Source organism: Anoplopoma fimbria, chromosome 4, assembly GCF_027596085.1.
Source record: "Anoplopoma fimbria isolate UVic2021 breed Golden Eagle Sablefish chromosome 4, Afim_UVic_2022, whole genome shotgun sequence".
NCBI classification, from domain to species: Eukaryota; Metazoa; Chordata; class Actinopteri; order Perciformes; family Anoplopomatidae; genus Anoplopoma; species Anoplopoma fimbria.
Genome location: NC_072452.1, coordinates 19,490,070 through 19,546,426, shown reverse-complemented (window position 1 = coordinate 19,546,426; position 56,357 = coordinate 19,490,070). Strand labels below are relative to the sequence as shown.

Below are 56,357 nucleotides of genomic sequence, written 5' to 3'. Positions count from 1 at the left end.
CGTTATCTCCTCAGTGTTTCCTAAATGAATGTGCTGTCAGTAAATAGCCAAAGACATTAACCAATCACCTCTGAGCAGAGAAGAGGAGAGGACATTCCTGCTTGCTAATGGGGGATAAAACTGACAAACTCAGAATGAAATATTCCACCATCATTAATGTGTGAGGAGGCTTTAATCGCTGCACCTGAACTCGCGGGATCCAAAAAGCTTGGCAAGGGTTTTACGGAGAGAGAGAGTTCTCTGGGAGAGGTTTTCGGACCATTCCTGTGGATTTCTAAATTTGATTCCTTAAAGGTGTACCTCTCGCAGGTATTTCCTGGAGCCTTAAAAATATTAGCTCTAATTTAAAGGTTTGGATCAGCTTTCATTTAGCCACCAGACCTGGCAGACAAACAGCGCTCCTTTCACTCGCTTGAGACGTCATTTTATTATATGTCGTTTGCATTGTAGTGTAAAATGATTTTTGGATTTGCTGTGCAGGTTTTTTTGCTGCTGAGAATCGGCAGTTTGAGGCACATTAGACTGTTTATGGGCGACATGTTTTATGTATGAGATGGAGAAATGCTTTCAGCTCAGCGGGGACCTCACACAGCAAGAATTTAGAAAGGTAGAGAAAGCAGCAACACAAGCTAATAATCTAAATATTTCTATTTAACTGCTTCTGCAAAAATTAGGACAATTTTACTGACCTGCTTTTAGGTGTTTTGAATCTATTGTACCTGAAAGTATTTTTACACATACTGTAAGAACAGAAGTGTCGGCTCTAAATCACAACCAAGTCAAACTGTTACTTGTTTTTTGGCGTCTGAAGTTGTTTCTAGTTTCATTATATACAGACCATCGATCAGTTATGTTTCTAATATAACAACTACACAAAAAATATATCCATCATGTTTATATTATAGTAAAATATTTACTTGGAGTGGATAAAGAAAATCAACAGGAGAAACAAAAATCACAAAAAATAAAAAAATATTCCTAGAGCCTAGTCATTACTAGATATACAGAACATTTATCAGCAACTATTTGAGCTTATTTTTAAGCAGAAATATTTAATGTTTCTAACTGCTTACCAATTTTATCTTGTGGATAGCCTATTTTCCCTTTTATTGCATTCCATAGACACATTAGGAAATTGAGAAAATACTCAACAGATTGATTGATAATGACTAATTGTTGGTTGCAGCTCTACATATTACAACCAACTTTTCTCAAGTAAAGTAAATTGTTTTAATGACAGAATCTCCATTTTTTAATAAAGCATTCTTTTGCAGATTCGCATTAAGATTATCCATTAAAATTAACAAAATAAAACTTTCTGAAAAATAAGAATTTAAAAAAAGGGTGGAAAGACTTTAGCATTTGTATTTGTCAGTTGAGATTCAACCTTTTTACTCACTGACCAATGGTATGAATGAAACACTGCATTTGGCATTATTTTATTTGGTCCCAAACTAGAGGGTATATTGTATTTAGTCAAAGCTATTTTGAAGAGATGATGGTAATGAAGTTTTGTAAACTTGTCTATAAGTCACATGACTGATCACTGGTATATATGTAATATATGCATGCATGTAGAGTCCTGCTTTCAATTTTTTACCCTAGTAAAAGTACATAAATATTAGTATCAGAATATATTCAAAGTACATAAAAGTAAAACTATTATGCAGAGTGGTTTGTATTATAATTGTGGATGCAAACAGTACCTCAGAATCACAGTTCAGTTTGGGACTCTTCATAAATGCTGGTTCAGGTCATGTGGATTCTGGCAGGACAGACTGCACCGGCCTCACTTCAGCATGTGAAGGAAAAAAAAACAAAAGAAAAACTGACTATGATACGAGACACCAACAACATAAGCTGCCTCACATCTCCTCACATCTCCTCACATCTCCTCACATCTCCTCACTTTCTGCCGGTGGGTTCGCGGTGCAGTTTATCCAGCAGAGAGCTGTGGAGAGTCGTGGTTTCACACAGCTGTCAAAGGGAATAGAGGTAACTGCTGAGGGGATCCCTGCCGGCTGCAGGGATCGGGGGGGCTCACTCACTCACTCACTGCTGCCTCTCTGCACTGGGAGTGGTCTTTCCTCTACTGGGGATTTGGCCAGCGCTGAACATAATGCTCCCCCATTCAGCCACTCCTCTCTCAAGACATAAAAGTTAACAGGTGTTTAACGTCAGAAGTGTTTCATACGAGAGTCAGAGAAATAGCCAGCGACAGGCGGCAGGGAGGGGTGATGGAATAGAGGCTTTTTTTTTCCTAGCTTTTTTGCAGTATTGAAATAGTTCTGCAGTTGAGTTGAGATTTGGATCAACTGAAGGCATTTGAGACTGCAACCAACACACGCAAGAGTGCAGGATTATTTCTAAAATACGTGTTATTTACCAACATTTTGGGGTCAAATCAAGTAGTTGCAGCATGTTCGGTCTTGTGTAATATAGAATTAAAAGCAGAATCTACTTAACTTTGATTCTTAGCTTTACGATGCAAAGTACATTTTATATCTAGCTTTGGCTTTCTGCTGCAATGTTTGAAATGTGAGCTAACGTCCATTTACTTTTTTTTAAAATTACAATAACATGTTGCTGGTCGTACTTAAGTAGTTTGCTTCAAAATAAATGTAACATAAAAAAGAAAACAATTACAAAGCTATGATTATTCTTTTCTGTATAGATTATATTTTCAAACTGGGTAATTTAAAGCCCATAAAATATAAAGTATTCGCTACAACATGCAATATTAATAATTAAAAAGCACCAATCAATGTTAGAAATCTGAGAAAAAACCTAGTAGTTATGATTTGACAATGTTTAAAGCTGCACCTATTAGTAGATTGACAGAAAATAATTGGAATCTGTTTCGGTAATCAATTAATTCTTATTTTCAAAGCAAAGAAATATTATTTGTTTACTGTTCCTAACACCATATATGTGAGGATTTGTTTTTTTTTCTTGGTCATATATGATATAAATCTGAATATCTGAGGGTTTGAGACTGATGGTTGAATAAATCATGTGTCACTTGGGCTATTAACAGTCACAATAATAACTAATGACATAATAAGATTTGATTGACAAACATCAAAACTGTCTCCAGATTGATTCAAATGTTGCTAAACTTTTGCAACATTCTTCACACATCTTGCACTGATTGGTGCACGACATGTTTGTGACATCACCTTTTTTAGACTGAACCCGCTGCTGTAAATATTTTCATGCTGCACAAAATGTGTATTAACCCGCAGTTGAAAACAGCCCTAACAAATGTAATCATACTTCTGTTTGAGTAACATTTGATAAAAACTACAGTTCTCAGCAGTTTCAGGAAATCACTTTTTAAAAATAGAACTTAATATTTGTAACTAGGTTTTTTAAGATTTATGTTTTCAGCAAATCGGTTCAGAGCCACAGACAAAACTTTGTCCATTTAGGCTTCTGTACAGTGTTGGACATCAGATTCATTGTTTAGTCAATTTTTGATAATCAATTAATTGTTTACGTCATTTAAGCAAAAAGGCCAAACATTTGAAGGTTCCAGCTTCTCACAATGTGAGGATTTTCTGCTTTTGTCCATTTTTTTTTAATCATCAAAATGTATGTTTGTGTTATGAAATGCTGGTCAGACAAAACAAAATATTCATGGATGTCATGTTTGAAATTCTCTTTTTTTTCTGGCATTTTATAGAGACTAAATGATTAATCGATATATACATAGAATAAATAATAGATTGATAGATAACAGCCCTAGTTCAGTACTCTAAACTGTAAGCACCTGTCAGAGAGGTTAATCTGTTATCTGCAAATACCCAAAAACGGAGAGCTCCTCTGCTGCAGCTGCAGTCTGTGACACCCACTCCACCGAGAGCAAAGGCCCGTGATGTCTCAATTTCTAAATGATGCTTGAAGTTTTCATAACTACGTCAACTCGAATGTTCAAAAAGTGGTCTTTAACATGTGACAAGAAAACCCACTGAAAGGAGGCCGCTGCTTTTGAAGGACGTCTTCATTTAGGCGTGAGCGGAGGAGAGAAAGGAGCCGGTCACAGAGACCTGAGCGGGCACCCAAAGCCTCTTCAGGACCTGAGACGCCTTTCATGATGTGCTTGAGCTGCGTTGCATTATCTGTTGCGTGCCAGAGGCGTCTGGGAGCTCGTTTGTCAGCACAGCAGAGCCGAAATATAAACTATAAATCACGTCTGTGCTATCTACACACATTAATTGGACTGTAACAGCGGGGCCTTCCCCCCCATTGCTGAGATGTTTTGAATAGCTTCCAAGAGACGCAGGAGCTTCTGCCCGCTTGTCTCTTGCTTCAATTTACTGTATTAAGTGTTCTGTCCCAAGGGCTCTTCCATTTACTGCTCCATCGCATGCGAGGGTAATTTTTCTTTAGGAGAGAGGGTTCAATTGTGACTTATGCGACTAAAAGCATACTTAAAGCTGGCAGTATCCCCCCCGCCCAAAGGTTCCTTCCACTTTCCAATGTTGAGGTTGATTAAGGGTGCTATCATGGTGGATGTGATATTTGGTGAGAAATCTAGAGGGCATTTTGGGAGCATTTACTGCAAATGACTCTTGGCAGTGCCCTCTCATGTATTGCTCCATCTGAACACAATTTGGAAGCGATTCTCACATAATAGGAAGGGGGGGGTTGTATGGCGTGCTGTGAGCTTCCTTCTTCATACCATGCAAAAAATTTTTTAGGAGCTGTCATGAACACACCGAGGAGAGAGGAGGGGAAACAGAGACGTTACCACGGCGACTGGCATGTTGGTGCATCAGCCGTGATTTCTGTTTCAAACACCAGATTACAGCTACTGGAAGAGGCAGGAAAATAAGGGGAGCTTGTGGTGGCTGTTGGGTGGAGGAGCAAACGTAATAGTCTAATATGCCATTAAAGTTTATTTCCCTTACTGGAAAAGGTAGTGGGAATTTCACTCCCAGTGTTAAACTGGAGGAGAGCAGACAAGGAGTCTGGGGATATAAAGGAATGGTGTCATTGTGGATAGAAAATGAGGAGAAAATATACCTTTTTTTTCCGACAGGGCTATTATGTAGTGATCATCTCATCTTTCAATGACGTGAGCTTCTCGCCCTCACCAGCAGAGGGAGACGTCCCGTCCAACAACACCAAACTAGTTACAGCTTCATGTTGACTGTAAAGACACAACAAGGGTTTATATAAACAGCAAAGTGTCTTTTTCATGTTGTTTTTTTCCTTTTTTGTTGACCCAATATCAGTGCAGAAACAGTTAATTGATTGTTCTTCAAGAATGTTCATGCATGATTCATTATTTAGGTCATTTATCAAGCAAAAATATCACAAATCCACAGGTTCCAGCTACTCAAATATGAATATTTGCTGCTTTTTCCTGTTTTATATTATTTTAAATTGAATTTTGGGGTGTTTTGGACAAAACAAGACATGTCAGGAGCCCACCTTGGGGCTCTGGGATCATTTGTTCTTCTTTCTTCTCACATTTTTATAGACTAAAGGAGAATTAATAAAAGAAAATAATGAAAATAATCCTTAGCTGCAGCTCTACACTTTATGTATCTTTCCTTTATGTAATGTATATTGTTTAATTTTTGCCAAACAGGATTTGACATTCAAAAAAAATCAAATAAAGAAAATAACAAGACTAGAATCGCTGCAATAAAATGACAATTTTTTTACTTTTAAAAGTACTACTATTACTTCTCCTACTTATACTATACTAGTAATGATGGCTTAATTAATCCATAAATCATAATAGAAATGTATGTTTGTCCAGAATGCAACAGTTCACTCGAATGACTTGTATTCATCAAAGTCTCTTGTCAAAGTACTGAAGTGTCAATTCTTAAGATTTCAGTCCTGGTTGATTTTAATAACCAAGGGAATTGTGCCGAGAGTTTAACAGTCCAGAGTCTTTTTGTTAATACATGAGCTTAAAGTTTTCAGAAATTCCATTTTTATGTGTTTACAATGGAGAAAAAACTGCAACAGAGCTTCTTTTGGGAGGGGTGTCGCCACAATTTATAAAGAGGGCTCAGAGGGCTGTAAGTTCAATCACCATTGTGTTACCTCCTTCAGCATTAGATAGTGACTTAAGAAACATTTATTCAAAAAAAACATTCTGATAAAACTGTATATTATGAAGTAGTTTAAATGACCTCCACCTCAACTGACTACAACATTTCAATACTGCTTACATACTATTGTAAAACTTCTGTAATAATACTGAATAATATCATCAAACACTGACAGGGGCCATTCTGCATTATGATTACTTTGATACTTTAACAACAAGTAGTTCTTTCGTTTGTACTTTTACTTAAAGCATTTTGAATGCAGAACGTGTACTATAATAGAGTATTTTATTGGTTCAGCTACTTTCACTTAAGTTCATGATCATTATACTGAACATGAATTGGCTTTTATTACGTTTATCCCCTCTAAAAGGCACAGACAACCTGCTGACTTGAAACATGCCTCGAAATGTTACAGAAATTACAGAAATAAATCTCAGGAAATATGAGAAATATTTGGTGCAAGCTACTTATATGTAACTTTCTTTAGATATATTATATATGAATAATAATAGTTTCCTTATATGCTTTTTCAAATAAAAAAAACATGTGAATAAATATGTTTTTAGTTGCTCAGATGATCAGCTTCACTGTACTATAAGTGTGTATCACATCAAACCAGCGGTGTATCTGTTTTAAATGCCCCTGCAGTTGTCTGAATGAGTACCAAGCTGCTGTTTACATTTCCTGCCACTTACAGCTACTTACTGCTTATTACTCTTCCTCGCAGTGTGGTTACCAAAACACAGAGTAACCCGTGGAGCTCTGCTTGACATCACATTGATAGGCGCACACTGACTCACTTTGTTGGAGAATTGGCAGACAGTTGTATTTATTTTCCATTTTTTCTCTCAGGGTTAAGGCGGACTGTGTACGGGTCAATGAGGCTGGGTTTAGAACAAAAGACAACAGTAAAAAAAAAGTTATGCATGCAAGGACACAGGAAAAAAAAAAACCTATATATGAGGGTTTAAAAACGATTTGATGTACCACTTGTGTATTGGCCTTGGGAGGAATGAGGAGTTTCTAAAGGGGCAGGGTGTGTGAAAATATCCAGACATGTCAGTGGTTTGTGCTTTTTCTTTCTCCTAGTTGTGTTTTTATTGGGTGGTGATCCATGTTTTCATCCCCGAGGTTAAATACAACCCTGAGACAATGCCACATAATTTCATTCAATTTATTTCCACTGAGCCTGACCATACAGTTAAACCAATAGTGTTTAACTGATTAAAATAAGTTTTGTTGGAAAGAAACATGTCTTTGTTGCAGTAAATAAATTAAATAATGTCCCCATACCTAATAATATTATTAAAAATGCAAGAATGTGGCACCATTCGGTTTGTTTTGACCCCAAAGGAAGATGTCAAAAAGTCAAGATGAGGAGGTATGTTCAGTGGCCACTAGATGGTATAATATATGCACGCAAAGGGTTTGCACAAGGTGACAGCAGCACTGAAGCTGGATTAATATTATGAGACTTGCAGCCATTTTTAAAAATGTATTATCTATAATATTCTCATGATGCTGAAGACAACAAAGATCTTAATGAGCTTTTATCATTATTCACTACTTGTTTTGCTCCGTAAATATTACAAATAAAGTGACAGAAATTATTCATAATTTATTTTACGGGTCAATGTTTAAAACACACGATGATTTAATCCACCTTTTTATAGGCTTTTACCTGCAAACGCCACATGAATTAGGCTTCAAGTGACTGAGAGCAATGGCAAAGCTTCAGAGATTAAATATATATATATTTAAAAAAAGTAACTTAAGTTGAAAGTCAGAGTCGTTTGTCTCAAAATCAGCTGTTACGCGCTCAGTCTGTTGGTTTATTAGGAAAATACAACATGTCTCAAAAGACTAATGCAAATCAAACCGAGCCAAAACAACAAGATAAAACATCTGTTTCAATCATCTTCTGCACCGACTGAGCTTTTCTTTTGTTTTCGATTTTAATATTGGGGTTTTTTTTTTAATCAGATGTAACGTTTTATTAAAACAAAGAAAATCAGTAGAGAACAGATTAGCAGTAATAAGCTTAGTATTGTTATTATAATTATTACTATGATTATTATTATTATTATTATCATTAGGCCTCCTATCATAATTATGATATTTAAAATATATTGTAAATGTATTATGGAATGCCTTATTTTATTAAACATCACTTTTATCGATGCAGCACTGAAGCCATCAGGATGATTAATACATTTATGTTAGACCTGATCTATTTAAATTAATACTTTTTAATACATTAAATAATGAACAGTCCCGTTAGCTCGGGGTTATTAAATAAAGCTAAATAAATGAAGACTGATAAAGCAGGTGGAACAATTACATAAAAACATAACAAATAACAGATTATTAGCCTGCCGGATATAATATGAAGGAATGAATCCATCAAAGCCTCCACGTCTTGAGACACATTGTCGATTTGCCTCAATAATAGCGGCCTAATATCAATTTAATAATATTCAATAAACTCATTTTAACGTTATTTTCCAATATATAGTTTTAAGAAGCATTTGTTATTGGTTTGTTAATAAAAACAGCAGAAACGCTGTGAGATCCGCTCTGTGAGGTCACGATCCGGATCCGCAGACACAGATGTTTGTGCGCTTAAAGTCCTACACCAGAACAGCTAAATAATCCTTAATAATCCTTAATAATGCTTAATAATGCTCATGTTGTGACGTTTGGAGACATACAGCAAACAGAGGATCAACATATAGTCACAGAAAACAAACAGGCGTTCATTTTACGCTGCAAAAGTTAAATCTGAGAATGAATTATTGCATTCAAATCCATTTATATTAAGTCAAATAGTCTCATAGTTGAAATGGATTATTTCAGTGAAAACCTGAGTTTCAGATTTTCCCAGAAATAGAAATCAGTGTTTATGGGACTCTGCAGACGCTGACTGGTATTTAAGGAGCCTTTCACCTGTTATCAAATATATTTGCTTCTTTTAATGCAACAGTTTCACGTTATAAGTCACCAGGAGGTTACAGGAAATGGTTGATTTTAATTAGTATTTATAGAAAGCAAGAATTGGGTTTGCGCAGCAGCTGAGGCCTACCTGGTGACTACATGGTGATCCATGAAGGAAGAGACCAGAGTGATCACATCGATGACGTTTAAGTTTAAGTTTAAGTTTAATAAAACCTAGGAAGAGTAAATTGTTCAAAAACCTGACACACGCTGGTCAGTGTCCAAAATGTTACCAAAGAAAAAAACAAAAAACTCACGTTACTTATTACGCACCCGACTCCCAGCAGACCTGTGTGGATGGTGAAGGGTTAAGTAACAAAAAAAAATAAAAAAGAAAAGATGACATATCCTAAGAATTCGTTGTCCTGATGCTGCATTCAAGTGATAGACTGAAAATGGGAGACACGACTTTCCCGTTTTAATTTTCGACTGGGGTTACAGTTGATTATGGGCTTCTTGATCTCAGACTTTTACCTTTTTTGACTCCACAAACGTTCAACATTAGACACTTAAGCCGAATGAATCCTAAATCATTGATCACATGTAGTTATCAGAGACACAGCCTGTCCTCCTGATCTGGAAGAAAATGTTAGGCTTCATATTTTTTTGTGTTGTTGCAACCTGCATGTCAGTTCCGCCTCCTGTTGAAAAACTTCCACAGATATTTAACTTTTTTTCCCACCGGGTTGAAAGCAGCATGACGTAGTTTACAGTGACCAATCGTGAGGCGGCTTTCTCCCTCTCTGGACCAATGGGAGGCGACGAGGAGTGCCTGTCAATCACAGGTAAGGGAGGGGATGGGTAGAAAAAAAAAATTGGGTGAAAAGGGCCGGAGACTGGAGAGAGCCCGGGCTGATGGCAGAGCTATGCGGAGGAGCAGCATCGAGCCTGCGGATGTAGCAGAAAACTTTCCACGGCTTCTCCTGCGGGGATGCGACAAACAACCAACACTGGAGGGAAGATATAAAGGCACAGCAGGGCTGCACGGAGGGAGCAGCCTAACATGTGGATGAAGTGACAGTGGGACGGGTATTTCCTTCACTTATAGACCGAGACAACTCCACTGAAAATGGCCGTTCGTGGCAACTCGCTGATGCCTTTCTCGATCCAAGCCATCCTCAACAAGAAGGACGACAGCAGACAGTTGCCAGATTTGGACATGTGCTTCTCCAAGACGGCGTGCTGGAAGATATTTGGGGAGATGAACGGCGGGTCTCGGAGAGATGATGGAGGAGAGGCTGGAGAGCCGACGGACCAGAAGGGCTACGACTCCGACTCGGGACTCAGCGACGACAACGACAGCAAGACTCCGGCCGCCTGCAAGTCGGAGAAAGACGGAGACCCTGCGTCGGAGGGACCGGAGGAGAGTCTGCAGGAGGAGACGGATCACGAGTCTGCAGCTGCGGAGAATGCAAAGAGTGACAGTGAGCCCAATAATGCTACGGGTGAGTAAAGCTGGAAGACTATTATGCAAATGTGCACAAAGTAAAACAAAAGTTGTGGCTCCCTGATTTGAATTATCTTTATTTCTCAAACAGACAAGCTCAGAGCCAAGTGTCCTGTCAATACTGCATTTTTAATACAGTTTTGCAGAATCATGTTTGCTCTGATTGTGTTGTTGCATGCTACCAGGCCTGTTTGCATAAGATATTTAATAGTGCAAAATCTCTCCAGTTGTTCTAGTTTTACGCATGGATATGAATGGATACCCTGACACATAAAGTCTGTAATGGTCCCATTTAACTTTGGACAAACGTTAAAAACTACAAGAACTAGACTGTTAATTGAAGAATATTTTAAGGAAATAAACTACAGCTCGTCCCAAACTAAAAAATCTGCACATTAGTGGTGATGTTTAGAATGAAAACCCTGATCAGACATTTGCAAATGTAATTTTGAAAAACACCCAGTAGTAACCTGTGATACATCCAAGTCAGCTAATTTCTAACAACTTGCTAAAACAGAACATTAAACACACTTTAATAAAAAAATATGCACACTTATGAATTCAGATTTTTGTCACACCACAAAACATGCACCAGCCTCATTTAAACCAGCTGTATTTCAATACCAAACAAACACATGAACTCACCTGCATGTCTCACCTGCGTGTCTCCCTCCTCCAGACTCCAGCACCCTGGATGAGAAGAGTCTGGACCAGCCCAAGCAGAGGAAGAAGCGCTCCAGGGCCGCCTTCTCTCACGCGCAGGTCTTCGAGCTGGAGCGTCGCTTCAACCACCAGCGGTACCTGTCCGGGCCGGAGCGGGCCGACCTCGCGGCCTCCCTGAAGCTCACAGAGACCCAGGTCAAGATCTGGTTCCAGAACCGGCGGTACAAGACGAAACGCCGCCAGATGGCCGCCGACCTGATGGCGTCGACCCCGGCGGCCAAGAAGGTGGCGGTGAAGGTGCTGGTGCGGGACGACCAGAGACAGTACAGCCCGGGGGAGATCCTGCGGCCCCCGCTGCTGTCCCTGCAGCCGTCCTACTATTACCCCTACGCCTACTGCCTCCCCGCGTGGACACTCTCTGCGTGTGCGGGGAACCAGTGAGACCTCTGTGACTGTATTTATTCATTTTTTTGTTTGATATTTTTTTGCTCCTAGGAAACTAACTATACACTTATTTCCTGACAAGAGGATCAGACCCGAGGGGACTAATCTGCTCATCTGCCTCATCCTGTTGCCCGGGCCAGACCACGGGTTCACAAACTGTTTCCACATCCTCAAATACTTAAACACGACTCCTCCGTTTGTTTAATACGAGTCTGCCCAGAGGAATCCCCTTCAAGAAGACGTTTCTTATGATGAAGGCTATCAGATCATACTGTTGGTGAATGGACCTTCTTTTGACATGTCAGTATGTAAACCTCTGAGGAGACACAGTAATAACTTCAAAGTATTCCTTCAAGGACCTCACTTTGGGAACCGGCGGCCCTGAACAGACTGAATATGTCACCTTATGTTGGTTTCTATTTTACATGCGCCTTCCTACCTCTGCAGTGATTGGAAATAGGCATATTCCATTGACTTTTCATATAACTGTCTCTGTTACAGGTTGTGTTTTTTTTTTTTTTTTTTTTCTTGCTGTTTGTTAAGGTAAGATATTTCAGCACTTTTGAGCTACATACGTTACATGACTTCAATGTAAAATGCATTATAGTGTGAGAGGGGTGAGAGGAGGCGGTCTCTCGTGTTATTGGCCTAAAAGTGATCTCGTGGCAGGAAGCAGGCTATAAAACAGACCTACTTCTAATTGAAATGTTCATGTGTTATTTGTGTTAAATGACTGTTTTAGATCGAAAAAAAAAAAAAAGCATTAAAACATATCAGGCATTACTTTCATTTGGATGCAATTTCATTTTCACCGTTTTTATTACCAAGTGTGACATTGGGACAGGGACGTTTTTTACTGTCAGATTTGACCAACACTTTTAAACTATTTAAGGGTGCACTGGATTTCAAATTAAGTTTAATTTCACAACTCAGTGACAGAGGAAAAAAAAAAAACTAAAACCCATCAACTATAGAGCGAGAAATTAAAACGCTGCTGCAACCTTGTATGTTACAACCTTCGCTTTCTTTAAAAGAAACTGATTCAAACACAGATGTTTGGCGCTCCTCTTTTCTGACAATAGGCATTTGGAGGTTTAAATTAAAAAAAAAATTGGCAGACATATAAGACTGATTGTTTAATAGTCACATTTTAATTAGCGTTTGATTTAGGACAGTTTTTTTGTTCGAGCTTTATCCTGCGCCTTTTCTCTAGTAAAACAACTTTATTATGATCAAAACTTAAGCTTTTAACACCTCGACTTCCTTATAATGGCCATGCTCTACACACACTGTACACACCTTGTGTCATCTGGGCCACCATGGCTTTCTCCCCAGACACACCTGTCAGACCATGATGAATGGCTCTGTGATTCCTGGACAGGGTGAACTGACAGACACCTTTAGGGCTGCATGTCAAAATAAGGAGAGGAGTATTCCGGGGTTAAGGAGGCCCATGTCACTGCGCCTACAGTTTATTTTTGTCAAAAGGGAGAATACTTTTAAGTTGCTCATTTTAGGATTAATACTGGAATTGAAGTATTACGGGAGGACGTTATTCTGGGTGTTAAGTCGGGGTCAGTGGGGAGCTGCCGTGCATCAGCCATCTATCTTTGGCATTAAAGGATACCTACATCCCTTGCAGAGACGTATGCAGTCCGATGCTGTATAGTGGGAATATAAAAAGCTATTATTGTGGGAGGAGGGGAAAAATACATATTTGGACACAACTTTGAACATCTGTATTCTAGTCCTGCGCTATGTGGGGTTTTGGGTTGATCTGTTCTCCATCTTCTTCTTTAACCCTATATGGTAAAAGCCTCCTGAAGAACGGCGCCTATGTGTCCTAACATCTGATCTGCTTGATGCAGGTAGCGTCCTGGGTCTTCCTCCAGCAGTGGTGCTGCTCATTGGCTGCTCTGGAGGGACAGAGAGGGATGCCGAGGAGAGGACCGTCCCACATAACTCCCTTTCATACCTGCATGTGGAGATATCTGATACAGAGGGACATATTGCGGTTGTTTTTCCTTTGAGCCTGCGATCGTTGAAATGCAAACACCCCCATCGGTGTGCATTTACCCCATCACACAGTCTCCCCGTTATTATTCAGGTTTTTTTGCAAAACTGATGTGTGCGTGGGAAATAGATGTGTTGTATTTATTAATAAGGATGCGAGTGTATTTCACGTTGAGTGTCCCATAAAAGGATTTTTTTTTTTTTTTGTTGCACCCTTTTACATCCACTAAATCAATTACGCACTTTTGCCCATATAATTAAACAAAAAGACTTTTAACTAAAAAAAACTTTTAAGTTTATGTTTAAACTTTTTCTCGTTTCTGGAGTAAAGTACAGTTTGGGAATTGTGATTTCGAACAAAAAAAGTTGCACACATTATGGTTTCCCGCACATTCATTTTGTCAACACATAGTCACACGATTTTATTTGATTTTCTATTTCTTTAGATTTTCATTTCTCTTTTTCTTTATTATTTTTTAATTCTGCCCTAGACTGATACTGCTGTGAGTTAAGGATTCAGTCTGTCCTTCACTCTTACTCAGCAGTATGATCAATAGATAAAGAATGCATTCATTATTCATTATTCATTAGAACATCTCCACAGTTGTTATCGACCAGATACAGCTGGCATTAGACACGATTGGCCGCTCAGAGCCGAGCTGTGGTCTCATGAAGGCTCTGCTTACGGCCGCAGACAGAGATGGGAACGTTAAAATAAGTATAAAATGTCCCACTGTCTCCTATAAAAGTCCCCCTAAATTAACGGTTTAAGAATGTCCACTTGACAAAACGTGAAACTTTATTTCCTCAATGGGTTGGTTTTGAACTTTTTTTAAAACTGTATTTTTTTATCTAATTGAGGTCATTTCACAATTCACTCCTGAGGCTGAAAACTCAGGTCTTTTTTTTTATTCGTTAGCCTTAAATGCAATAATTCAACCGGTTAATACATCTATGTTTATTTATTTGAGTAGACTAAATCAATAATACAATATTTGTGTCTGTGCAGCTTCAGATGATGCTGTTTAACTCTGTAGACCTGGATAGTAACGTTGACCTGACCGTGTCTAGTAAACCATGATATCAAACATGTTAAGTTACTACATATAAACAGACAGATGTGTTTAAATCCGTGTACACAGGTCAGTTTGCATGTCTTTGACAATATTGTTTACTTTGAACAACAATGTACAAACATTTTTGTAGATAGTGTTCACATGTCTTTATTTGCATTAATGTGATTCATCACTATGATAAACCCGTATGCTACAGCTGAATTGAAAATCTCGGCAATTCAACACCGTTGGGGTTTTTACACTAACTAAGATTCAGGGTTCTCAATGTCATTGTTATTGATTGTTTTAATACAAAAGTGATCGGAAAATGTGTTTTTTTCAGTTTTGGTGCGTTTTCGTGGAACAGTTGAGCTTAATATTTAATACAGTTACAATGTAAAAGGTCCACTTCAGTCATTGTGAATTCATTCATTTGGATTTCCATTTTTTTTTTTTTTTCCCCTAAAGGGATAACATGCTTTCTCCATTCTGTCGACAAGGTAACACTTAATAGATGAATGAAATGAAGTAACTGGCAGAATATTTCAACCTTCTGTCTCTCTTTCTGTCGCCTTTCTGCCTTCAACCTTTTTCCAGAAACAATTAGGTTTAATTTCCCTCCAAAGCTTTCTGTCCGGTTTGGGTTGCTGTCAATCACACACCCTCATATAAGCATGCTGGAGAGCACTGACCTGACCGTCACTGCCACCTGCTTCAAAGTGGCCCAGGTGCAAATTCCTCTCCATCCCTCATGTGGCAGCGACATCCATCCCCCTGCGGTGAAGAGCAAGTGTGAAAGACGAGGACCGGGATTCAACCTTTGGTTTGTAAAGAACTGCAGCGCACAATTTTACAAAAATATTACAAAACATTAGTGGAAAAAGAAGTAACCACTTCCACTAAACATAATCCCCCGATTGAGCGGATTTCAGAGGTGGAAACACAAGAAAACTTGAATTAATTTATTCTGTGCATTCGGTAGATTTATCCAAGTCAACATCACAATTGTGATACAACTCACACATTTGAGAAAAACTTAATTCTTAAAGAAATAAAATCATGTTTAACATGTCAGTGGGCTAGGGTTCAAGGTCATGACACAAAGGTATAATTACTCGTTAATATTTTTGGTTTTATTTGACTTTTCTTACTTTATTTTTAGTTTGGTCTCTAATTTAAAGGGATATTTTTTAGTGAAAATTATGTTTAATCTTCTGAACTCCAAACTGACAAATACCTAAAAACATGCACCACGATTACAGAGATTAAATAATTCTGAGTTAAGTTTCTGATTGGCAACAGATAATGCAGAGACTAATTCAAGCTTGAGTCATGATTCTTTAACTACATTTTGTTTGCTTTTTGAGTCTTGAACTGATGGGAATCATTTACAAAAAACAGGAAAGAGAAATGTCACAAAATAACTGTACTTAAATGTTCTGTCTTGTCATTTTGTCAAAGACTGGAATTAATTTGCCATAATAGTCTACTTTATGTGGTAAATACATCAGTGTGTCATCTATCGCATTATACCTCTTGTAAGATATTCTTCTGAACTGAATGGGCCCTGGGAGATTGTTGAGCTGTTAATGTAGCAGTGGAAAAATAAAATATGTCTGTCTACCTATGATTAGGATGTCTCAGGAATAACATTAACCTTTAACACGGCAGAGTCTTTAATGATTTAAGGGCAAAGAAACTAAAAGGCTTAAAGTGGTTGTTGGCCCTGCAGATTTTAGATATGTTTTTCATTCAGGTGAACCTAAATTGTAAAAAATTGCTATTGAGTTTGACACAATAGTGTACTTGTGTGTATGTGTACTGTTTGTGTGTGCTTTACTTCAAGACAAGTAAATTATAATGCAGTATAGTGTTGAAAGTACATTATAAATATTCTATTACAGATATCTACTGCAGGACTTCCAGATAGATATAATAAGTGATTATACAGTACCTATTACTCAAATAAATGATCATATAATGATCTATTAAATAGATTTATGTCTACAAGTCTATTTGTGGATGAACTGTTTTGCTACTTAAGTAAATAAGAATTCCAGATAACGGACTGAACCTACCATATTTGATATATGTTTAATCAAAACCTGTGTAAGAGAGTCTGGTGAAAGAGAAAGAGGTTAATTATTATTATATTATATTATTTTACATTTTAAGTAAGACATATGTATTAGAAGTATTCAGATCATTTGTTCAAGTAAAAGTATCAATTTGAAACAATAATAAATAAAAGTATCAATAAGGACATAAATAAATAAAGATAAGAATAGAACAACAGAAATAGAGGATAATAAAAATATATAACCTAAAATAAGAACAGAATAAAAATCCAAAGCATACAAGAGAGCATTTGCAGACAAAATTGCAAGGCAATGTGACAGTGGCGCTGATTAAAAGCAGCAGATTAAATATTGATCGGCCACATATATATTGTTTGATTAGTTTTACTGAAGCATGGACGTCTAAGTAGTATTTTAATGTTGTGTGTGGTCGAGGTAAAGTTTATAACTGCTTGATATAGCCTATTGTTTGTTAGCTCATTGTATGGCAATGCATTGTGTTTATTAATAAGCTGATCATAATGTGTTTTGTGTAAATATTAAAAGTTACAGAGTCAAAAGTAAGCTACTATATAGCTCCCCAGAATTTTTGCACAGAAAAAGCAAATGGAAATTCTCAAGATACAGAACCAGTCAAAAGTTTGGACACACCTTCTCATTCAACTACTTTGAAGAATGTAAAATATAAAACATATTCTGGTTTGTTGAGCATTTGTTTGTTTACCACATAATTCCATATGTGTTCCTTCATAGTTTGGATGTCTTCAATATTAATCTACAATGTAGAAAAAAATAAAAATAAAAATAAAGAAAAAACCATTGAATGAGAAGGTGTGTCCAAACTTTTGACTGGTACTGTATTTACTGAAGTACTGACCTTCCTTCAGTTTTGAAGCACATACAGTACCAATACTTCTCATTCAATGGTTTTTCTTTATTTTATTTTTTTTCTACATTGTAGATTAATATTGAAGACATCCAAACTATGAAGGAACACATATGGAATTATGTGGTAAACAAACAAATGCTCAACAAACCAGAATATGTTTTATATTTTACATTCTTCAAAGTAGTTGAATGAGAAGGTGTGTCTTAACTTTTGAATGGTACTGTATGTACTTCAGTAAATATATTACTTTAAATGTTTTATTTTATTTTTTGTTGCGCTTGTTTTTATAGTCACATTCTGACCTCTGTTACCGCGGCAACGGCAACGCGTCACACACAGGACGCGACCACGCTGCCAGTGAAACCGGGTTTCCGGTTCTGAAAGCGCGTTCCCGTGAACGGGGGGCTTTAATGGCGATACTGAAAATATTTTAAAAATTAAAGTGTCCTCTGGTTTGTTATTCTGTACCTGTTTCCCTCTCGTTTACCCCGAATAAAAAAAAAAAAAAAAATGTGTGTGTGTGAGTGGATCATGCCGTGCAGAGCAGCAGTGTTACGTTAGTAGAATCAAAATGGCGCCTGCTGCCTGCCCACTGCTCAACACTCGTTTAATCCACCTGTGATTACCCCGATACGCACATTCTCTTTTTATTTTTTCCCCACTGGTGGTTTTTAGGAGCACATCTCAGCGCCATGTCTGACTCGGAGGAGGACAGCCAGGACAAGCAGCTGAAGATCGTAGTGATTGGAGACGGAGCGTGTGGAAAGGTGAGCAGACAACTCTTATAAACACACAAGGTCAGGGTAGAAGATGCTGCCTTTAAGTCTTAATTCAGGGTTCCACTGTTTACGGCGCTCGTTGTGACGCTGCTCCGTCACCATGGCGACCGAGGCTAACGCAGCTCAGCTAGCTCAAAGCTAACAACAATACAAGGCTGACAATCACAGCAAGACATCACAGTGAGACGCGTGTCCACGCCACAGGGACACGTTTTAGGTCTGTCTCGTGTTGTAGACGTGTGAAGGGAAACAAAAACACCAAATATACAATATGAAATTAAATAAAAAAAGGCCAAACATTTATTTAAATGTGTAAGTCAGTGGATGAAAATATTATTAAATGACAATACATACAGTACCAGTCAAAAGTTTGGACACACCTTCTCATTCAATGGTTTTTCTTTATTTTATTTTTTTTCCTACATTGTAGATTAATATTGAAGACATCCAAACTATGAAGGAACACATATGGAGTTTCCTGTTTTTATTACTTATTTAAAATACTTGTTTTTTTACTAGTATAATGTCACTACGCTCACACAGTTTAATTACACCAATTATTCTGTCTGTATATACAATATTTTTAGTTATTGTGGATTTTTTACTTTTACTTATTTAATATTATTTCCTGTTTTTATTACTTATTTATAATACTTGTTTTTTTACTACAGTACCAGTCAAAAGTTTGGACACACCTTCTCATTCAATGGTTTTTCTTTATTTTATTTATTTTCCTACATTGTAGATTAATATTGAAGACATCCAAACTATGAAGGAACACATATGGAATTATGTGGTAAACAAACAAATGCTCAACAAACCAGAATATGTTTTATATTTTAGATTCTTCAAAGTAGTTGAATGAGAAGGTGTGTCCAAACTTATTTATATATATATAAAAATATATAAATATATTTATTTATTTATACATACAGTACCAGTCAAAAGTTTGGACACACCTTCTCATTCAATGGTTTTTCTTTATTTTCTTTATTTTCTACATTGTAGATTAATATTGAAGACATCCAAACTATGAAGGAACACATATGGAGTTTCCTGTTTTTATTACTTATTTAAAATACTTGTTTTTTTACTAGTATAATGTCACTACGCTCACACAGTTTAATTACACCAATTATTCTGTCTGTATATACAATATTTTTAGTTATTGTGGATTTTTTACTTTTACTTATTTAATATTATTTCCTGTTTTTATTACTTATTTATAATACTTGTTTTTTTTTACTACAGTACCAGTCAAAAGTTTGGACACACCTTCTCATTCAATGGTTTTTCTTTATTTTATTTATTTTCCTACATTGTAGATTAATATTGAAGACATCCAAACTATGAAGGAACACATATAGAATTATGTGGTAAACAAACAAATGCTCAACAAACCAGAATATGTTTTATATTTTAGATTCTTCAAAGTAGTTGAATGAGAAGGTGTGTCCAAACTTTTGACTGGTACTGTATATATTTCTTTGCTCCTGATATCCATATGTGTGAGACAAGTGTTCATGCATGTAAACACTGTCTCTACTGCCAAAATGCATTGATGTTAGTACAATGTAAAGTACATTTTATACTACAATTCCCCATTTAGTACTACAAGATTGTCACTGTCAATAGTTGAACATACATAAATGACTGAATTCATGAAATACTATTTTTGTTTTCATTACATTTACATTACATTACAGTCATTTAGCAGACGCTTTTATCCAAAGCGACTTACAATAAGTGTATTCAACATAGGTATTCAAGAGAACTACTAGTCACCAGAAGTCATAAGTGCATCTCCTTTCTTAAACAAGCATCTAAGAGCATAAACCAGAGCAAAAGTATAGTGCAGAAACAAACTAATACGAATACAATAAGTGCAACAAACTAATACGAATACAATAAGTGCAACAAACTAATACGAATACAATAAGTGCAACAAACTAATACGAATACAATAAGTGCTAAGTGGAAGGCTCAGGGTGTTCAATTGAACATCTCCCTCAGCAATTTACTTCTATTTAAACGGTTACTCATTGGCTTTGTTAACCTTATGTAGAATAATATAACAGTTGTTAAAAGCACAAGGGACGGGCAAAGAGAAGTTGGCTGTATTCATTCTGACCATATTGAAATAAATGGAGCAGTAACGGTATAGCCTTTTGAGAAAAAGGTTAGGTAACAGATACGGGTTATTATAACTAGTGTGATAGTCATACATAACACATATTTTTGAACAGATGTAAATAATTGCGTAAAGGACTTCCTATGTTGTTGACCTCTTGTAATTCAACAGGTGGGATGGTTATTTTAGCTGTTACCTACAGGAGGAGACATCCAGACTCAAGAAATGAGATTGTGAGGACAAAAAGTCCATATGATGGATGGAGGCTGACAAGACTTCATTTTTACTGTCTAACTTTACTGTAGTTAAGTAGCCATTTTATTTATACAAGATAAAGGAATGTAGCAAATTTAGTTCACAAAAAGAAGCAAATCAATGGCAACCAATATTACTTCTAACTTTATACAGAAGTGTTGTGATGGTTTAATGACAAAAAGGCTGCCATTGTACATAACATAAAGAGTTTTTCTGAGGTTGCCCTTTCATACTGATCTCTGGTTGAGGACAAGGGAGTTCATCCTAGTCAGAGTTTGAGATGGCTGAATTACTGATAGGGGAGAGTACTGAATGAAAAAATACAGGAAAAAATTAAAACCTAACGTAAATGCTAGATAATGGACATTAAGTAATGGTTTCTAAAATATCATTGTGGACTGGAAATAACAACTTAAGTAACCCAGTATTATCACACATTAATGACATGCTAAAGTAAAGATACACGTCAGATGTTACTGCTCTCAAACAAAATGAAAATGAAAAAATGTTTTCTTAAGTTCTTCTGTAGAAAACATTTTATCACTCCTGTTTTAACAAAGTTGATGGACGCGTGTGGTTTTGATTCCATCTCAAAGATAGCATTCTGAATTTAAATCTGGCACAAATCCGTGGTTCTAAACCTATTAAATCTACCCAGTCTTTAATCCACGTTGCATGTGCTATTGAGCGTGGTTGTATATGCGTGCCGGTGGTGCTGTGTTTTATAGTAACTGAGAACATAAGGCTTACAATTTGGAGATATTACATTGTTGTTGTTCTGTTTTTTTTTTCTGCCAGTCTCTTCAAACTAGTTCATTTAAAAGGAGCCATTTTAAATGAGCCGAACTAAATTCACCAGCTAATAATTAAACAGACAATAGGTAAATATGGAGTAAAACACATTACATCAATATACATTTTGTTAAAGTTTGTTTAATTAAAATGTGCCTATTAATTTTTTAGAATAGCTGGATGATTCACAGTCCCTAAATATGTCGTACACTTCATTGCTGCAGCTACTGATTGGCGAACCCAAAGTAAAACACTGCACAGTATTAAACGTAGTATGGCAGTTTTTTTTAGCCTGGCTCTTGCAGCTGGTGGTTGTTTTCCATCAGTATAACAACCACCAGCTATACCTCTTTCCTCCTGGCTGAGGACCCTCATACGCATTTGGCTTCAGAGTGAGGCCCCATTTAAGAAAAGTATGTCTGCACAACCCATATGAGAAATGTTTCTGTTTTCTCATTTGGTAGAATAAAATAACTAATGATCATGTTTGAGGACTTAGTTTTATGAACGTCTAACATGCCGAAAAATGTAACTTTCTTCAGTGTATTGTCTCTCTCTCTGCTAAATCTACGCAAACTTTAGGACTCCTGTTCACTTTATGACTCCTCGACTGAATCATTCACTATGTTGATATAGTGAAGATGTAGATGACAAAGGCCTAATTTACATCAACAACAGTGGAATATTTTCCTAGTCACACGAAGCAATCATTTGCAGCAAAGAAAGGAAGTTGTCATGACAATTCAGCTGCGGTTCTTCTTCACTGCATCTTGAATCCTCGTATGAATGAGTGTGAATGTAAAGCAGGGACGTCAAGTGCTTTTCAGCTACACATCCCCTTTTGTAACTAATCTCTCCTTCCTCTGGGAGAAAGAAAATGAATGTAGCAGTAATGGTGAGACCCAATGAGAAAAATGAATGTTCTCATTCTGGAGGGTAGACATTTTCTTTTTTGGGGGGTGGGTGGGGGATGGGGGGGCAAAGAACACACACAACTCAGTTCCCTGTAGATACGCTACATTAATAACCCTCCTCCCACCGCTGCCAGGTGTCAGCTCGTCACTGTCTGAATGACTTACCTGCTTGTCTGTTTTGGGCAGAAAACGGCAGCCCTGCCCCCCATTTTGAGTAGGCACCACTGACTGACATCTTGAATGCCGTTTCCCCCCTTATTAATGTCAATTTGCTGAGCAAATTGCAATTGGATCAGTTTTTCTTGGACAGCAGTTTCGTCGGTATTTTTGCTTGTGGTTGGTTGTACATTCAGAAATATAGGGAGATGTGGGAAGGCTTGTCCACCTGAACAAGATTTTCTTTTTTTTTTTTTTTTAAAGTATGGAGTCTCACATTTAGCCAGGCTCGTAAGGTGCTGGGCCTAATTCACACAAAGGTCTATTTTTTTAACAGGAGTTAGAAGCCACTGAGTTTTTCTGAATATTTGCTCTCTAAAAAGGAGCTTTTGGTGCAGGTCCTCTGCATCAATGGATGCTGCCTCCCAGCGATGTTTACAGCCAAACTCCTCATCGGAATACCAACATTTATAGCTGTCTTAACTGTTTAAGCAGAATAAAGAGCCAGTTTTGATGCAATGCTGCAAAAATGCACTGCATTTCTCAGCTGAGTTGCATCACATGGACATAATCAGCTTGCCATCTTTTTTTTCCACCACTCTCCCAGTTTCTCATTCCAGTAGAACTTCCCCCATTTCCCGGCATTGGTATCATTGGTGACCCTGTGCTGTTCTCTGTTGCAGTGTGAGGATTACGCCAGCTTTTACATTCGCTGGTTAGTTCCAATTGTATGTTGGGAAAAAAAGGACTACGTTGAGGGAGGAGAGCCAAACTACTGGAATGCCAAGACAAATGGCGGACTAGGCCAACGGCAGCATGTGGAATACATTTTTGCTGTCCAAGCTTGTTATTCCTGTGTTGTCAGTGATTGTTTGTGCTACTTAAATGGACGATTTTCTCCTTGTTGCGTCAGTCACCTCTAGTAATTTCTCAGTCACTCTTGAGCCTGTGACATGCTGCGCAGGCTGAGATTAAAAAGGTCTGTAGGTTAGTGAAATGTTAAAACAATCAATGAATACAACTTAATTCTGCACCTCCAAGTAAATATTACTCAAGAAAATCACTGGCTAAGGACAGGGTTACACATTTAATAGGCTGAAATTAAATATTTCATTTCAAAATCCAAGCTTGGATAAACATAAAGGTGGAATCCACAACGACAAATCAGAACCTGAAGTGGAAAAATAGACTCCTTATTTACTTGAGGACGATTTGGGGTAACCCCTGACAGGGTTTTCCTCCTTATATTAGATTGTGTCTTCCCTGGAGTAATTTAAAATAAGTCCAGACTTATTTTAAACATTATTTAGCTAAAGCTAAACTTTTTAGCCTTAATGGAGTAAGATAAGGACATAGGCTCAAGTGAAAGCTTAGTGGATTGAAAGAAAGAATTTAGTTTTAAATCCTCTAACCCTCAGTGAGTGGCAAGTACCACATTAAAATGCATTTGCTGCCACATGAACACTCAGGGAATCCCATTGCTTCACTTCTCTGTTGTGTTTATGTAAGCACACTGCTCTAAAGATAGCTAATAGACATTCAGCACTTCATTTTTTTTTTTCCAATCCTCATCCATCAAAATGAATTTAACTTGGCATGTCAAGCCTGCATTATGAATTCCCGTGGATTTCAGGAGAGCCCCTAACATGCTATTTTTTTCCCCTCCTCAAACATAACAGTGACAGTGATGGAGGTTTTATAATTTGTGGCAATTATTAGGTCTGCAGTCTGTAGACATGACATACTCCAACACCTGTTTTTGTGATTCCCGCTGATTTTCACTGTCACAGCCGGGGCTGAGTAGTGAGACAGCGGGGAGGAGGCAGACAGTTACATCAGCGTACCTTTCAGTCAATCACAATGTTTTTTGAAGGTGCTTAAAATGGATTTGTAATAATGAAATGAACGTCTTACAGGTCACAAGTCAGGTCGCCTAAGAATTATGGCTCCACGCTATTGTGGATATGTTGTGATATGATAAGTTCCCCTTGTATTTTTAGAAATATTAAATGGAATATTGTAAAAAGCTTACTTTGGCATTTGGTCAGTGTAAATTAAATCAAAGTTTTTCTACTTGTGCTCACCACCGAAATATCACTTTTTTAAAGGAAGTTCTTTAATATACTGTATATTTTCTCTGGATGGAGTTTTGCAGCATCTTGCATTTTGCCCTGAGCCATGCCGTGATTTTGACTTGGTTTTTATATTATACATATTTGTGCTAATATTGCTTATTATGCACTGAATCGAGGTTTCTCCCTTATCCTGAAAGCATTTTCTTTTAAAAACACTTATCTGCTTTAAATGACTGAATATTTTTAGTCCTGTGGATTGCTCCATAGGTGCTCTGGGCACTCGTTCACCATGTCTCTCGCTTTGTCTCTCTGTTTCAGACGTCACTCACCACCAGGTTTGCACAGGAGGCCTTTGGGAAGCAGTACAAACAAACCATCGGCCTGGATTTCTTTCTGAAGAGAATAAGCCTTCCAGGTGAGACACCTTCATAATCATTTGGGAGTGCTAGCTTGTTTAGAGACTCAGAGCAGACACGCGCGTTGCACAAGCACGATAAAGCAGACTTGTTAATTCAATAAAATACTGAGGATAAGTGTTTGGTAATATTGTAGTTGGACTGACTTCACTGTAGTAGTGGTTGTTTGTTATACTCTAATATCACCTTCAGGTTTGGATGTTTGTGGCTTATACATTATCCATGTTAAACAGATCCAGACTATTAATTGAAAGTCTAACAAAGGGGCCTGTTGTTCCACCATCACTTTCTCTCATATTTTTACTGCACATATTTTCTGGCAAGGCTCATATTTTCTTGTCCTGCCATTTCCAGGCAGAGTTTGTTCTTCGGGTTAACTCAGGAGCTGAATGTGTCTTTTCTGGTAGCTCCTCATTGTAGAGTGTCTGCCACTTCTCAGGCTTATTCACTCTGAAAGCTCTTCTCTCCAGAGCAAACAGCACGCCTTTTTTTTTGACTCCACAAGGCCAATGGACAGTTTATGTCCAAACGGGCGAGCCTCGCTCATAATTCTGTGGGCACCGTACAAAGTAAATACATTAAGATTTTATATCCATATCGCTGATCCCCACGTTCAACTGATCTTTGTCCTGCACCACATTAAACATTCATGTTCTTGTTTGTTTATGTTAAACCCTCGGAAATAAAGCCACACTCTGTATCCCCCTTAGATCTGTAAAATAAATGTTTATTGACTGATGCTATATTTAGACGAAAGCACTCCATTTTTACTTCCTACCATGTGAAATGGGGATTTTCAGCCTTTTAAATGGCATTTCTAAAACTCGGCCAAGGTCTGAGCTCCAGGAATCCAATGTAATGTGGCTCCATTCTTTCATTACTAATAAAACAGTATTAAGCGAGGGCAAATTAAGTGCTAAAAGTAAAAGTTATGCTGATTTGTGAGTTGGCTGAAGGATTCTATTTGGATTTTGTGTCAGTTTCAGCTTATGAGACTTAGGAGAACTAAACCCCCAAAAATGCTGTGGTGGAGTCAGAATGAAAAGAGCCAACCATAAGCACAGGCTGGGCTCAAAACTTATTAATGCGAACTCTGACAAATGCTGTTAATCGTTTGACTTCTCTTTCCAGTAAGTTTCCCCCCTGAAATAATCACTGAACTGTCCAGTGTTGAACTGTAACCTTTGTTTAAACATAGCGTGTATATATGTCTGTATCACTGGGGCAGCAACAACACCGGGTCCAACACCGGAGTTGTTAAATGGGCCATTTTCCGGGGAATTGGGTGTTGATGAGCTGATGAAGAGGAGGGTGGCTCTGCGAGTTGGGTGGTCCCAAACTTCGTTAGGACCCCCACCCTGCCTTGTATTGGAGAGGTTGTGCGGCTCTCCGGGTCTCTATGGGGCTGTAAGGGTCTTTTGCAGCGGGGGGGAGAGTAGCCTTTAGCCAGCGTTGGCCCCCTCTCACCATGAAGGCCCAGCTTGTCAAACTTAATGTACATTTTTCCAACGCGGGGAGAGGTGAGGCGAGGCCGACTGGCACACAACAGCCTCCTCTGTGTGTGCTTTTTATAACAATACCTCTTCCAGATGTCTCTGCCAAACCAATGAGGTACAGGCGGTGAAGGGGATTCAGACTAGAGGTGAAGTTTACTTGATAAATTCTCAAACTTTCTGACGCTGCTTTGTCTGCGTCCACTTCCAGTCACGCTAAGAAGACAATTATCAACATGCCCTTTTCCCCCCTTTTCCTGACCTTATCAGTTTTAGTTTTATCTATCGGGCTCACTATCACAGTTTCTACTTGTTGCAAAGCATAAGCAGAAAAATGCCCCAACTGTTGAGTCAGCGTGAATCTTTGAAACACAAATAAAGCTAGTGTCCAGGCATGGAGGATGGGTGGGGATGGCTCTTCATAACACCAAGGGAGCGTTATTCATTGCACTCCTCAATGTAGCTGTACATTGCCACTGTATAGTCTAGATGTAGTGACTGTGAACCTCAGCGTTTCCTCTCCTCGCTTTAAAAAGGGGACTCATGAAGGGGTTGAGTCGTCCAGCCGTGTCCACAGTGTACGCTCTGCTCCCCATCGCCGCTCCAGCCCAGCGCCGAGCCCTCATCACACCAACATAAACTCCTCGCTGTCTGGTCCTCCCTCCTCCTCTTTTTTTTTTTTACTTTTTTCAACCACTCCTTTCATTTTCCAGAGGAAGAAAATATTTATTTGGATTTGGTTTTGGTACCCGTCTTTCTCTCTCCCTCTCTCTCTCTCTCTCTCTCTCTCTCTCTCTCACCCACCCTCCCTTATTCACTCCTTCTTTCTCTTTCCACAGGAATGAGGACAAGAGTCTTCTTTTCCTTCTCATTTTGTTTTTAATTATTGCTATTTTCCTTAACAGCACATAATTCTCCTCACTTCCCCAACTTGGCAGGATATGGCACCATGCAAACAGCTCTTCCCAGGCTAATGAGAAGTCAATTTTTTTTTTCTTTCATGGTATTGAGAATGTTTAAATTAGAGGGTAAGCGTTCCTGTCCAACCCCCTTCAATATCTGGGCTGAATATTCTTGGATTTGAGGTGTGGGTGACCTGCCAGGCAAGAACGCTTAGCATGAAAGATTAATTGCTGATTTATTGTTTCCATTATCTATATCAACAACGTGGATTTTTATCATAAAAATCGCTCACCCAAAATACAGGCTCCAGTTACAGCTGACTTGTTATTTGCTCCGTATTATGAGCTTTGTTAAAACAAATAAGCTACAGAATAAAAAGGAAAAACACGTCCAGGATAGAAACCCACAAGTTGCAACAATATCATGTTTTTTTTGCTCTTTTTAAAATGTCATTGTTTAGCAGACAAAATTATTTTTAAGAAAAGAAAGTGGGAACGCTTAGACATTTATGCCTACTTGTCAGTTAAATGTCAGTTATTTTTACATTGTTGGTGTTTCTGTGTCTTTTCTCCTCTGTAGGCAACTTGAATGTGACATTGCAGGTGTGGGACATTGGAGGCCAAACGTTAGGCGGGAAAATGCTGGATAAATATGTATACGGAGCTCATGTAAGGTCACACACACACACACACACACACACACACACACACACACACACACACACACACACACACACACACACACACACACACACACACACACACACACACACACACACACACACACACAAACACACACAAACAAACAAACAATCCTTCTTATTCTGCCAATCATATATGAGTCTATGGTTTGTGCTGCAGCTTCCTCCTCTGTTTTCTGAACTTAGGTATTTAATTCTTCCTTCCTGAAGCAAAAAGACAAACTGTCTTTGACGCCAGTATTTTCAGGAAGGATAATAAATGTGTAAATTTACAAATCTCAGCCGCTGTAGATGATTGTGACAAAGAAACAGGGAGCACAGGAAGAATTAGTTTCTAGTCTTGGTGACCCTGTTCAGGCTTATTATTACAGTCTGGGCCGCTTCATTCAGAGCCTGCCACTCCCTCTGCTGCCAAATCATAATAAGTCATTTGGATTCACAGAAACCTAGAATGTCGATACAGCGTAAAAAAATCTGTGCATCTCTACTTTTACACAGTTACAGTTAGATATTTTGTGTAAGAGAGAACAAATGTTGATAACACTTCACACTGTTGGTTAATTCTACAACTTTTCAAAAACTACATTCCTAAACATGAATGCTTTTATTGCTACCAAATTGTTTGTTTAATTTTTGTATTTAAACTGAATTATTATTATTATTATTATTATTATTATTAGAATTAGTATGCCAAGTATTTGATAGTAATCAGCTCATACATGAAGGTGTGTAGGTAAAATAGGCTACTAATTGATCCATTCACTCTCATTTAATGCTTGTCCTGTGGGAAACTGAACAATACGTTGATTACAATGACAGCCGAGCTCTGTGCAAACACTTTAATTCGTGCCAGTGCGTGCTAGTTATACATGTGTCGGCAACATCTGCGTCGGCATGTAGACGTGTTGCTATAGACGTGTTGCTATAGACGTGTTGCTATAGACGTGTTGCTATAGACGAGTGCTATCTGTCACCTCCAGGTTGTCTCTTGTTTGAAGAGGCCTACTTAAACACCATGTTTTGTCTGATCCGCATTGCAGCACAAGATCTAACATTTGGGCACAGGCAGGAAACATCATATACCAGCTATATGGTGCAAGCACACTTCTGTCATGTTTGTCTATAGAAACAATTTTCCATTCCATGAATATATTTGGCTTTAAAATAGTGAAAGTGACCTAAAATTAAGCACTGTAACATGTCAGCAGCACTCCCGTTACTGTATCTTTCCTCCGCAAGTAAAATGTTGTACCAAGCCGCCACATTACGACACTTTGCTCCGTTTCTCGTCAGCGCCGTGTGGAACCTCCACACCTATTGTTCAGCACTGTGCGTCCTGTAATCAATCATGGCTGTTCGGAAAGACTCGCAGTAATTGTCAGAGGCCCGAGCTGTCGTCACAGACCTTGTGTGTTGTGACAGTGCGTGTCAGCCGAACAAAAAGGCATCAGACTCCCTTCAGTCGTGTTGCATCATGCAGTAAAAGTTCAGACAATTACCTCGGCTCACGTTTAATTTCCAGCCCCAGAAATAGCTCAAGTTAAAGCACTGATAGCAGATAGTTTAACTGTGTGATTATTTGTCTTGATTTATGCCAACAGTTCTTGTGTCTGTGTTTACTCTTTGATTAATGTATTCCATGTAAACAGCTCCCTCTGGCCTCAGTGTTTGCTCAAACATGGGTCTGGTGTTGTTCATGCGTGTTTCCGCAGTGAATACAGTGCTGAGGATTACATAGGGAGGAGGAGAGTGTCTTTAGGCAGACAGCCTTCATTCGTTAGCTCAGATAGCAGATAACCAAACCTCACATCCATTCTGCACTGAATTCTTACAGAACTAAGCTCTGTTAATGTACAAACCACACAGAGATGATCATTATAATACTCAACCTACCTCCGATTATGTGTGAGTGTCCCCTTCTATTTGACTCTGTCCCCTACTCTAGGAAGAGATGCAGTGCCACCTACTGTTCCCTTGCTCCCCTCAATAATACTCAAGTTAAAATGAATGAATATGAGAAATTAAGCCGTGTACTCACATCCAGGAAATGGAAAGGTGAGCCGTTGAAATCAACGTCTGAGGACTGTGTTGTTCTTTGTGTTTCTCCAATGCAGGGGGTTCTCCTGGTTTACGATATCACCAACTACCAGAGCTTTGAGAATCTGGAGGATTGGTTCAGCATGGTGAAGAAGGCCAACGAGGAATCTGATGTCCAGCCGGTTGTCTCGCTGATTGGGAATAAAAGTGAGAAAAACAGATACATTAACACACGAACACATCTTATCTTGTTTTTATGCACAGAAGGAGCAGTACTTTAAAAAAAATGATTTATATATTCAATCAAGTTTGGAAATTCCTCTACTTTCATTTATACTAAATAGCTGCAAATGAAATCAGACTCTCTTATATTTATTAGAGTGAATTTTCCTCTATTAATTTCACCCTGACCCATTTCTTGGTTCTGCGTGTCTGTGTTCGTGTGTGGAGGAGTGAGTGTTTGATGGTAGCAGACGTGTTTGTTGGAGCACCAGATAACTGATCGGTGTGATAAGCCAGTTGATAAGAGCGTGAGGTTTTGGAGCGATGGGAATGCTGATGTTTGTGAACTCTGGGGAGTGGCTGACGATGATTTAAGATCCCCGGGCCAACGGACCTGGGGCACCGCTTATCTGAGCCCCACCTTTCCCTCCCAGTCAGCACCCGTCTGGCCCCCCCGCCCACCCCCAGCCCGAAATCCTGCGCTCCTGTCCCGAGTCGTTGGTTAAGGAAAGGAACTCGACGTTAACCAGACGGGTCTCCTCCTATCAGCCTGCACCCATCCACCCAGCTCCAAAATAAAGAGTAATAATGATGACTCTTTTTTAAACATCCCCTTGACAGATGTGGAGTCATGGCTGCCGCCGTGTTATTGTAAAGTGAGGCGTCAGTGTGTGTGTGTGTAATGGTGACTGTCCACCTTCCCGGGGCGATGATGAACGGTCAACAGAGTGGTGCCTGCACACAGGAAGCTCTCGCTAATGTTACTCAGCGGGGACCATAGGTCACGGTTTAATTCGCCTGTCTAGAGCAGATTCTCTTGTCTTCGCATCCGTTGCATCTCCTAATGCCTCGGCTTTAACGGTGGGCGCCTCTGTATTTAGGCTAGGTTTTGGGTGTATGGGTGAGTGTGTGTACTGTAATATTTAAGTAGTGTTCATCCCGCTGTCAGGCTCCTCACCCCCACACTCGCACAGTCATTCTCCCCCTAATGGCTCTATTGCCGAGACTGGCCCATGTGTGTTTTTTTCTGTTCCTACAGGCTGAAAAAAAGAAAAACAAAATCCCACACAGATTTCCCCGCTAGGAGCAATCAATTACAGTGCGAGAGTTTATGAATCCCTGAACCCTCGCATGGACTCCTTTTTGTCAGGGAGCTTGAAGAGTTAGTCTTGCTATCTAGCTTGAAATGTCCACACCTACATTATTGTTTTACTGTTTTCATCTCTCCATATGTTTTATTATTTTTTTTTGCTGAAGAGCTTCTAACCTTTTTATGTTTTGTAGCATATTCTCCAAAATGAATACTTGACACACATAAGCTGAATATTGGAATACACAGCATTCTTTCGGGAGCAGAGTTTAGATTTTCTCTTAAATGGTTCCCATGATGTTGGACTGAGTGAGGCAACATGTTTGTGACAACCGAAATAGAAGTACAGACATAACAAGGAGCTTATAAAAACACAGATTTATGTCTCTGTGAGGGCTCGTCTTAGGGGAGAACTTTAGTGTTTCCAGTTAGATAAACTTTAGGTGAAAACTGGCTCTAGATGTCATGTGCGCAGTCTGACTTACTTTACAGCAGAACGAGTTATACGTATGCAGCTGAAAGTTTTTCTCAATGTAATAAAAGACGTGTTAAAGTATTATACATTTTCAGTGTTCAAGTTTGAATTTCCTGAATTACCCTGTGCCAAACTTGTAGTTTAATTTGAACACTGTCTTCTTTACCCAGTGTACGGTAAATGAGCCTATGGATCAGACTGGTTCATTAATGACGCTGTCCCCTCCTCTCCTCAGCCTGGCCTGACTGCCCTCCTGTGCCATGTCACTGCCGGGGAACAACCTTTCCTTTCTTCAGCTTAGCATGGCCGGCTGGGGTTAAGTGTGCTTGTTAAGCGTCACTATGCTGCACCCCAATGCCCTCTGCACGCTGCCCAGATCCAATGAGTTTAATAATGGCACCACTTGTAACAATTCAGAGAGGAAGCCAATGAAATGTTTTATTGAAGGCACACATAACGCGCACGCAATTATTTATGCAAGTGCATGTACACACTCGCACACACAGACACTCACGGAGAAACAAGCACTTGTGTAAAGCGACACACTTGTGGAGTTACTGAGAACACATGGGTAATGGAAGAATGCTAAGCTCTTGGTCTGTCTAAACATACTATAACTGTTTATTACAGAGCAGCCCAGTGTAACACCGTATTGTACACAGGAACCTCTCAAGAGAAATGTTGGCTTGTTGCGGAGTGCTTCATTTTTAGTAGACTAATAAGTGCTGTGTGTTTTGAAAGGAATCCAAACGATAAATTCTTTTGCTCTTTGCTTAACAACAGCTGCGGACTGTTGGAACGGACTGTTTGCCTTTCAGATCAACGATTGTCTGATATAAAAAACATGGCCCTGTTAGCACTCCTTATCCATAGTTTGCATCTCTGTGTGTGTTGAAATGTGCAGATATTATCACTGAAAGGGACCATCAGCATTTCAGAAAGGCTTATGTTACTGCTCAATATTAGTGCACATATTTCTTTGTGGACATTAAGTCTGTGTCGTTTATCAAACCAATTTGTTATTATTAAGTGGGGATCGCAGGACCCCTGCTCGCTCCCCACCCATCACCCGTCCCATTGCTAGCGCTCTCTCCCTCAGGAACTCCAGAGCATCCATCATGGGCTCGTACAGCCCTTATTTGGGTGACTTAAATGGGTTCAGTTCTCTTAACCCCTCCTCATCACTCATGGCTTTTTGCTCAGAGGTTCTAACACTGTTCACTGCCGATCCACTCAGGCCTGCCATGGGAAACGTTCCCTTCTGCAGGGAGATAAGGTTCCCGCATGCAGAGAATTTGTACTTGTACTTGTACACTCATTTATGTCTTACCTGCCTTTCCCTTCCTCTGTGTTTATTTCCCCCCCTTTCTTTCTACTTATCTTGCGCCATCTCTCAAACACACTTGCACATTCATTTTCATCCCTGTGCAAACATTACCTCTTTCAATCACACACTTAGAGCTACTCTTTACGCTTATCTCTCACATGTGTAGACTAACACTTCTGCTGTAGCTTACAGTAATGCCTTTTCATTGGCTCCATGTCTCTGTTGTGTTAAACAACATGCATGTTTGCTTTCTGCACGCTATGGCAGATCTCAGCGCATACCGTTACTCGTCACACTTCACTCTCCCCAGTTTTCCACCCAGCCATGTGAAAGTTAAAGTGAAACATGGATCTCCCCTAATACTCGACCCTCGTGAAGCATGTCCTTGCCACCAACATTGTTGGTCTTGAGTTATTTGCCATCTTGGCAGGCCCTCGGGTGGAGTTGAAGCCTCCTCCCCCCACCCCCCAGCTCTCTCACCCCCGTCACCTCCCTGCCCCTGTAAAGCTGCCACAGTTCCTGTCTGTTCAGTGCAGGCCTGCACATTTCTTAATAGAGAGATGCTCAGAAGTCCAGGAGTGCAGAGGAGCTCAATGCGCTTCTGTTTTTGGTTTAGCTCAAAAATGTTTTTCCTGGCTCAACCCACTCGTACTTAGGTCCTCTTACAACAAACTAAAAGGTCCTAATTGCCCCCAAGGGGAAGGTTTAGCCACAATAGACATGTGGTGGGACAAAAGCCCAGTGCTCTTACTCGGCACCCTCACCCCTCCCCAGATAGAAAGGATGAACACGTCAGCAGTGTCTGTTTTGCACTGTGGGTAGCGAGACCACAGGTTCGCCACTGTAAAACATTATATATACAATATATAGACCCAGTAAGGCATGGTGTATGGTTCGGTAAAGATCAGGAATGTTTACAGTTTACACCAAATCCAGTGTTTCCTGTTTCTCTTCACATTTTATGAAAGGTAAAAGGTCAGAACAGACATGTGTATCAAATTGTCTTAGTGACCGCACTGACTGTGGCCTGCTGTCTTTTTGTAAGTCTGGAAAAGATGGGAAATCGAGATTCAGGTTACAAGGATACGGAGGGATGAATGAAGAATTACAGCTGTATTACTCTGCGGCTGATAAGTCAGTGTAGAATCACAGCTGCAGATGCTGAGACGTGTGTCCACCGTTGATCAGGAAATACTTTCTTGGGTTTATTTAAACCTACGTAGGTGGCTGATAGGTGGTCTTTCCCACACAGAGCAATGAAACGAGTGTCATCTGGTGCTCCTTGCTATATGAACTAAATGCAAAGATTTAATTGTAACAACTGTTTGACCCGGCTCTGGTCCCTACACTCATCTCTCTTGATTCTCATGCCTGTCGAAACATGGAAAGTCCTCATTCATTTTAGCCATCCATAAAGCAAATATTGTTGCACATGCAGTAGATGATCAGTCTTTGCATACCTTCTTGTGTGGCAAGTCACGGGCCATTTGAGTTGCACAGCACAGCTTAGCCACCTGACCTGAGTGCAGCCTGGAACCCTCATCACGCTCAGGCTTTACTTTATTTCTCTGCTTCACAACATTGATATGGAGGAATTCCTGGAAGGGGCCTTGCTGACACGGGGTTGGGTAAATAAGCGATTGATCTGGATCCACAGGCATATTTTATAAATCTATGTGAAATATCAACACAGTTTTTCACTTTTTTTTGCTAAATCTACTTTTTTTTGTGGTGTAAAATATTACATCACTGTCTTTGGACCCTTCTCCCGCTTCAGGTTTTTTAAGTTGTTCGCTGTTTGCTCTGGCGGTCGTGAGCAGAACTCACTTTCCATGTTACAGTTCACTGCTGTGTCTTGAAGTTCAATATGTAGACCAGTCAAACGCATCGTTGCTCACAGGGAATACTTTATAATTATGAAAAGACATATCGTGATGCGATGTGTACAATTACGAAGGCTCCCCTGTGCTCCGTATAATTATTATAGCTCATAGTTGCGCTGCCGGCTCACAGAGGCCCGTATTACTGCTCGCCCATAAAAGTCCACTTAGTTTAACAGCGACAGGAGAGCTCGGAGGACATGGCCAGTGAAACCCAGGGCAGCGTCTTGTGTGGTCAGCTCAGAGCTGGGCCCTTTTGTTCGCTTTTTCACGAGCACTGGGAGCCCGTTAACCTAGGCTGCTCGGCCCTCGGCTCCATGTTTTACTGGAGCAGTGACAGACCGGCACTCCAGCTCTCTGCCTGCCTGTGGAGCTACTGCTGGACACTCTCTGTTTTACATTCCCTGACCGGAGAGGAAGAACACATTGTTTTACTAGCCGCTGTGGAGTATCTGATTATGTCTTAAAGCGTGGATGCGTGTGTGTGTGTGTCTGCACATCGTTTCATGAAGAACGATCAAATGACAAGATGAGCTGTGATCAATGAGCTGTCGACAGAACACTTCTGACCTGGTGGAAAGCGAGTCCCCTGACGGTCCCGGCCCGTTTCAGGCCACCGGGGCAGGGGCGCCGTGGCACAAAGAGCGCTCTGTCTCTGTCAGGAGTCCCACGAGGAATCCTGCACGGGCCCCGCTCACCTCCACAACACCGGGCTACTAACAGCACTTCATCTGTCTGTCCTCACCCAGAAAAGCCATGATAATATTATTAGCTTTTCCTTCAAGCTCTAATATACTGATATTCATTGCTAATTATTCCACGGCGAGGTGAATTCTCATTGATCTAGTTATTAAAAGTAAAAGTCGTTAATAGCAGTATAGGATTGGCTACAGATTGATGAAATATTATGCAACTGTATCAATGCAGGAATTATATTTTAACAATTAAGGATTTCCTAAATTGTAAGAATCTGTTAAAGCCGAATGTTGTATTAAAATAATTTTCTGTTTCAGCCACATACATTTAGATGTTGCAGACCTCAGAAAATAATATACTGTAAAAAATATCTACACTGTTCAGTTCAAATGAAATGTGCATAAGTTACTTGACTACTGAATGACTGCATAGTGTCTTAAGAGTAACGATAACACCACTTTTTCTGTGACACTATATAACTTTATGACTAAAAAAAGAAACTGGGAACCAGCCATCAGCTTTTTAAAGGGGAAAAATAGTTATTGTTTACATTTACATTATAGTGTGCATGTATAGACTTATCACAACCTTCATATTTCAAAACAGTTTTTATGAGCTGGTCATGTTCACCAGTTGGACCCAATGATTTAAATGCTTCACATAAATTCAACTAGTCATTTTTCTTTTTTTACTAGCCACTAGTGTTGTGAAAGTTAAATCAATGTCTAATTCAATCAGACATTACACAGAATGATTCATTCTACTTTTATTGACTTTTAAATGTACTAAAGGTTTCCCCGTATCTTGTACAAGAAAATTTAAGGCTAAATAAAATGTCACATGCTATTAACTTTACCAGTTGGCTATCAGACTTTGAGGGAACATAATTCAGCTGCCTGTTCAGACTCCTGCAGTTTAAATATCAACTTATGAAAGAGTGTTTAAGTGTCCACTGACTTACAGTGTTTTTGTAGCATTTTTTTGTAGTTCAGCTTGGTGGTGGTAGAAATATGTTACACAGCGTTTTTGACTGAATGCTTCACTGTATTGTGGGTGACTTAGACCTTAAAGATACCTGGTGGAGTTAGTGATGACTGGTTACGCTGGTGAGCATTGTTTTTATTTATTTATTTTTATTAAATGTTTGTATTTTGTTCTTTGCCAGCACATGCATAAAGACGCATAGAAGTTCCACAAGCTCAGGGGCAATGCGAGGTTGATGCTTACAAGAGGTGGTTCCCTTAAGGGGTAGCAGTGCATTAATAAAGGAGGAGGACTGTGAACAATGCTGGTTTCCAAATATTCAAAAAGGTTTTGCAAATGTTTTAAGGAAGGAAAAGCATTTACCATGTTCAAAGGGAGCAAAGGACACACAAAAAGACATGCTTGTTTGATAAAAACAATTCAATAGCTTACTTTTTTAAATTGAAAACCATTTATTTTGTGGGGTATTAAGCAAAGTTATACTAAAGATTGTTTTAAATACCTTGACGATGCAAATTGTTTTATTCATACCCCACATTTATGCAATAACTTCCCGCTGAGGTTCTTTTGTGAGGGAGACGTGGCAAAGACAGTACAAAATCAGGCGACAGTTGACTGCGAGGACTGAAATGAGCTTAGAATAAACACGAGTAATAAAGGAGTTATTTACTGTGCCACATAATATACAAAAGGCTTGAAACCAGCCAGAGATATCACATTCCTCAATTTAAATTCCTTTTGCAGACTACTTTACGTAATTACTGGAAACATCAATGCCTTCTTTCCTACTTTTGTCTATACATTAGGAATATACTAGCAAATTATGTGTTGTGATCTGAGATAATGATGTGAGATGAAATCTTTGACAAGTTTGCAGAGATGCAACTGATGTCCATTCTATGTCAGAGCAGCAGAAAAGCTCTGGGATGTTTTTAAACTTGCCAAGTGATCAGTGTGCATTAGGAGTTGGACTTGGTTTGATAATCCCTGCCCTCACTATACTGTCTGAATTGTTTCATGATCGTCACGGAGGGTAAACTGAGGCAACCCCTCTTAACAGGGTCTTAAAGGCACGGTGTGAGGTAATGTTGGAAGCGATAGGTTCTCCCCTGGGGTTGATTAGGCTCAACCCTGTAACTTTCACTTAATGTGATATGACCCCTCAGAGCCCCAAGTCTCTGACAACACACACACACAAACACACACACCCCACCATTATTACCACACACAGACATATAGACACACACACGCAGTTCACACATTCCACGCTCAGCCCTCATACAACTGCTGTTTAGTTTAAAATAAGGCTGTCGGCAATTAACTGTGTTATGTCAAGCTGACTCTGTGGCTGTTGCTCGCTGGGTAAACTGTTCCAATTGGTCCCCAGCAGCTGACTCGGTCGAACAGTAAGTAGGTGTCTCTGTTATCACAGCGTGGTTTTAAAAAGCCCACTGAGGATTCACACAGTGCAGTGTAGGATTTCAAGCTGGTTAGCCAACATGGAGCTATTAGCTTATTGTTTTGCCTTGGCAACTTGTGTTGGTGAACTGTAAAGGAAAAATTCCATCCTTGAGTTCTCACATCATCCACATTTGGCCCGTTTCTGTGTCAATTAGAATAGAAATAAAGTGTGTCTGGAAAGGCAATTTACTTTGCTAGTAACCTTTTTTGGTTCTGTTGTGGATTTTCCCATTTATTTTTAAGAAGAAATGACACAATTAGGAGCTAAAGGTGGCCAGTGTGTTAGCTAATGACAGCATCATTATACAGCAATCATGCTGTATAAGTGCCACAGTGGCAGTTATTTAGCAAAAGTCATGAAACATGTCTGTCTCCTTCCCTCAGGGACAGTTATGGAATAAAGAGTCATTAAGTCAACAAACTGACTCAGTACTGTCAGTTACATCATAATATCTAGCTTAAGTTAGCTAACATTAGCTTACATTAGCCACCATAAGCTGCAGGTTATATCAGACCAAGTAATCATTGTTGAACTGAGTGTGTGTTATCTCTTCTTTCAGAGGTTATGATTTTATTTGGGATTTGTCACTTACACGGAACATCAGAGACCTGGTTGAGGCTTCTGATTGTGTGTCGGCAGGTGTGACTTGATTCCCCAACATCTCAGCCAATCATTTCTCTGCCAACAGAAACCGATATAAACCGGGTTAAGGCCTTGTCCAGATTTCTGATCTGTGAATTTTAGAGGTGCAAAATCTTTTAATTTAATCATATTCTTCTTTTCCCTACAACTTTCCAGATGCCATACTTCAAAATGTGCATAGAATTAGAGAATGGAAACGAAAAAATGGTTGTAGTCTAAATCAAATAATGAATTTATTTAATTTAAATTTATTATTTTCAGTTATTTAATGTCATTGGCAGTTGGTGCACTTTCCTCTTCTATTAAGGGAAGGGGATATAGCAACAGTATTGGTTTATGCTCTGGGCAGATTCATCCAACCAAAATCCAACCTCCTTACTAATTTCAAGCTTTTAGCGACTCCCTGCAAGTCTGTCTGGTTTCAGGCTAATCAGGTTTGCCAGTGAGCAGATTCTTTCCATGAAGAAGCTAAGCTGATATCCCCATATACACCAACTTGTGGAGAGGAACATCCATATTTTCTCCTCATTTGGTTTTGTCTCCATTCATTTAATAGGTCATCGCAATAACAAACCGGGTATTTACGGTAAAAGCCTAATTCATCCGCCAGATATTAATCTCTAACTGTTGTCTTGTAATTCACCGCAACGACAGGCAGACCTTTTAAATAAACACCGATGGTGACCAGAGCGAGGGAGGGCCATCGCTCTTGACGAGTGATGATCCCTTCCACTATCTCTACGCGCTCGGAGGACTAAACAGTTTATTTCGGTTTTTGCCGTCACTTCCTAGGGATTGTTACGCTGATGTACAGTTTGACAGAAACGGAGGGAAACCAGATCTTCGCAGGAAGATTGCTTTGACCTGATAAGTAGAAATGGGTACATTAGGGAGAAAAATGGAGCAAAACACTAAAACTGTGGGATTAGTCTTGTATTCATTTTACACAGACGGATGCCACATGATGAGAAATAATATTTTGTGTGAGAATGTGGGCCCAACTACAGTTTTAGTTTGTGACTAAAAGGAGCTATGTAACATTGAGGACTGTCTTGTTATGCATATTTTTTACTTTTACTATTTGAATATATGTTGAAACAAAAATCTCACCCTCATGGTCCAGTTAGTAGATGATTCTGGGTCTTTCTTTCATATCATCTGATCTTTAAAGTTTTCCAAGTTGCCCTGAGATTGCAGATTAGTTGTTCTGAGCTCTTAGTGTTAAGAAGAAAAAGGAAATCGGAACATTTACAATTTCTGTGACAACGAGAAAAAACACAATGTGCTTGTGTCTAGAGACAAAATCTGCAGCCACATAACAACATCTGACTCTTGATTTCATTTTCTACTCTTCAAACAACAGCTCAAATACTTTAACTGATAATTCATAGCAACTGCCATTGCTTACATAGCAACTGACCAATTTTTTAAACAGCACACACTTAAACTATCTGTGACGCAACTTTGAGTGAAATCAAATAAATTAACTGATACTAAGATGCTGTCATTCTTTACACAATAATTGACATTTCAACTCAATTTCTCACTCTTTAACTAAACATCAAACCCCTTTCAGTGCTTAAACTTAAAACTACATTTTAAAATATTCTATAGTGTTCACAATTCAACATTCACCCCATACTATTTCAGTGCTTTAACTTCAACTGATACTTCAACTCAAACTGCAACTGCCATACAACGTCTCACATGCAAACAACTGACATTAGCTTGTTTACAGGGTTTGGCACCTGCATTTTGCAGCATTAGCAAAACTCCATTTTCCTCAGACACCTCACCCACTTGTACACCTTTTTAACTTACAGTAATGTGCCTCCCTCGGCTCCTGAGCCACTATGTTAATGTTGGCTAATCTGACTGTGACACATGATTGATAACCTTTCCCAAGTGTGCAGGATCCAAAGGATTAGCAGTGTTTACCTCTAGTAGCATGCAGGGTACCTCCGCTGTTAATGACTGGAATTAATAACCTGCTGACGCCTATGAGACAGCTATGTTTATGTACAGGCCGAGACATGACGGTCTGCCCTGAACACTGAGTAGCTGTAAAAGTGTCTTCCCTTGCCCAGAAAGGTTTGTGTTTATATGTCACTTATGATGATATGATGATGGGAATATTCGTTCTAGTTTAAAATGATTCGTTCCAAATGTGTTTTATTCGTCGCTGTGGATTGGCCTTTAACTTTTTTGGGTCATATGACTTACTGAGATATTAATAAAACAGGATTAGTGCACTGTTTACATTTCTTCCTCGCTATGTTATCTGTCTCTCTCCTTCTCTGCTTCTGGCTTTAACCCCCACCCTCCCTACCTCCCTCCCTCCCTCCCTCCCACACACACACACACACACACAGACACACACTAAGGGGCATGAGAACGGGGAAAATCCTTGACAACTTCAATGAAATCTCACACAAAGAGCAAAACTCGGGGGGACGAGAGAAATGCAACACCGTACAGTAGCCTGACCTCCTCCAGCTACCATAGACGCGTACGCACCAGATACCGGGCGTGGCCGCCTCTCCGCACAAAGCCAGAAATAAAAAGCGCAGCTATTGCTTTCAGCAGGAGGACCCCCGGGTGACCTTCCTCATCGACCCCAGCGTGACCCCATAGCGAGGAAGGAGAGAAGTATCACTGCACAGGAGTCGAATGCACATCACAATAGCTAAAAAGGAAGGCGCTGTCATTGTGCGCTCACAGTAAATCAGCACCAAGGTGACAGTCCCGGTTCTTGGGCCTGTGTGCCCACCTTTAAAGGCCGGCACACTCATATGTCAAGCTGTTTTCTCCCCTCTACGCTCTCACTGTGAGTGTAGCCTGAAGACTTCGGTCATCCACGCATTGTATCTTAAACATTTCTCCACAGCTGGGCTGGTTTGTCTGTTCGGGTCATATAGAGGTTCATGGCTTCGGGGTTCAACTGTACTAGGCTTACACTGAGGAATGGGTCGCACCGAGCTTTAGTACCGGCTGGGACTGGTGACGCTCACTGCTACTGAATCTATCATTTCAACTCCCAAACCCCCCCTGAAACGACTCCCTCCATAAATTACAGATATAAAACTAGCAGCTGCGTTTGAAAGCAACATAACAATTGAATTACGCTTTGTTTTCACGTGCTTATTCTTTTACACTAGGCAGATCCCCCTCCATCTTAACTCAAGTGTAAACAGTTATCTTTTCTGTTTATGTTCAGATACGTGACAGTTAACCCTGGGAGAGTGCTGTATAACCCACCTTATAAATCTATCTATTTTTCTCACGTGTCACGCTGTGTTTCGTCCACAGTCGACTTGGAGCACATGAGGACAGTGAAGGCTGACAAACACCAGCGTTTCTGCCAAGAGAACGGCCTCGTCAGTCAGTTCGTATCAGCCAAGACGGGGGACTCGGTTAGTACCAGCTGATTCAATAAGTCGCGATAAAAAAGTGATGTACAGAGCAACTTTAATAACACTTACTCTGCCCTGTTTTTATTGTTTTCTCTTTCTGCAGGTAAACCTTTGTTTCCAGAGAGTGGCTGCTGAGATTCTTGGGGTAAAGCTGAACAAAGCAGAAATAGAGCAGTCCCAGGTGAGATATGATGCCATCGAGGTCTTTCTTCCAAACTTCACCATCCACACAGCTTTCTTTTAAGCCACATTTTAAAAGCCTTATTTGCTCCTAACTTGGACAGAATACTTGTCAGAATACTACCACTTCAACTTTCCCCCTTTCTTAAAGGTATAATTGGTTGGTAAATGAGTGAAAGTAGCTGCTGATTTTTCCCGAGTTCCTCTCTCCTAACATCACGTGTCATGTTAAGGCTGAACTTAAGGGAGGTCACAGTGAGTGTGTTAGGTCGACGGAGGTCACTCCGCACTGTAAAGGACCATTTGTTGTGTAAACACGAGTTTGCTACGTCTGCCTCCTATGATGATCTACCTGCCACTGACACAGGCTATCAGTAAATAGACCCACATTGACCACATTGACCACATTAACGCGTGACGTTGGAGGTTAGAGGTAAGCCGCTGTAGGGGTGAGGAGGTCAGGATTGTCTGTCTGATTTATTTGGTTTATCTCCCACCGTTTTGGGCTAAAACAGCTTCTCAGCTTGCCAGCCAGACCGAAGGTGCCCAATGGTGGCAGCTGTAGGATTTACAAGGTCACCTCCCCCAGAAGCATTAATCCTGGGTCTGATATGACCGGTTGGAGCCACACTGGCTGGGTAGTGGTTGATGAGTCTGGGGTCTACAGAGAGGTCAGGACCCCCAGAGAAGGGAGAGCATGTAAGGGACAGACTGGCCAAATTCTCAAGCCCCACTCCCATCACCAACACGGCCGCTGACTAACTGAAAATGACCATCGACTAATGGAGCTGTCCGTCTCTAGTTTATTCTTCCTCCCCTCCCCTTGGTAGCTCTGTCAATAAAGCAAAGTGCTTTAATCCAGGCTAATCAAGCCGGGTGAGTGGCTGGACCCAATGTGCTCTTTATGGAAAAAAGGCGAGTTGACAGAAGTGTGTCCAGTGTCTTGTAGATCAAAATGTATATATATGTAAACTTGATGCATGGTCACATCTCATAGCAGAATAAAGAAGGCATTTTTTGAGTGTGCAATCCCTACACATTTGTAAAATGGGATAAGCCGGCAGTATTTAATTTTCATGATTGTGTGAGAGACATTATTGATTTTGTATTACCCATTTTGAACTCATTCAATACGTACTGGATGTCTGCTGGTTTGGCCTTCGACTGCAACCAAGTATTACATTGTCGTTTAATCTGACAACAATTTGATCGATCAATTAGTTGTTTGGTAAAATGTCAGAAAATAGTAACAAAAAAAAGCAGATCACAAATTCCTAGAGCCCAAGGAAGCAAAAGCAGCAGTCCAAAACCCAAAGATAATCAAATTAAAGTCATATAACAAAACTGAGATATGTTGCAACATCCTCCATGTTGGAAGCTGGAACTCAAGAATGTTTGGTATTATTAAAATAGTTGCAGACTGAATTTCTGTTCATTGACTAATAAATTAATTGTTTCGGTTCCAGTTTTGTATATTTTCCATTTTAAACTCCAGTTTTCAAATTCTTAAGACGACAAAATAATATAATGTCGTAGATTTGAAGGAATGCCACATTGGGTTTGCGTCGTGGATAAAGAGATGAGACTTGAGCAGGTCATGGCTCTGGGTCTAGCCGTGGGGCCCGTAAAGCCTCATTATCAGCTGTCAGCTTCAGAGAGCTGAACACGAGGGTCACAACCCCTGACAGTATTATATCTGCCTGGCAGCCCTCTCCGTCATGGTCCTCTGTCTGCTGGATCAGATAGCGAGGCCACGGATCACTCACTGACTGCGACACCAGGCTTCATCAGTTCATTAATCAGACAGCCAACCAGGGGCCTGCTATTCAGCCATGTGGTCTGTTAGTCCAGCAGCCAGTTGAACCACTAAGATCAAATGTAGGTTTGTTTAAACTTGAAGGCTCAACCTTAAGTATCCCTAAAATTCAACAGCTACAATGTCAAGCATTAGTTGTAGAGATTTGCACAAAAGTAGTTAAAGACATCGCACGTTGGTCCGAAAAAATGTGATGAGGTGATTAAGACCCAGAGGAATTCATTCTGTTAGATTTTTACCAATGAGGAGTTTCTGATGACTTTCTTTTTCCCACCCTTTCAATGATCAGGGCTTTACAGCTTCTTCAAGTTACATTCTATACATTTATTTAAGTGCCAAAGCGATTCTTTTCTTTATATGATAAACTGACTATCTTAGTTTTGGACTGTTGGTTGGACAATCAAAAACTATCACATTGGGCTTTGGGAAAGTCTGGTTTTCTTAAATGTATTGACTATATGATTTATTTAAAGAAATACCAGATAAATCAATAATGGAAATAATTGCTAGTCGCAGCCCCGCTATAAGTTTATTTTGTTTTTTGACTCTTGAATTAAACGTGATATATTTGGGGTAATAGTTTAATTTTTAATTACAAAAATTAAAGTCAGTTATTTTGGCTTAAAGATTGATTTTTCACAATTAACACAGCTTCTTTCTGTGCACATTGATGTCATGCGTCACAGTTTTTTGTCTGTTCACTGTTCTCACTCCATAACCCTCTCCTCAGCCTCTCCTTTCTCTCTATCCCTCACCCTACTTTTCTTTGGTCTCCATTCTTCTCGCTCTAATCATCCTCTCCCGTGTCTTGGTCCTTGTTTTTGTCCTTTCTTTTGTCTTTTTGCTTCCCTGGCGTGTTGAACCTGCTCAGAGGATTGTGAAGGCTGAGCTGGTGGACTACCCGCAGGATGAAGGCCCAATTAGACAAGAGAACAACCAGCAAAGCAAAATATGTTCTGTTCAATAGTTGGAAGTATGTCTCCACAGTTATATTTCAGTAGATCTCTGTTAGATCTTAGAAGCAAAAACAGTTGCTTGTAGTCGTAGTAAAAATCCCAGTCAAGGTAGATGTATTTAGTTCCCGTGGTTCAGATTTGAGTCCTTTAGACTAATAGAACCTCATCACACCTCCTCTGTTGCTATGTCATCATAGAGTTGAAACTGGAGGATTCTAAGTTATGTGTGTTTCTCTGAGTTGTTTGTTGTGAGTAGTGTAGAGAGAAAAACCTTCATGATGATAACAGAGACGCAAAAGTTTACAAATATTCTGATCAGTGTCATAAATCACTGCAAAAAAATGTTACAGGAATATTTTAGCGTTTTGGGACGTATTTTTATTCGCTTTGTCAATTTCCTGTCCTTTGTCAATCCTTATAAAGTTTAAACAAACGAGATACAACATGTTAATCAGTGCCCTTTAGAGGTGCTGGTAGGAGGATTTTGTTACTTTTGGACAGCTAGTTGTTTCCCCCCATTCCAGTCTTTATGCTAAGCTAACTGTCATAAAGCGATGAAGAATTCTTGAACTGTTGGTTTAATAAAGTAAAACTTAATTTGAATTGCAGGCTTCATTTCACTGTAATGAACAGCTAATCTCATTTATAGTATATTTTCCCAGTCTTAATTTATCTGTAGCCTTGGAAGACATCATGAGCTTTTTTCTAAATTGAACAAAACACTTCTTTAACATTTAACACTGTGATGATTTGACTCTGTTTGCGTTACCGTGGCAGCTCTCTAATACAATTTATGTGTCTGTCGTTGTGCATCATTTCAGCGCGTGGTGAAGGCGGACATCGTGAACTACAGTCAGGACACCGTGGCCCGGACAGTCAACCCCCCTCGCAGCTCCATGTGTGTGTTGCAGTGACCCCCTCTCCAACACTTGAAGATGTAAAATTGCCTTCAGTCAGTATTCGTCTTTCAGGATGTGTTCAGAGTGTGTGTTCTCTGTATTCCTGTGTGTCAGTTGTACGGGTGAGATGAAGAACAGACTGTGTGGTTTCGAGGCCTTGGCCCGTAGTTCGGATATTTAGCAGGAATGATTTCTTGGGTGGTTTACCAAAAAGGAAACAAGACCTCCGTTTTTCTCTTTCTTTTTCAAGTTTACACGCAGCTATCATTTTATTTCTGTGATTCACCTTAACAACAGACTTAATTCATGTTTTAGTATGAAGCTGGTTTATTTAAAAGAGAACGACTGTAATCACTCTGGTAATTGAAAATATTTTTATATACAAGTATATTTTCCTCTGCCATTGCTATTAGACACATTTGTTTTAATGATTAGATATGTTGCATTTCTAAAGATAACACTATTTACAACAAATCCAACTCTGACCTTTGACTGCAAAGTGGATTTGTTGTTAGAGTTAAACAGGGAGGTGAAACCAAAATATATTTTATGTCTGTGGTGCTTCTCAGTTGAACAGAAGGGAAATGGGCGTTAAGAAAATGCTGTAGTGGACTGAAATGAATCTCATTTTTTTCAATTTGCCAATTAGGGGCTTGCACTAGCAGTGCTGTGACGTCAACTGTGTACTGTTATTTTACATAAATATAATTACATTTTACAATCTTAAATCAATATTTACATTTTATATTCTTTATTCTTCAGATTATACAAATCATTAAACAGTATCTCTTTCTCTAGATGTTTCTTGTAGAGTCTTCGTGGTATTTTGATAATAAAGCTTTACATTTTTGCATTTGTCCAGTTAAAAGTTCATATGTTGTGTTGTTAAAGTGTTGTTGAAGGTAGGTGAACATGACTCAGGAAGCATCTGAGTGTCAAACTGAATGTGAGCTGAAACATAAAACATTTTATTAGAGGTCTCTACAAAGCCTTATTCAGCTGTCCATTATAGAACAGAAGTTTGAAGACCGGCTATGATGCATGAAATGCTTCATAGGATGAGTATCTTCATTTTAATAGCCTGTTTGACAGTTTGTTTATTGTTAGAGACAACTGAGATATTGTACGTTTAGTTTTGTCACGGTAGTTTCAACATGCTTGTACATTTTGGCATGATTTAATGTGTTATCCACCTACCGAAAATATCCTGCAAATGAGTAAAATATGTATTAGTACAATAAAAACTCCATTTCAAAGCTGCTTTCATTGATTAGAAATGTTGAGAACACATGCTGTAAATTCTGATCATGTAAACAAAATGTATGTTTCAAACAAATTAAGAATGTTCAGGTTAAAGAGAATGCTTAGTTGATGTTAAACAGACAGAGTTTTGTGTTTCTAAATAAAAATGCTACATGGAAAACAAGAAATGATTTGTGCAGTTCATCTGTGAATGCTTGACTTGTGTGCGATATTTTTGGGAGTTATTAATTTCTATAAATTACAGAGTATCTGCAGGTCTTAAAGAGATAGTTTGGCTATTTTGAAGTGGGGTTGTAGGAGGTATAACCTACAGTACACCCCCAGTTTGAAAAAACAGACAGAAGTACCAGTGCTGAAGCAAAGCAATATACCTCTGTGGATGTTGGCAGCGGCTAAAGACAAAAAAAGAAATCAAAATCAGTTTAAGTGTACGCTATATTAAGAATACTTGCACAGCTTTAACCTGCTGTCGGACAGCCCTTCCTGATGCGGAACTGAAACAGGTATCTATAGTATGCTCTCTTAAAAGCAACCAGACGCCTTTCATAAGAACTGCTATTTTACTTCGTCCACAGCAGTTGCTGGTCTACCACTGCCTCGATCCGTTAGCTTGTCTTATCGTGTGACTGTAGTGAATCTGAATCAACCCATTAAACTATCAAAGTCACACAGTAACACAAACAAACTAACTGATTGAGGCAGCGGTATATTATCAACTCCCATGTTCTGTGAGGTAAAATTACTATTTCTTTTTTGAAATGGAGTCTTGTGGTTTTGAAGAGAGCATAGATGGACATAACTGCTTCACTTCCCCGTCAGAAAAAGCTGTCTGACAACAAGGTACAGCTGTGAGAATATTCTAAATATACGATCACTTGAACTGATATTGATTTCATTTAAGTGACTTAAATACAGTTTTGTTGACGTCCCAGGTCAAAGCAGTACATTATTTTGCTCCCCGGCTGATACTCCTGTCTGTTTCTTATCTTATGGATAAGTACTCATAGAACTCTACAACAAACTATTCCTTTAAAGTCTTAATAATCACTGAAATTAGTTTCCTCAGAAAGGCATTTAAAGGTAATCAAAAGCTCTTAAATGTATTTTCACATTCACATTCACATAGGATGATGTTTATTCCTTTTTTTGTGTTTTGAGTTTCAGTCAGTACCATCGTACCTGTAGCTGTAGCAAACACTGTCACTTCTGCTGGCTACACAAACTAGGAGCCTCATTGTTTCATAATGGGCAAGTCCATTTTAGCAAAAAAAAAGTATAACTTGCGTTGTCTGGTGTTTATATGGGTCCAGGGCTTGTTAATTTAATAGATTAAGGGAATTCCATACTGCTGGGAAGTTCTAAGAAACAAGATATAATAATAAATATTTCTGGGCCACATTGTCTATACTGGTTTTCCATCAGACTTTCAGACTTTCGTGGCCAGTATTTCTGTAAAACATGTTTTAAATGGCACTCTACATGGTATTAAAGTTTAAATTGGTGCAAGAGCTCTGAATTAACAAACGGTATTAGTTTGAGTAGTATCGTTTTACCCGAATATGACCTTTACGAATGTGTACCGGCCTTCTCATTACTCAGTCTCTGTCAGCTTGTTACCACATTTGAGTCTTGGTTTCATTGTAATTTTTCACTCCGTGCTGCTAACACAAATCTACAGGAACGAGCCCCGGAGGTGCTCATATGAGCAGCAGGTGACGGGAACTGGACTATAGCTGATGAGGGCATTACAGATTAAGGATGCATGTGTTGAAATTTAAGCATAAGGACTGAAACTTGACCACCCCAGAGATCCCCCTCTATAGAGACCAACCCAAGTCTCTGGTAGCTACTGAGCCACCTGGTCTTTGTTCAGTAAATCTTCCCTGAATCAGCCCCTAAATCCACTCTGGACAGATGATACAAACGGCTTTATAAATGGTTGTAAGCTGTATTAATTAATCACTTAAATAGTCCAGCCTTTTGTTGCTGTCACACAACTGTAAGAGTTTTTTTTTTGTGTGGCAGAGTCAATGTCACTGAAACCGCCGGTGTATTTAGAGGGATTAAGTGCATTTGAAACCACAGAGACAAAAAAAAGACTGAACCTTACAGGAGTACCTTGCATTTGACCTTCGTCCAGGTGTTGCTAAATGTCTGTGTGTTTCAGAGCGCCTACAAACAACACAGAAACTTAAAGAGGAGCGAGTTAGCCCAGCTGGGGTCATTCCAGCACACGTGCATTGTTTCGCTTGAGTGGACGTCTTAGGAATTGTCTCTGCTGAATTTTTGTCAAGAGCTGTCACCGACGTTGACAGGCGAGACTTGCCCTTGGCTTTGCTGCTGTTTAGACAGGTGTTTTTGCAAAGAAAACAACCGCAGCCCGTTTCCAGCTTAAGGCGCTCATCACACTGACGTTCCTCTAAAGACGGAAGGAAAGAATATCAAGGTGCGGATAAAGCCTGGGAAGGGTGAGGCTTTTTTGACAGATCTGCAAAAGTCAAGGGCGATTTGCGTCAAAATGAATTTGTCTACCCGTTTCCCTCAGCGCGAGTCTGTTTGTGTGTTAGTCGGTTTTGATGTTTGCTCACTCTCCATTTGGGTACACATACTGTGAAGATGCAGAAGTAAACAAACTGTACAAGGTGTTTGTTCATATTTAGTGAACCACACTGACACATTAAATTTGCTCACTACTTTGTAGTCTCAGAATAAGTTTGTTGGTCGACCATGAAATCAAAACACTTTTTTCCCCTCCGAACTTCTTTGCCTCTTCTCTGAGCTTTCAGCCTGTATTTTTTTAATTAAGTGAGCACACGTCCTGTTTTCTGTCTCTCTTTTTTCTCTTCCTCCCCGTCTGTGTTTCTCATTGCTGAGCGTCTGTGATGACAGTCTCAGAAAACCACACACGACAGGCTGGTAAGAGCGCCCATAGTTGTGGGTTGTGCCTTTTTTTTTGGGCAGAACGGGGGCCAACACCCCTCATGATTACCCACTCACCCTCTTCCGTTTTTCCACCTGTGCAGAGTGCCAGACCCACAACGCTGCGGGAGTAGGCAGGACTGAGTCAACCCCTCTGATGAGCTCCAGTCCCTCCGGTCCCCACACTGGCTCCCATTCTCTGGCCAGCCAGCAGCTAGAGGAGTAACAGGCAAGGCAAGGCAGGGCCTGTCACTGGTCTGGAGCTGGCATCCAGTTATCCAGAGCCCTGGGTTGAGCCAGCAGTGCTTCATTCCCAGAGTACTTCAGAGGACTGATCTCCTCTGTTGTCTTTGGGTGTCCATAAGTGTGTGTGTGTGAGTTAGTAGATTGCGATCTGAGAACTTGTCTCTTTTGCAGACTGCAGCCTGTATAGACAGACGGGACTGTCCTGTTAGGTGCCGTGTGTCTGCTCCAGCTGAAAGGCACATGATTTATTTTTGGGGCGAGGATGTGGGCATTCAGAGGGGTCATATTTATAGACCGCCGGGCTGGTGAGAAAGACCTGCCAGTAAAAGCACAGATTCTGAAAAAGAGAGACACCGGGACAGAAAACTGAAAAGTCTTTCTCTCTTCAGAGGGCACGGATGAATGCTATTTTCAGTGGGCTGTAAATGAATAGCACTTAAAACTGAAAAGCTCTTGTATCAGATTTTTAGATGTAGAGGGGAGGTAGGCAACGGAGAGCAATAACAAAGCAGGAGTCATGTGATATTCTATCAATGTAACAAAACAAACCCCAAAAGTTACAACTAGTAAAGTAATAACCGATTCAAGAGAAAACAATTCAGAAAGTGTGTTCTTAGGAAAGATTTGAAGTAAGAAACAGGCTCATAAGGGTTTAATATATCAGTGATATAATCAGGGTCAAACCCAAAATGTCCTTTAAAATAAATTATTAACATTTTCAAAACAATTCTAAAATGTACAGGTAACCAGTGAGATGCTCAAATAGGCGTTACGCGGACTCTATTGGATTGTTTGAGTAGAAGTTTGGAGAGGCTGTACTGAACGAGAAAGGAATACAGAGAATTACAGTAGTCTAAGCGGGATGTAATGAATCCAATTTGAAACATTACTAAGTTGCAGAAAGATAGATTATATCCATATATAGGAAAATAAATATTTTGGTGTTTTGAAATGATGGCCGGTTAAAACAAAGAATTTGAAGAACTTTTAACTTATTTTCTAATATTTTATAGACAAAACAATTAATAAAGAAAGTTATTTTCACATTTATTCATAATAAAAATAATCTTTAGTTGCAGCCCCAGCTTTGTTCATGAACAACAGTGGCAAAGTTATGCTCATGATGGATTTGATAAATGTATATGGTATGTCTCAATTTGCAAGTTTATTATATCTGCTGTCTTCTGTGAAAGAGCCAATTTTTCAAAGCCACTTTCAAGCCTACGGGTGCGGAGTATTTGATACCTAAATGAGTGAGTGAGTTATCCTGTGCGTCACAGTTGTTATGACCTCCCCTCTTTGCCTGCAGTGTTTTATCTGCCTTAACCTACTTTACGCTGCGAATGAGTTAATGAAATTATTTAGTTTTTTAACAAAGGAACAAACTGGAAAGATGATCTTAACAGTGTTTTATATTCTCTAATACACTGAATATGTTTTGTTTTGTGTCTTGTTCTCCTTAATTTGAGAGATAAAACACACTTTTAAAACTTCTACAAACTGAGCTCAGTCTTGTATCAGATATCTTGTCACTAGCAGTCATGCTATGTTGTGCACACATTGTATAATACAGAAGCAGATGATGAATGAACTTTTCAGAGCTGATAATTGAGACCTCCTCTGACTTGCAGGCCTGTGTAGATCATGTGTTTGATAAAGGATCTGCTCTGTAAGAAGACGACACAATGATATCATCCTGTAAGAATGACAGTAAGGATCCAACACTTACCCTCTTCACAGCACCTGAATTCAGCCTGTGCCATCTTTCAACAACGAGACGGTCACCGGGTGGGACCAGAGTTGGGTGTCACTACTTCACCGCATCTGCTGGAAGATAAATAAACATAATAGAGTTTATAACAGGGTGAAAATATAACCAGGGAGGCAGATTACGAGGACATTACTCAACTCTGCTCCTCTGTGTCTCTTTTTGCTTTGTGATCCCTCCCTCATTGTTCCCCAGAATACTTTGGATATTAAACCTGATACGAGAGCCATTCAGATCTTTAAGTGCTATTCATTACAGCCCACTGAAAATAGCATTTATCCAAAGATGACACATTGAGGCTTTTCAAAAGACTACTTAGGAGATGCTGCAGCGCTTTGAGACACTGAAAAGTGTGAATAAGGACATAGACGTTCCACTGCGGCATTTTTTGTGGTAAAGAAGTACGGCTTTGGGATTAAGTGGATCTGTGGAGAAAATAATGGTCATACCCAAAATGAATTGAGCATTATTGCTAATTACAGAGGGCATATCCCATCTGGATTTGTGGAGGTATGCTAATACCATGTTCATCTGTACCTCAAATTATGTCCCATTTAACGTGCGACAGAGTGGAACTTTTCACTCCATATTTGACTGGAAAATTCATCCAGTGTGGAGCCTCAAAAAGGAGTCAGGCCTCAGCGGCTCCACTGGAGAAACAATAGTGTGTGAAGACGGCAAGTTCTACAGTACAAGTCCATGTTTATTGACATCCATGAGTGACTGCTTCAGGTGTTCATTTCTCTCCAGAGACGACTGCTCAAAAAGAAAAATTCTGTTGAAATGTGTTTAAAAACGATGTGGTCTCTCTATCCTGTCTCTTTTCCAAGGAACAAAAAGCTCAGGAATATACATTTTCCACCAGGTGTTTTTGGAAATGACATGCTTCACAGAGGGTACACCTATCACCAGTGAACCTCCACCATGTCGACCTTTCGAAATCAAGAAAAATTACTTTTTTATAGCTTGATGGCGATTCATTTCTCATGTTATCCAAAGGGATTAGAAATGGTTTCAACGAACAGAAAAGAACAATAAATGAAATGCTTCATTCATAACATCATCATATAGTATACATGGAAGTGAACATGGAAGTCACTAAAAGCTAAAGGTGATCAGTTTATAGCTCAATATTTGATGGATGAGGCAAATTGTTTTTAGACACACAAGAAATAGTTATTTTTGGCAAAGTATAATGAAGCAGACTACAAGCTGGACAAAACAGACCTCGTCTGTTTGTAGAGGACGATGGTGTTGGTGGGGGTGTGTTACTTCAGGTATCGATGAGACAATTAACTACGATTCAGGAAGTCCAGTTTGAGATTTAGATTTTTTTAGTCTTATCAGAAGTTGCACTTCACCGCTTGAAGCCAGCATTGTCTCTGGAAAGTTATGGTAAATGGACTTGAACTTGTATAGCACCTTTCTAGTCTTTCGACCACTCAAAGTGCTTTAACACTTCATGTCATTCACCCATTCACACCCATTGATACACTGATGGCAGGGGCTACCATGCAAGGTGCCACCTGCCCATCAAGACTATCTAACCATTCATAACCATTCATACACCAACAGCACAGCCTACAGAAGCAATTTGGAGTTAAGTGTCTTGCACAAGGAAACAGCGACATTGACTGGACCGCCTTTAATCCTCTTCTGATTGAAGGACGACCCGCTCTACCTCTGACCTGCTCTACCTCTGAGCCACATTCTATACTGTGTTGTCACGGCAGCAATCACTCAATCTTTTGTCACATTGCTTGTTAAGTAAACAGTTAAGTCAAGAAAACTACCAGATTATTTTTTTAAAGCCAGACAATTCTTTGTTTTGTTGCTGGAGACCCTAACTACCTCATCATAGCGTTACCATTCAAATGTATGAGGGGGCTGCATTTTTCCACGCAGTCTGAACTGCATCTCTTCATAGCGGCATCCCTAAGAATTCCATATCTTGCTTAAGGGCACCTCAGCAGGGTGGATTTGGGCTGTCAAGGGGAATCGAGCCCAGGCCGATCTGGCTGAAGCACCGTGACACCAATCACAACACCACCCTGCTGGTCCAGCCAATAACAATATGTAGTCAAATGTAGGACTGGCACGATACAGAGCAGCACCGAAATGTTTAAATCAAGGGATTTTTTTTTCTTGAACTGTTTGAAAGAAATGTGCTGAGACAGTGCCTGGGTCATTTCTTAGTGGTAGCAGACAATGTTCTCTCACTGGATTGCCAGTAACAAAAACTGTATGCTGGAAAAAAAGCATTGAGAAGCACGAAAGCATTGATATAATGCGAGGTGACGTTAGAATTCCTTTTCTCTGTCCAACACAATGTGGGCAGTGTGGAAAAACCTGGACGGTGTGATTTTTTTCAGAGTATCCATCACGGCGTCACAAACCCTGCAGGTCTCACTTATAATATAGTACACAGCACTGTTAATCAAAACCAGCCTGTTCTGGGGGCTCGAAGGTCATCAGCCGTGGAGAGGAAATTATCGATGGAAATAAAGGTGCTGGACAGCCCCAAAGCTTCACCCTGCATGCTGGATGTGGAGTTTCTATGAACAAGGCAGAGTTGTTCACCTCTGATTTAAGGGCTGCTTTTGTCATGACTTACGCCAAAGATGGGCTCATGCTTTTATTGGCCGTTTAGTCTGTTTCCATTTCTTGACCCGCATTGAAACTCCACTAAAAGTTAATAAGTCTTTAATGTTTTCTTACTTTAAAAATTGCCTATGGACAGAGTGGAGCTTGTGATTTACGGACTTCAACCGCTAGAGCCGCACATCGAGAGCATTTTTTTCTGTCCCATATTATAACATATGAAATCACTTACAAGTAGCTACTAATTCACAGCGGTCTGTCAAAGTGTTTTAATCGAGACACGGAGTCATTACAGAGTGCGATGACATTGCGTGTGTGCGAGGCATGGCAGGACGCCAAAGTTTGGAAAGAGAAGTGCCGCGGAGAAAAGTGTCACGGTAAAAAGAAAGGGACCCAGGAGGGGTCAAGTTCCTGTGAGCAGGCTGTTGTGTGAAGTGTCTGGTGATTGCCGGGCTGTTCTGAGGACGCTGCTGGACAGGAGAGGCGAGAGGCAGGTTAATTACTATACTGAGAGGGAAGGGTGAGATGCTTTACAGAGCCCTTTGTGGCCAGTGGTCTTGGGTTTCCAGTGCAGAGAGGGTGCTGGTGAGGATGGCACAGGACGAGTCGCCACATCGATCACTGATGACAAGAGGTGCGAGTCCCGTGTGAAAAACATTCTCAGTAGTACCGAAGATGCTCTATAACAAAGATGACGCATTACAGGCTCCACCAATGGTTTGAAATACTATACACTATGTCTTCTGAGTGGGTGTGGTCAACTCCCCCCCCAATCCTCCCACTTTGTTTTGAAATGTTGTGAACGTCGTTTGGACGAATGAAAGCAAATTGGCTTATATTTCTTCAATGGATTCATATTTTCTTTGGTTAAAATTAGATATTTACACAACTCACAGCCGTATTTAGCGTTACGAAATTTTTGGAGCCAGGGTTTTTGCGAACCAGAGCACCGTGAGTGTGTTTTGCTGCATCAGAGAAAGGTCTCAAACAAAGTTGATTTTCTTCTGATTTGTGTGTTTGAAAAATGCCATTTTATTGTCAGAATGTCCGGAAGATATGTGAATCGTGAAAAATGGGTTCAATATTTACTTTGGTGACTATGGAGCAAGAGAGTCGCTCATAATCTGTGTTCACGTTCATTTCTCCTATTGGAGTTAAACGACTTAGGGCCTGCCGCTAGTCCCCTAAAGGGGCTAAATGTGACACAGAA

The 56,357-nt window shown here is 39.7% G+C and overlaps 2 protein-coding genes across 3 annotated transcripts; both read left to right on the top strand.

The window, feature by feature from the left end:
- Window positions 1-9,931: 9,931 nt before the first annotated feature.
- nkx3-2 (NK3 homeobox 2) lies at window positions 9,932-11,636 on the top strand. Its single transcript, XM_054598054.1, has 2 exons — window positions 9,932-10,513; window positions 11,195-11,636. Exons 1-2 carry the CDS (start codon window positions 10,138-10,140, stop codon window positions 11,617-11,619), a joined length of 801 nt encoding a protein of 266 aa, XP_054454029.1. The 5' UTR covers window positions 9,932-10,137; the 3' UTR covers window positions 11,620-11,636.
- A 6,583-nt stretch (window positions 11,637-18,219) lies between these two features.
- Window positions 18,220-47,766, top strand: rab28 (RAB28, member RAS oncogene family). Of its 2 annotated transcripts, none has more exons than XM_054597588.1 (7): window positions 18,220-18,424; window positions 25,078-25,174; window positions 28,151-28,239; window positions 30,386-30,515; window positions 42,396-42,499; window positions 42,603-42,680; window positions 46,273-47,766. In XM_054597588.1, the coding sequence occupies exons 1-7, from the start codon at window positions 18,350-18,352 to the stop codon at window positions 46,363-46,365; spliced, it is 666 nt and encodes a 221-aa protein (XP_054453563.1). In that variant the 5' UTR covers window positions 18,220-18,349; the 3' UTR covers window positions 46,366-47,766. The 2 variants fall into 2 exon arrangements, with proteins under 2 accessions (XP_054453563.1, XP_054453564.1); XM_054597589.1 differs by lacking the exon at window positions 46,273-47,766 and adding an exon at window positions 45,367-45,462.
- The last annotated feature ends 8,591 nt before the right edge of the window (window positions 47,767-56,357 follow it).

Excerpts from the sequence above, each read along its gene's own strand:
- nkx3-2 (XM_054598054.1), top strand. The coding sequence starts at position 10,138 with ATGGCCGTTCGTGGCAACTCGCTGATGCCTTTCTCGATCCAAGCCATC. Across the intron at positions 10,514-11,194 it reads TGAGCCCAATAATGCTACGG|ACTCCAGCACCCTGGATGAG; the intron begins GTGAGTAAAGCT and ends TCCCTCCTCCAG.
- rab28 (XM_054597589.1), top strand. The coding sequence starts at position 18,350 with ATGTCTGACTCGGAGGAGGACAGCCAGGACAAGCAGCTGAAGATCGTA. Across the intron at positions 18,425-25,077 it reads GAGACGGAGCGTGTGGAAAG|ACGTCACTCACCACCAGGTT; the intron begins GTGAGCAGACAA and ends TCTCTGTTTCAG. Across the intron at positions 30,516-42,395 it reads CTCGCTGATTGGGAATAAAA|TCGACTTGGAGCACATGAGG; the intron begins GTGAGAAAAACA and ends TTTCGTCCACAG.